Here is a 59,506-nt window from a genome sequence, read left to right as displayed (position 1 = left end):
TTGCAAGAAGGGTCCCCTCAAGCTACACTGGAAGTTTGGGACCTCTACCTCCAAACATGCCCCCCCGGAGCCGCGGAAAAATACGAATGTGCTTTAAATAACTTTATTCAGCTGAATTTTTCCCCGAACTCCGAATCTTGCGCCAAATTCCATGGATCCGAATTGGGGGAGTTCGGACTTCGGCATTTCCCAAATCAAAACGAGCTGAATTTTGCCGAATACGAATTTTACAGAATTTTTTTTTCAACAGCCCTAGATTTAACTCTTCCTCTTTATTTCCCAACAAGCTGTGTAAAAAGTTTTTTAAAAGGATTGGATAATTTGTTTCCTCAGGATCAGGCTCCATTACAACAGTGGAATCTTTCTCAGCTTATCTTGAAGCCTTTTGAGCCCATGGCTTCATGTGACATGTCCTTCCTGGCCTACAAGACTGCGTCCTTGGTAGCCATAACATCGACTAGAAGGGTCAGTGATTTGATCTGACCCTCCCTTCACTAGGTTTTTCCCCAACAGGGTTACCCTGAGACCCAGTTTGTCGTATCTCCCGAAGGTGGTGTCCAAATTCCACCTTTCCCAAAATATCACCTTACCTGTATTTTTTTCCGGAACCTCAATCACTAGCTGACAGACATCTCGATACGCTAGATGTGCTCAGGGCTTTGTTATTTTATTTAGAAAGACGAGACCTTTTAGATGGGATAACAAAATGATGTAACACAGTATGCAAGGTTTTGAGTTGGAGAGCCCAGGCTAGCTTGATTGTGTCCGATCTTAGAAGCTAAGCAGGGTCAGTCCTGGTTAGTATTTGGATGGGAGACCACCAAGTCCAAGGTTGTGATGCAAAAGCAGGCAACGGCAAACCACCTCTGAACATCTCTTGCCTTGAAAACCCAACAAGGACATCGTAAGTCAGCTGTGCATCCTGTTGTCCTTTGTTAGAAGCTTAAGAACCTAAGGTTGCAATCCTGTGCTAGTTTGTTTGGGAGTAATTTCCATTAAAGTCTGTGACATTATCTCCTACTATGTTTTGGATATGAGTATTTTTCTTTATTGAAAAGGTATCTAGTTACACTGAAAGTCAGTATTCCAAGGGGCTGTTTAACATTCTACCTAATAAATGTAGTCTACTATAAATTGTCTCTATGTAAAATTAATTGAAGGAATTTCAGCTCAAGTACTCCACAATTTTTTATGGTTTTACTATCACACTGGATGTTATTGATGTGCAGATTCTTCACTATAGTCTTGAAGGTTAGGCGCTGAAGGTACTGCAAGAAAGTAGAATCCTGACAACATGGCAGATAACGGATTCTCATACTACCTTAAAAAGGGAGAGTATCCAAACACACTACCATTGTATTTACTAGATTTAAATTGAGCTCTAGCCCTTTACCTGCATATGTGCCAAAAGCCTTAACCCTTTCTAGTCCCTGAGGTTTAAAACAACCCAACTTCCACCTTTTCAAGATGTTCTCCCTCTTTGTTTAAGAACATTATTGGGCCTGATCAATGTGTAATTGCTATTGGGAGGGGAAAGGGTAGAACTTTTGTGAGACTGATGGATGTTCTAGGTGCTGAGGATTAGTTAGTTTTACATGGGCTAAAAGCTTGGTTGAAATGTGGAAAAGGAAACAGGAAAGGAGAAATCTGGGAAGCCTGAAGTAGCCAAAAGGATGAGTACGAGTGTGATCTCATGGATCCATTCTATTACTGGCAATACTTACCTTCAGTGCAAGAAGCATTTCCCAGCTAATAGAAAAGCCTCTTGGTGTGAGGGACCTTTCTACCAAAAGCACTGCTGTTAGTGGAACAGATTCAACTCTCCTAAATTTATAATTTGTAATATGTTTAAACAAAGACAAGATACAAAAAAGCTCAAGGATAGTTTATTGAAGTGTGGCATTTTGTTACTTCATTTAGCTGGCTTACCATTTGGGATTTGTTATATGATTGCTTGTTTTAACTGAAGATAAATTTTTACATTAGATACAATCTCTATACCTGTAAATTCTCCATGGTACTTGATATCATAGGTTACGGATTGAAAACATGGGAATTAAAAAATGACTTGCAGTTCAATCCTAAACAGAGCTAGAAGGGTATAACTATGTAGGATAGAACTTTAAATATCTTTGGGCACTTGAGGGAATAGCTGGTAACCCTCATGTAAGGGGGTTCCTCATGTAATGGTAGCAAATCATAAAATATAGCAACAGAAGTCTTTGATGTTGTATTTAGTTAGGGAAAATTGTCAAATAAAATGTGGTACAGTTCAATTCACTCTCTATTTTCCCTCAGCTTTCTACCAAGCTGAAATTTCTCTGACAAATAGCATGAACTAGCATGCTGTGGGGCGTTAAAAGGAATGTAACAACTCAGATTTTTTAAAGTGTCATTGTTCTTACAATTTCCTTCATGAAGATGATAAAGGACATTCCACTCTTTTTTTAAAAAATACAGCAAAATGGAAGATGCTACAAGGAGTTTTAATACCTGTTTTTCCAGAATTTGAGTTATAAGCTGTGAAGATCTGCCGAGCATTTCTCCCATCCCCTACTGAAAAAATCCAGAGCTTGTCAGAGAAATGCTTATCCAGGGGCTCAGAGTGTTACGAACCTGGAAAATGTTTCCAAAGTACATTCCAGGATGAAGCCACTCTTTGGAATCACTGTATCTAACTGCAAGGATACCAGCCCTGTATAGATCACAAAAGCAGCAAAAATGAGCCAGCCCACAAACAATGTGAGACTCATGGGTACATTAAAAAATATGAGAAAATTACCAAAACTTAAAGAATAAGGTTGCCAAAAGGCACAGAATGCTAAGAACAGATTAGTATTAAAGGAATAAATCAGCCTACTTAAATCTTCAACAGTTTAAAGAATCTTGGGATGAAAAGCTATACAAATTGTTGCCCCCTCCTCTGATACCTTGAACAGCCCCTACAGTCACTAAACTTAATAGTACATTGGCTTGCCTCTGTATAGCAGACAATTTTATTTACTTCATTTATACCCTTTTCTCCCCAATGGGAACCCAAAGTGGCTTACATTATTCTCTTCTCCATTTTATCCTTACAACAACCCTGTGAGGTAGGTTGAGCTGAGTGTATGACTGGGCCAAGGTCACCCAGCAAGCTTCCATAGTAATTATTTGAACCTGAGCAAGACCAAGCTACCCACAGACAAGGTATGTCTCAAGGAATGTCAAGTGTTCAGAAATCAAAAGATGACACTCTACATTAATCAAAAGAAAAAAGAAACCCTTAAAAATAGTATGAGGACTAAGTTATACTTCAGAAGAGATGGATGTTTGAGAGCAAATGAATATCAGTTTAAAGAGTAGAAGCAGCAGCCTACTCATGCTCCTGAGGGTAGAAACAAATATGGAAGAGGAAAATTTTTGGAAGGTGGCATTTCCAAATGGCCCCCACCCAGGCAATTCTTCTCAGACCCCCCGTTTACTGATCACTCAGTTCTAACATCCTGAAACGTAGACTCAAAGAGAAAGTGGCTTGGTCAATACCAGACATAATTGCCTTCCTTTATGCATTTGTTTGTATTATTAATCAAGAAGCTCTATAATGTACGAGGGGGTCAATCTTGAATTTGTTTGTTCTCTGCATACAGATGAGATGCACCTGTATCTCTTGCATTGCTCCATCTTTTGGCCTTTGTTAAGTGTATGCAATTTTTTTTTCTTTTATTCTCACATGTGAGAGACCACTCCATGCATCTGATTAAAGTTTAAGTAACAAATGTATTGTGGCATTCTTTTTTAAAAGCAGCTCTGAAAATTTAAGGTGCTACTGTTTTTTCCAGCAATGATCATTCAGTGCTTGAATGTGAGAAATAGTACAAGGCTTTCCCACAAAGAGTACAAGTACAAGGCCCCACAAACCTATCCAGACACCATTCAATTTACACTGCAGTTCAATTTTCAGACTTGGTGGGTGCAGGGCCCTGCATCTGATGCTGTAATGCATCATGAGATGAAATCTGCAGCTATTCTTTTCAGGCTTATATGAGATGAAATCTGCAGCTATTCTTTTCAGGCTTCTGATGTTCTAGTGAGGCAGGACCATAATGCACAAGTACTTTATGCTTTCTACATTTCTGTATAGTATCCCAAGTCAAACTTTTGCATCTTCCTTACTAGGAAGATAAGAAAATAATCCCGGCTTTGCGAAGATGTCCCCCTCACAATGAGGGAAAACATCACAAAGAAAGTGTAGAGAAACAGTCACTTGTGCTTTGTAATCTTCTCATGTTCAAAATCATATGATCACGTTTGTCAGGAAAACACTCCTTTAAACCTTTGAGATAAAAACTCTTGGTATAAGAAAAATGGCACTTTCCCATACCTTTTCTATCCTAGTCACATAAACAGTAGCAGAGTGCAAACTCAAGTTGTGACTGAAGGATTCAAGGCCAAAACACTGTGAAATTCCTTGTTCCTACACAATCTGTAAGTTCAGTATTGCAACCTTCTCAAGCAGTCAGATTTCCTGTTCCCATAAACAATCTGAAGGAATACTTGTTTAAAGTATACACATACTATATAATGGCTTTTTAAAAAGGACATTTTTTATTATTCAGAGTACAAATGTATTTTAATATTTTCAGTGACAATACTCTTTAAATGCTTAAATGAGCACAGGGATCAGGGATGCCACCACATTCAGAATAGGCGGTTCTCAGAAGACACCTATTCAAAAATTGATTTCAGGCATATATGATGTTTAAAACTCAGAACAGCATCAGAGTCAAGTATGCTATCCAGTTCCAGTTTATCATCCCAACTTTGCTTTCTTTGGACTGTATTCATTTCCAGTCTTCACTTCAGCTGGCCTTTTCTTTAATCCTTTCATTTTTCTAGTCTGCAGTTTATCCAGATCTTGTTTCTGCATATGGATCCGTCCATATTTTGTACCGAACGCATCATGGGAGATATTTTTCTTCTTCTTTGGCTAGAGGTATAAAAAAGTAGCATTCATTTTCCTAAGTTGTAGTGGCCAGGAATATTGTAAAAATATTTTCAACATTCTTTGCAGTTTGAATTTTAGATGCAGCTGCTTTTAAACTAGTACTGGAAAACTGCACTGGAGTCCCATCAAGTTCTATTTCAGAATTCCAAAAGCAGTGATCCATTGATAACACAGAAACAGTAAACTTCTCATAACCTCTCTTCACCTCATCACCTCAACAATTAACTTAAGGCAGTAAATAGTAGTGACCGCTTGAGCAGTATACAAAGAATCCTAAACTCATCAATATTGAACAAATTCCAAACATGCCTACTGATAAGTTCCAGTGAGATCATTCTTTATTGCACTCCAAAACAAAATCTTGTTGGCTTCAAGACTGTCATGGCATAAGTTTTGATGAACCGAAGGGGTTGAGACAATAAAAATGGAAAATAAAAATAATGTATTTATTTAGTGTGGACCAATTGATAATTAAAAGCAAAGGGCCTGAAAACAGGCTTAATTAAAATAACTGCAGACTAAAGTCTTGCTGAGATAAAAACTATCATACCAAGTTGATGAAACATGAATTTCATAATAAACCATAAAAGACCAGACACGTTTTGGCCACAGGGCCCTTCAATGGCCACTAATACACAAGCTTAAAACCCACATCCTAATAGTATACATTATAACATATTTTAGGAGGCCTGAGCAGGTGGTTGTACACTTCCTATTGTGTGTGGCTTAATATGCATTTCAAAAAGAAACCATGCATCTTATATTTCAGTATTGACACACAAGTAGCGCAGTGTTTTTGTAAAGTCTGGTACAGATATTACAATTCTGGTAGGACAGGATGTCATAGATTATGGGATTTAAGCTTGTATACAGGTGACCACTGAAGAAGGGCCATGTGGCTGAAATGTGTTTGGTCTTTGTGGTTTATTAGGAAATTCATGCTTCATCAACTTTGTATGATGTAGTTTTTATCTCAGCAAGACTGTGGTCTGCAGTTATTTTAATTAAATCTATTTTCAGGCCCTTTGTTTTTAATTATCAATCGGTGCACACTAAATGAATATACTTTATTTTCCATTTTTGTTGTCTTTTGCTCAACCCGTTAGGCATTTGAGTTGATCTTTGGTTGCATGTTCCCCTTTTCTTTTATAAGTTTTGATGAGCTAGATCCCATCACAGATCCCACTACAAGTTGGTTAGACTTTAATATTCTGCAACACTCTTCGGGATGAATTCTATGAATCCATTCAATTAGTGGCAGAGACTGCAATACAAGGATCTTTGCTCTAGTGGAAAAGGTGCTCCTTGCTCAGAAGAAAGAAAGAAGAAAGGCTCTACTCTAATGAATAAGGCTTGGCTTCCTGTCCTAAAAACCTCCAGACTAACAAAGACTATAGTCAACAATAGCCATGGAGATTAGCTTTGGACTTCACACATTAACAGATCACTTCAGGATACAATGGTTTCATATTAACATACCACACCGTCATTAGCACATTATCGTGATACTTACAGGACAATGATTAGCACATTACTTTTGCAGGACAATGACTCAGCTCAAACCCAACCCCTTTCTGACTATATCTTCCTACACACTTGACACTGAGAGACACTGTCCTTCAGTGTTACTACTCTGAAGATGCCTGCCACAGTTGCTGGCAAAACGTCAGGAAAGAAAATTCCAAGACCACGGTTACACAGCCCGGATAACCTACAAGAACCAAAGGCTCTACTGTTAGTGGATAAATTTCTAGGATCCAACTATTTCTTGATTTGGCTGATATCTTGTCACCTGACATAATATAATAGTAGGAAAAATGGGATACAGCTTATATTAATGGATAATGGGAAGTTCCCTAGTATTGCATAGCAAAATGTGTCAAATATTTCATTATTGCTTATCGGAAGACAAACAACCTACACGCGTTAGTTGAGAAAGTTTCCCACAAGTTCAAAAATTTGCCTACATACCTTGAGAGCTTTAGGCTGCTTTAGAGATAACTTATAAAGGTCATCTGAAGCCAAATGTGTCCTCCTTATCACCAAATCTAGTGACGGTCCCATATCTTCAAGTTCAATCCTTGGTATTTTGCAACCAGACTTCTTCAACAATACTCTTGAACAAAAGGAATACACTGAGGATAGATCAGACTGCAATCTGCTTTCACAAAACTGCAACTTACACTTACTTCCATCAAATTATAGTCACACACATTTCAATGCATCTTTATAATATGTAAACTAACAGAATTGCAGCAATTCATAGTATCTGTTCTAGTTTCATTCCAAAACCATGAACTTAAAAAGGGTTGTTTCCCAACCACCAAAATTACAGATAAAATTTAAAACAAAGGCTTTGATTTTCTGACAGTACAAATAACCTTAACACTGAAGAAACTGATTATGCTGAAAAATATTACAATTTAAATTATAAACTGTAGACACTGCTTTGAAATTTAAAGAAATTATAAACTAGGTATCAGACATGGGCTACTACAAGACCTCACTTTGGTTATGTGCGTAACCGCTTGTGGGTAAAATTATTCTTTAATGCCTGGATCCTGTAACATATACAGATCCAGTCCTACAAAAGCAATTCTAATTTAAACCTTAGTAAGCATAATACATATTACAAGAGCTAGCATTGGTTAGTGGCTAAGAGCGGTGGACTCTAATCTGGAGAACCGAGTTCGATTCCCCACTCCTCCACAGGAAGCCTTCTGGATGACCTTGGGCTAGTCACAGTTCTCTTAGAAGTCTCTCAGCCCACCTGGAGGCAGGCAATGGCAAACCACCTCCGAACCTCTCTTGCCTTGAAAACCCTACAGGGTCACCATAACTCAGCTGGGACTTGACGTCACTTTTCACTACCTAGCATATTATAACTGCACAGCGAGGCTGGAAACAAACATTTCCAAAGGTTGTTCCAAGTAGACAGCAACAGAGACTTACTTATAACTTCTCATAAAGATTTTTTCATCCACAGCTGTGAAGTGAAGAACAGTTTCTAAACCTGCCAGGCGTACACTGGACACAGTAGGGCCTCTGAAGAAATCTAAAAGGGGAAGAAGAGCAAGCACCTTTTTTAGATGACAACTTTGACAAGGCAGCACAGAATTTTTTTAAAAAAATACCGTTCACTTTATCACAAGATAAATGCATTATAAAAAGCTGTTGGATATACAGGGAAGTAGAGAATGCCTCCTTAAAAAGGCAGCAGACCAGAGTGAGCTGAGATACAGTATTAGTGTCACTGGTTAAAGGGAGAAGGTTATTACAAAAGAACTCTTACTGGGCAACAGGCACAAACAGGATACAAATGGCTCATGTGGAGCAGGAAGTAAGGAAATCAAACCTTGCTGGTGGCCAGAAACCGCTGGCTGCAAAACCCACTCAAAATGTGTGCAGCCTCAGCCAAGGTATATATAGTGAAAAGAAAGTATATAATATGACCACTGAATCACTATTCAGAAGAAGAAGAGTTGGTTTTTATATGCCGACTTTCTCTACCACTTAAAAAAGAATCAAACCGGCTTACAATCACCTTCCCTTCCCCTCCCCACAACATACACCCTGTGAGGTAGGCGGAGCTGAGAGCTCTAAGAGAGCTGTGACTAGCCCAAGATCACCCAGCTGGCAAAATGTAACAGGATTAAAAATTGATATAGGGATACTTTACTCACTACTGTAATTTAAGATTTGAGCTTTGCACGACACACACTTACTGCCAAAGTTAAGTCCAACTCCTGTCTATGAGGAAAGGCTTTTCAGCTTAGGGGAAAAACTACTAAAGCGACATTTACAGAGGATACAAGTATGCATAATATGGAAAAGCAGGAAGAACACTTTCCAAAGGTACTCAATAAAGTTGATAAGAGGAAGATTCAGGGCAAAAAAAAAAATGCTTCTTTCCACTCACTGCTACACAATGTACTGATAGCCAGTAGTCTAGATGGGCTTTAAAGGGCAAATTTTGACTTTATTGCATGATTTTTCGATGGCAACAGGTCATGCACTATAGTAAATGAGCATCAACTGTACTTTTCTGTTCCTGCCTTTGAAATACTGTTTACAACAGTCAGTTTAGAAAAGCAGGATGTCCATTTTGCAGTTAAAATCAAGTTATGGAGAGTGTGTGCTTCTTCAAAGACTACATGCAAAATGTGGAATTAACTTTTGTTTCTTTGCATTCCCAAATTCTAACTGTAAAAAAAATTACAGTCTCACAGAAGGTAGTATAATAACTGGATTTCAGTTACACAGAAAAGTGAAAAAATATCCAGGATTCTCTGGTCTCAATGACCCCAGATATGGTAAATTGGCATTTAAATGCAATAGCTATTTCATGTTGATGCAGCAGTTTAAGATAAGCAATTGCTGAGACAGCAGCTACTATCAACAGATGGTAACCTTTCAGTATTGATTTTTTTTTGTTCTCACTTCCTTGAAGTTCTGAAAAACAAAACATCATTCATGCTGTCAGGAATCTATGTTTCACACTGAGGTCAAAGACTCCAGATACTACCTCTGCATAATCTTATTTCTGTACTATAAACAATTAAATTGGAGTATTTTTCTAACAACTGAAGTCTTGATTCCAGTGCTAGACTAGTAGGCCTTTAATACTGATTTATAGTAACAGAGACTATACTTTGGCACTGAAAACATGCATGACACAATGCCTCTAGCACTACAGAACACCAGCTCAACTCCTGCACCTATTTTCAAGGTATGTCAAAGATAGACTGGCACACTGTAATGAGAACTCTCTCAAGTACAGAGATATCACAATGATGTTTTGCTATGTATATTTGAAGACAATTCTCAAACCGCAGAATGGCCCAATCCATCTGTTTTGGTAGATAGTGAAAAGGCACAAAATAGAGAATAATGCACTGTCCGAAAGCAGACTCTGGAACACAAAGTTTTACTAGAAAGTCCCTACATGGCATACAGAGGTGGATGAAGTTCACAACTGGTTGCACACAGAAGTATATGGTATGGAGGTCAAGGAAGTGCAGCCCCAACACAATTTGCTGCTTACGCAGTGACCCTGAGTAAACAGCTTCTGGGGAAAAACAAGCCCTAATTACGCAAACAAGACTTTAAAGAAGTCTAAATAAGGATAAATATGCAATATTTTAAGTGTGTGACTTGGAACACAATGCTTTATATAGTAGTTAATTCTGACACTTGTGGCATACCAGATCTGTAATACAGCTTGCAGGTCAAACACATCCAAGAATTTGAACTGCTCTGTAGTTGAGAGCATAGGAAGAATGTGGCCTTATAAACCAGGGTGTAAGGCATGTTAATAAAAACAAGGAAAATACTGGACAAAGTACAACATTAACACACCAAATCCACTTCTCTGCTGGCTTCATTTTAAGATTACTGAGTCAACTATATTTTTCTTAGCATCCTTTTCTCAACATTTCAGCCAAAGCAAGTTCCTTCCTATGGGCAGCAACAATTTAGAAGAGAGCCAGAAATATGAACTGCAAAAATACTGTTTATCAATCTAATATGTTTGAACATTCCTTCAGCTGAATTATTGAATTTCTAATTGAAGAAGGCAGAAGAAAATATTTTCCTGACATTTGAGTACCAAATTTTCTTACACTGTGTTGGAGATTTTACATGGTTAGCTTTTGAAGTGTTATGTTCCTATGTTTTAATGAAATCAGATACTTAAAATTGCATTGCTCCATCTCTTTTTTCCCAACAGGATCATTGTTAAAATCCACAGAGAGCACTAGTTGTTGCAAAGTCTTTCTCCTGTGAAATATCACCAGCTCTACCCCCAACATCCCCTTTTATTTTCCCACCACTTCCCACTCTTATACAGCCAGCCATTGGTCAGCTTTAGCAATCCTTACCATGCTTTCTAAAATGTAAAACCTAATCACAAGTAAATGGCATTTTCGGTAGCACCTTTGAGCAAACTAACCACATTTCTCACCTTGCTGAGAACATGCTGTAGTGGTCTGAAGATAGACACTTTAACACCCCAATTCGAACGCATTAAATTAAGGTATCTTAAAACAAATGGGATGTACTTCCACATAAACAGTTATGATCCAAGGAGTGGGGTTCATACACAGAAACAGATTGCCTTATATACAAAAGGTTACTAAAAGGAGAGTGCCCATTCTCTCCACCCCCTATTGCCTGTGGTTTCACAAGTGATAGTTCTGCTTTGAACATCAACAAATGGGTGATCAGCTCTGATCAGTTGCTTTGATCAGGCTGCACTGTTTCTGACCCAAAACAGGAGGGTGAAGTTGTCAAAGATGGAAAAACCAGCTGATCACCTTTGTGGTGGAAGTACTCTGCAAACACAGCAGTAGAAATTTGACTGCCTCTTCATCTAGGTTCTCCCCACAACCCATAAGGCTCAAGTGACACTGTTCTAGGATGTACCCAGCCATTTATTTACTAGAAGTTCAATCTCTTAATATTCAAATGGGAATTAAGAAAATATGTCTGAATGACTGAAATAGTGCCAAGATGCACTCAGAGCAAGAGAAAAATACGATCAAAAAAAAAAAAAAAGTGGCAATGCTAGCATATGATAAAGAGGGAAATTGATAACCTTTTTTAAAATTTCATATGCTGTGCAGCTAGCTATAAGTTTTCTGACCACATGTCTATAAGATGCATTCAGGCATTAACATAGAGCAATTTAAAGGGGCCCAATCCAACTTTGCTGTACTAACACAACACATGAGCTCATTTCCCCAGACTTGTGCTCACTCACTTTAGTCACCTGGTTCCCTCAAACTTCACATTCTGTTTTTAGCTCACAAGTCAACAGAAACCTGGTTGTTTACCAAGAACATGAATGTCGTTAACCAAGCTCTGGTAATAGAGTCCATCTGACACTTGGTACTCCTTATTTGCTGAAGCAGAATTTATGAAGGCACTGACTCTTTTTATGCTTCCTAGTGCCAAAACAGAGACAAACCCAATAGAAAATATTTTTCACCATTAAAGTTTCATGGTACATCAAACTAAAAAATGTCCAGTGAATCTGACAGTACTGGTACATCCTTAATTCATAATTACCTCCTAAACTGCATATGTTGCCAATTGTTTTGGCTTCACATTTTGCTTAATGCAATAAAATATCAAAACATCTGCTGTGTACTTAGCATACATTCAGTGACCTTATTGGGTTGCACATTTGGTTAGAACTCACTTGACAAAATCAGCCTTCTACATGATGCCCACAGAACAGTCATCAACAATTCCTAACAGGCAGTAAAATTGCAATACAGATTATTAGAATGGGTCTCACACTCATTTCTATAGAGCATCACTGGCTCTCTTGACCAAAATGAATGGCAATGCCCAGGCACTTCATGCACAATTCTACAAGTATCAGAATTATTTCCCCAGAGATACCCAAATACCAAAAAAAAGGAGGGAAAGGGGGAGAAATGTTTTCCTTAAATGCCCTATTTCTTAAAGGCCCTATAGGTTAACCCAATTAACCTATTGAATATAGTAATTAGTTTACAATAGCAACTCTGTGTCTGATGCTGATTAGCCAGCAGTCAATACTGAACTGATTTACCAGAAGAGAAGTTACATTTCCCCAACAGTATCATATGATAAGATCAATTAACAATGACTAGCTGCCATCTGAATCTCCCCCCAGAACTGCTTTCTTCCACTCTTATCTGGTTGCATCTGAGGCAGAGGCAAGATAATTAGGGCCCCCTCCACAAGCTGGGCCAGGACTACCTGTCATTTGGCTCACCTTTTGCAATTCCGCCATATATCTGCATCCTGGCAATTAATTCTCCTGATATCACTAGCCAAGGAATCAAGGAGAGAGGAATAAATCCCCTACATAATTGCCCGGACTTCCAATAATCTGCCCAATCCTCAAACTGGCATAAGCATCAAACCACACTGAGAAAGCAATTCCTTGAAAGGAAGATGAAGTTATTGAGCAGTGGTTGTCAAACAACCTGAGGACCCTCATTGTGATGAAGACATTTTTATTGACAACCCCAAGCCCTGCCATGCTCCCTTGTTGGCACATCCCACACACTAGACAGCCCTTTTCCAAGTGTGCATGTGGCAAGCCAGGTGATCATCTGGGGATGCAGTAGAGGTCATGAACTGATGCCTGGCCGCAGCAGTTAGTTGGCTAAAAGTGGACAAATTGAAACTAAACCCTAAAAAGACACAAGTAATGCTGGTTGGGAACGAGGAGGTCTTGAAAGATAATGTTTTTCCCACTTTTGATGGAGTTCAACTGATCCTTGCTGACTCAGTTAAAAGCCTAGGGGTCATACTGGATCCACCTTTATTACTGGAGAAGTTAAGGCAGCTGCAAAAAAGGGCTTTCTACCAACTCAGCCTAGCCTGTAAGATAGTTCCTTACCTTGATACGGCTGACCTGGTCACCTGGATCTACACCACAGAAATACTGAGACTGGACTACTGTAACGCACTGTATGTTGTTCTCCCCTCAAAATCAACTCAAACGCCAACTGGTCCAGAATGCTATGGCTTGGCTCTTAATGGGAGCTAGACAGAATATGTATATTATTCCCATTCTGCAGACAGTCCATTGGCTGCCCCACTATTACCAGGCTCATTTTAAGGTATTGGCTATCACATATAAAGCCCTTCATGGCCTTGGCCTCTCTTATTCACGGGACCATCTCTCTCTCTATGTTCCACCACCACAGTTTCGCTCAAGTCAGCAGGGGCTTTGGTAGGAGCCAACCTGCAAATGGTCAAAATCAACAACTGCCCGTACACGTGCTTCTCCACTGTAGCTCCCGCCTTGTGGAATGGCCTGCCCAAGGAGGTCAGGAAGGCTCCCACTCTCTTGGCTTTCCACAAAGTATGCAAAGCTGAACTATTCAAGAGGGCTTTTCTGCACAAGTGATAGGGTTGCATAGTACAAAATGGTTTTACAAACTTGCTTTGATAAATGATTAGGAACTGAGCTGCTGTGCATAGTTTATATACTGCAGTGCATAGCTTATTGAAAGTAGGATCCTATTATGTAATTTCTGTACTGCTTAATGTGTCATGTGAATACTTATGCTATGCTTCTGTTCTTTCTGGTAGTTCCAGACTTCTAAAATCCTAATGTGTTGGTTATTGAATACCCCATTTTGTTGATTGTACTGACTCACTATGTGTAATCTGCCTTGAGTCCCTGTAAAAAAGGCAGAATATAAATAATATCAATAAAATAAACAAGCCGCCTATGTGCCATTAAGGCTTTAATCTTCAAAACAATACACTATGGCCCTTATCAGCTACACTTTACAAGCAAGTTAAAGAAAAAGCTTTTTATTTCTTCTACATGGCCTAAACAGTCAGGGGGCGGAGGATTCTTTGAGATCACAATTCAAAAGCTCCTGACCAAAGTTCTAATCAATAGCACCCCTTGATTGGAAGGGGCTTAGAAGATGATGATTCAATACAACAAAATTGGTAATTTAATGCAGGATATCACAGTTCTTGCCATGAGCATTACTACAAAACCACAAACCTACAATGGTCTTTTAACATTTCAGAGCTAACTAACATGTTAGCACAAAGGAAAGTTTTGTCTTTTCCAGGTGGTCTTTAAAACAAGTTGATGTTTTAACAGAACGATACCTTTTAGAAGTGCCTTAGAATAAAAACATTTTAAAAATTCCATCTGGCTGCTTGTAGATGATTTAGTGTTATTTCCAGTGTGAATTTTCAGAATTTTTACCATATTTTGCTGCACTCTGCTTATTTGCTGCTTTCTGTATAATTTATATAAAATATAATTATAAATAAAATTATAAATAAAATATGGTTTCACTTTAGTGTTGGTTTTTATTTGGGACATATACTATATGGTTACATTTTTACTGGAAGCTGTCCTGGGTACTCTTTGGAGTAGAAGGGTGGGATAAAAATTATCCAGATAAATAAATGCCAACAGAAAGATGAACACCACAAATGTAGCTATACAAAAATGCTTACCGATTAGAAGACTTCGTAATCTTCGATGGTCTTCACTTAAATCAAATGCCTCACCCGCAAATATCAACATAGGCTTTGTTCCTTCAGAACACTTGCTGTTCTATTATAAACACATTGAAAAAAGATTTAAAAGAAAAAGGGTAGGTGGGAGGGAAATGCAACAGGTCAGATCCTGCCATGCAAAATTGGAACAGGAATTTTATTTAACAGCATTCCATTTGCACAAGAGATACTGTAAGATCAAGTGCTAATTTTTCATTCCTCATCAGTGTTGCTATGTACAAAAGAAGAAGAGTTGGTTTTTATATGCCGACTTTCTCTACCACTTAAGGGAGACTCAAACCGGCTTACAATTACCTTCCCTTCCACAACAGACACCCTGTGAGGTAGGTGGGGTTGAGAGAGCTCTAACAGAGCTGTAACTTGCCCAAGGTCACCCAGCTGGCTTCATGTGTAGGAGTGGGGAAACAAATCCAGTACAAAAATCAAGACTGATGTTTGTTTGTTTTGCACACCAGTAGTTATAACTACAACTGGGAAAATTCAGATTTGAGTATATTGGACCTAAAAATTTTGGAGAGTCCTGAATATTCCTGAATTCCCATACTGGTATGGTTTTTTTCCCCGGGAATCCAAAACCAAAACTGACTCATTAGAGCCTATGGGGAATCTTTCTAGGGCTCTGGGGAGGGGGCTGTTTTTTAAGTTAGATGCACCAAATTTGCAGTGTAGTACCTGGTGACTCTTATAGAAGAACCCCCAAATTTGGTAAATATTGGATCAGGGGGTTCAATTTTATGGGTCTTCCATTGTTTCCAATGAAGGAAAAATAGGGGCCCATAAAATTGGACCCACTGAACCAATCTTGACCAAACTTGTGGGTTCTTCTACAGAGAGTCACCAGATACTATGCAGAAAATTTGGTACCTCTACCCTACAGCGCCCCTCCCCCCAAGAGCCCTGGAAAGATCCCCCATAGTCTATTATGGAGGAGAAAGGGTGTTTTAACTTTAAAGACCTGTGGAGTTCAGCGTGAATGTGCCAAAGTGCTTTTTTTCTTTTTAAAGGTGTTTCTTCCCTCTCTACTGCTGTAGCCAGTGATCCCAGAAAAATGCTAACTGTTTCAGTTTTTTCGGAATCAGGATTACTGGCTAAAATTTAAAAAGCTTTTTTTTTACCGGCTACCTCTCCCCCCACCCACACACCTGAAAAATACTGGTAAGGTCTTTCTCAACTTTTTTCAGTTTGTCTTTACCGAATGAACACTCCTAGTCATTAACAGTCTGGCGGTGCAGTATAATTTGCTCAAAGGAGGTCATTGTTAAGGGAGAAGGTTGCTTACATGTACCTTGCACAGTACTTGCCCAAACAGTAATGCAAGACAGGATACAATCAATATGACTTAGCTCACGGGCTCCTTGCAATGATTTGCTTGGATTTCCACTCACAGCAGAGCTCCTGAACGTGGAAATGTTCTGGGATTGAACCTGGCATCCTGACAAAACAGAAGCCACTGAGGCAAGGGGCAAAGGGACATTCTGAAGGGACCATGAGCAGCACCGGCAGCAGGAGCTTGAGGCACACCTGGACAGAAGCCAGAGGGCCTGCATTCTTGCCTATCCTGTTGGATGATCTCTGGCTCAGTGGGCAAGGAAAAAACCACACCAGGAAACCAAAGGCTGGGGGCTTCATAGACAGCCACAGATGACAATTTAAAAAACCCAATCCAATTGTTGGGAAAAATGGCTCATGGCAGAATACAGACAATATACAATAATACAACAATTAAAACAGATATACAAGGAATGTCTAGCCCTTTGGTCGGAATTAGCATCTGCTGTGACGAAGTTGCCAATATCTGGAGAAAGCCTGTCCAGTTCAGTTTTACGGGCTATTTGCTCAGCTGCAGTCGCTTAACTTACACAGCTAATGGACTGGTAACTAATTCACAAGACTGCAAACTCCCATTAGCTGGGCTGCTGCTGACTATTTAGCATGGTCATGGGTGGCGTTTTCACCCAAACGAGACGTGCACGCTTACTTGTCTAGTACCCTGAGCTCCTCACCCCCTGCTAAAACCTTATTATGGCTGTACATTCAAGGGTGAATCAAAAGTGGGAGGGAGCCCCAAAAGAGAACCATTAAGTGAAACAAGGAGTTCACACTTCTTTCCACTTACATGCCAACCAAAGTAAACAACGGCGAATTGGTTCTCTCCAGTAGCTCAAATGATACATGGAAGAGAATTACTAATGAATGACCGAAGGCAGCAGCAAGCAGCTAAAAATAATATCAAACTCATTGACATACTAGACAGCTAATTATGCCAATCAGAAGTCTGATGATCGCAGGCAGAACTAAAGCTATAGCTCTCAACCATATTTGATCCTGCAGCAAGTTCTATACCTGGCCAGCAGCATTTTAATACCCTGGTTCTGCTATGTCCCATCTAATGGTCTCCTCAAGCTTAAAAAAACCCACACCAGATTCCAATGAAATATGGAAGAGTAAACATGGGAAAGAGCTCTACTTAATCACACAAACCTTTCTGATTGCTTTGCTGATCAGGGACAAGTTGAATTCAACCAATGTACTTGGTTTATGCAACACTCTATTGTTGAAAAGGTGTTGGTTATTGCTGTTTTCTGCCTGTATTTTTTTTCTTTTGAAGAGGCACATTATAACTTTTACCAAAGCAACTAATGTATGTACATTTTTGGGAGGAGTGAAATGCAGCTTCTTGCTGCCAAAGTTTCCTTTTCCTGGTTATCTGTTCAGAAGTGTGGATGATGAGCAACTATAAAGCCTGTCTGACACATTCCTATTCCACTGGAACTGGCGTGTCTGCCATACTGCTACACACTGCACAAGGGGCTTGTCTAATTGAATGCTCCTCCATAAAGAAAATCCCTTCATTTAGAGAACCAGGCACTAAGGAAAAGAGCTCTAGCATGGTCTACTTCCCAATTGGTTGCAGGAATTGTGTTTTCACGGAAAATCTTTATATCATGACAGCCTCTACCTGCATTTGAAGTCATGTAACCCAGACCATTTCAGTAAGAGGTAGGCCTTAGCCATAAGCGTGGTTCAAAAGGCAAGTTAAGCTTTGCTGAAATGTTCTCACCAATCTTAACTCTGACTTCTAAAATTTTCTTACTTTCAAATGGAAAAATACAAAATATGATCAGAGTTACAGATCAATTTGTGTCTTGAATCTGATCCCACAGCTCTGGATATGACCTCTATCATTCCCAATAAGAGTAAATCAGGACTGTTTTTTTTAAATTCTGAAAAACAAATATTTTGATCAGTGACCTATTCCTATACTATGTAAAGAGCAGAGCATACAGCACGTACAGTAGGCAAATTTACAGTTCTCTCCAATGCCCAATGACAATTTTGGTGGCACCACCCTTACCCTCTCATATCAGCAAATGAACACCTAATAATTAACTAATAGTTGTCACTGACTAGCTGATGCTATTCAAAAGTAGCTTACCTTGATGTCTCTAAGACGTACAAACTTCTCAATGCCCAACTCAACCATATCCAGGACATGATAATCATACATACGACCTATCAAAATGAAATATTGTCCTTGGTAAAGGTGTTCAGCACATATTTTCATTTTGGAGAGTGATGCATAACAGAATTGCAATGAATGTGCACATACCTTGTGGCACATACCACCATTTGCATGGATCAAGGCAATGCCAGCCCACAGTTAACTCTTTTCAGCTGACTAGCATTCTCTTTTATTGTAGCAGATGAGCCATACATTTGAAGGAGAAAGGCAGGGTAATATTTTAAATAAATAAGGAGGGAATTTCAGCTTTACAGAAATTTGAGTGCCAGTGTTGCTATAGAGTTCAACTTGCATTACCACTGTGCCTCCCACCTTACTGTGTAACCTTAGTCAAATCTCGAGTTCAGCCTCAAGCTTCCCAGAATGTTGCTGCAATGGTAAACATGTATAAAAGCAATTTACACATGAGGAGTGATAAGAAAAAAACGTAACAGGAAAGTACAACTCCTCTCATCACAAGCAAAACCTGTCAATAAAAAGTGACTAAGGGCTATGCTCACACATTCAGGGAATGGGAACAAGGGGAGAGTTGTAAAATGCTATCTAAAACCTTATAGTTGGTTTCCTGATCCCTTCAAATGTATTGCCAATTCTTTCTCCCAAGTTTTGTTCATCAGGAGAAAAACAAACATGCTGAAATTCTCAGGATTCCACATGGCTACAAGCAACCTGTTTCTCCGGTTTTTGATACATCATCATCTCATTCCAACCCCTAAAATAAATAAATAAACATATTACCTATTGTCAGATTATTGGGCCTCTTCTTGTTATGTGATCCAAACAGGAACAAAGAACAGTCAGACTTCTTGGAAAAAAATTCCTATTAAGAAGAGACACTGTTTAGAAGCATGTTGAACAATATAATAGGTACCTTTTAGTACTGAACGTAGGATGTGAGGGCAATCTGGCTGCGACATCTGTCACCCCATTGATCGCCAGGGTTGATTCAGCTGATCTGGCTGGCTAGACGGGTGTCCCCTACCTCCCTCACCGCTCCATGTGCGTCCCTCTCGAAGCTGTGCACTCGGTGGACCATCCCAGATAGACGAAATGTACCATTCTTCGGTCAAGTACTGAACGTACTTCTACTTAGCAGCTTTAACCTTTGTTAACAGAGAAAACTACACTACCCATTTATTCCCTGATGAAAGTTAATTGACCCTGTTAGGAAATTAAGACCTTGTTTTATTTATGAATGTGTGGCAGGCATGGATCACAATCTAAAGAACCAGCCAATCATCTGTGCATATCCACTAGGACTCTGGACTAGAGTTTCTTGAATCCAGGAGGATTTCGAAACCAGTTTGTGATACAGCATGGAAAGGGTATACATGGGAGAAAAAGTCAGGTCGAGGTCAGCTAACTTCGCCAGTAACTACAGTTCAGCAAACTCAAGGGGGGGGGGGGGAGAACCCTACACAAAAAGATCACTAATAGTTATTTGTCACAGGTCAAGTGCTTACCCATATAGACATTCTATGCATTCCTGTCATGTTTCGATGGACTTGCTGTACGTTGGCCCATTCACAAGTACCTTTAACACACCAGCGATGTTCTTGTCAGAACAACCAATCGCTGGCATGCTAATCCACATGGTAAACACATTTAAATTTGACAGAGTATACATGGAATGGTTGTGTCGTGTTTGATTCTGTCTTAAGTCGAAAACCTCATTGCTGTGTTTTTAAATAAAGACTTATTTCTATGTGTATATTATTTCTAAAACTGATCAGACAATTAAAATCGATTAGAAGGGTAAAAACACAGACCTACCCCAAAGAACTACAAAAACATGGGCCAGGATCCAGAGAGGCACACATGCAAAGCATTTCTTTACACCAGAAGCACTTCCCACAGAGTGCTGCTCAGGAGAGCATCTGGGGAAGAATACGACTGCAAGATGAAGCTTAAAAGCCCCACAGAAGTATCACAGCCCAAGAAAGATAAGTCCTTTTAAAACTGTGTAAAGCCCATACCGTCTGTATGCTTCACAGCAAGAAAGAATGCATTTAGACCCCCTCTCCAGTTTCTTCATGTAGAATCAAATACAAGCACCAACTCCAACTATCAGAGTGACATAAGAGTATGGGATCGCCTGTACTTTTTAAATGGAGTATATCTGCCTGATCAGTTAAATAGAAAAAAAGGTTCAGACAATTTCAACACATTTTATTATGTTTGGCAGGGTATAGGGTGGGGCTGACTTTTATTACCAGCTTGAGCTATGGATGGGGCCAGCTGTAAATCAAGGTGCAGGAGTTATACATTGCCCGTTTAGAAGCCATAACTCCTGTGGGGTCCATATGCAGTTTTTTATCGATGCGATTCCATGGAAACACTTTCTTATTTAGCATCCTCCAGACAACATATTTAATTTGTCTACGAACTTGGAGTACACTCTCTGTCTATCATACACATATGCATACCTGCCATAGCACCACAAAGTCCAGAACTATTTTATTGTGTGTAAAGTGCCGTCAAGTCGCAGCCAACTTATGGCGACCCCTTTTGAGGTTTTCATGGCAAGAGACTAACAGAGGTGATTTGCCAGTGCCTTCCTCTGCACAGCAACCCTGATATTCCTTGGTGGTCTCCCATCCAAATACTAACCAGGGCTGACCCCGCTTAGCTTCTGAGATCTGACAAGATCAGGCTATTATTACAAGGAAATTAATCTAGAGGATTGTCTCCTCTACAACAGCTCCACCTAGAGGTAAAGAAGAACAGTGCAGTGGATTCACTCTAGAAGAAAGAAAACATATTTGCCAAAGGAACTGCTTGTCTAAACCGTTCTTATTTTAACAGAATCCAATATTCATCTACTAGTACACTTAATTCCATATGTTATGGAATACTTTTCCTTTGAATCTTATTTTGTTGGTTTACTTTCATGCAAACAAGATCACTCTCTTGCTCTAAAGTAGACAAGTGTCTTTCATACTCACCAATGACGTTTGATCTTCAAAGGGTCTTGTAATGTTTTTTCTGAAGAAGAAACAGCTTAATTGTCATCTCTGATTTCTAGCACAACATGAGTGCAAACTTTACTTTGTAATTTTAGCTATGCTGTACTTAAAAGTTCTACTTTACCCATCAACATAAGAACTGCAATGCTATGACAGGCCAACAGTTAGTCTAGTCAACAAATACAGTCTCCAACAGTGACTAAGTACATGCTCCTGGGAAGGCCCTCAGCAGGGTAAAATGGATGCCTCCATCTCCTATTGTAAGCCCCCAATACACACGGGGGGGGGGGGGTCATTTCTATCATGGTCCCCAAGGTATTCTCTATAAATATATCTAATCTATTTGGCCATTAACCACAGCAAACATCAAATAATTTTATAAGTTACTTACAAGTTATTTATCAATTATTACTTTCTTACCAAAGATTGAATGGGATAGGTAAATCATGCACTGTATCTAAAACTACATATATTTGAGGGTGTAAACATTTTCCTTAACCTCAGTTATGATAGCCACTTTTTATTTTTAAAGGATAACTGGAAAATTAAGCACTTCTGCAGGCCATCCCAAGCAGGCCTACTCAGAAGTAAGCCTCATTTTAGTCAATGAGGCTTACTCTAAGGAAAGCGTTTTTAGAACTGCAGTCTCTGTCACAAAGGACTGCCCACACTCATCTGAACGTACCCAACCCTGCGGTCATCTTCCGAGGTCCAGCTTCAGGTGCCTCTGCTTTCATTGTGAACTTTTAAATGAATTTTGTAAGCAATCCTGAACTTGCTTTAAATAAATAAATGGAGAGATTTAGCAGAACTAGTGACTAAGTCCTGATAAGTGATCATGTTTCTTTTCTCTTAAAAGCCACCTTCGATCCGAACAGATAATCAGAGATGCCTACCTTCTTCTGTTCTAAATAACATTTAATGTCTTGTTTGACAGCCTCAGTGATCTAACAGTTGTACTGAAGAGACTCCCAAATAAGCCAAATGCATTTGATTGAGGAAAACACCACTTACTTTTTATAAAGAACACCAAATGGCTTTTTCAGAGCATACTACAAAAAAAGAAAAAAAGGAGACTTCTTCAGATAATTCCTGGACAGAGGTACACCTCAAAGTTTTATGGGTTCAGTACACAAGTAATGTTATTAGAGACTCTTTTACTACCATTTTATTCTAATATTACAGTGTAACTGTTTGTACTTTAATACTGATTAACTCAAAAGAAAATTATACCATCCTTTACTGCTACATAGATAACGGAAGGAGAGTGATTACCTGGGCCCTATAAAAATATCTTACCCAAAGTTAAGCAGGTCACAAGTAAGGAGGAGCCCCTTCTAAGAAGAGGCTCCTAATCAGTTCATACTCCAATATTTAAAGGTTTTAAAAACCATCTTCCAACAACACTTAGCTGTCCCACTTGATAATGAGGGTGGGATAGAAATGCAATACATAAATAAATAAGGGTGCATTCATGGCTAATTCAACAGAGATGCACTTACCTGTTATGCTGTTTATTGAGTGTCTTCTGAGCAGGCAATCATAGGACTGCGCAGGCCGGTCACGGAGGAAGATTCACAAGCTTCTAGAAGCTTCAGAGTGCTTGGAGCACAGCCCCTCCAGTCTGGAGCCGAGTGCAGGCTGGTTTCCCTCCCAAACAGTCACATGATGGAGGCAGAGGGAGCATTCCTCCCTCAGTTCTCCCTTCACCACCATGGAGGAAGGCACCAGGTTAGATATCATAACGACTGCAACACCACTCTCCCCACAGCTGCATCACATCTCAAATCCACATCAACAGAGTAGTGGTGGAGAAACATGGACAGAGTGGACCAGGTCACAGCCTTACAAATGGCATGCAGATCCACCCTGCCGAGAGAAGCAGCAGACAAGGCCTGGGCCTTTAGGGACAAAGGACACTGTACCTCTGCTGAGGCATAAGCTAAACGGACAGCTGAAACCACCCACCAGGAAATGGATTGAGCCGAAGCCGCTTTGCCCTTACAGGGCCCTTTAAAACAAAATAATAAATTGGGGTCGTTGCAAAAATGACTTTGTACGTGTGAGAGTTCCCAACCGACCTGTGCAAACTCCATAAAATCACTTGCTCAGACGTTGATGCAGAAACAAGGAGTTTATTGAAGGCTTCAGACAGTATAGGTCAAACACGAGTAAAAGTTGCAAGTGAGCAAGACTCCAAAGCTACAGAATTATATCCCCTACAGGGTACCAAAGTTCACACCTATGTTATGGGAAGCTACAAGATTGATGTCTGTATTGTACCCATCTATCGACCCCAGAGGGCTTGTTAGGGCTATCTGGTCTCCAAGGCCGAATCTGGCATGAGGGAGTGAATCAAAGCACAGCAGGGGAGGCATCTGTTCGAGGGGAGGCATTCCAGCCAGGGCCTGACAGATACGGCGCCTGAACCCAGGAAATGCCAAACGGTGTGAACTGCTTTTACGAGTTCAGAGGGTGGGGGGAATCTGGGACCAGCAGACAGAGACATGCAGACCCTCACAGTACGGTCTAAATAAAATAAAAGTGCCCTACGAACATCTAGTGTACGCAGTGCTTAGACTGTAATGACCAATGACTTCACATTTTGTTTATTTTTCCAAATCCTATCTAGGATTGGATCAGTTTCCTCACTAAAGAGTAGTTTTCCTTCAAATTGATGGTCCTCAATTCTGGCTTTTGTATCAGCTGGTAGAGTTGGCGCCTGAGGACCACTGCTGAAGACATGGATCAGCATGCACTATCAGCTGTGTGATGAGAGGCATCTAGTTGTTGTCACCCAAGGCAAGAGCCTTCAGCAAAGAGTCCCTTTGCCACCATTTTCTTATCCTGTGGCAAAATTTCTAAGTATTGGGATACACAGTCCCAAAGAAACATTTGGTACCAGCCCATTATGGCCATAAAATGGCATACACATAGTGCCAAGGCACTGGAATAGTAAATTTTTCTCCCTAAAATATCCAATTTTCTCCCCTCCTTATCAACTGGGGAGGAGCGGGTGCCTCCTTTGAAGGAAGAGGGGAGGGCAGCTGTTACAACAGAGTTAGGTACAGGGTGTTGGAACAGAAATTCAGAACCTTCAGGTATAATTTTGAACAAAGATTCAACTAGCTTAGTGGATGCCCACATGGTAGCTGGGTGGGACCACACAACCGTAGCCATATCAACCACTGTATAAAGGGTAAGGCAACGGGTCCAGTGTCCGAACTGTAAAGGACTCCTAACATTGGATCTGATGCCCTAGCCAGGCTGGGAGTATGGTATGTCCAAAGCCTTTGCCATCCGCATCAACTGATCTGAGTAGAGCTTTAAGTCAATGGGTGGCAACATCGCCATTGAATCTTCTACGGTGTCATCTGGTGATGGCATCGAGGATTCCTCTGTCTCCTTGGAGTTCATGTCCTCGGGATGCTGAGACATAGAATGGGCTGGAGACATAGAATGGGCTTACCCCATAATAAGAAAATATTTTTTTGAAGGATTGTTATATGTAAATGTGTACATTAAGCTTTCACTAATAATGTAATTTCATAACAAATGCATTTTTTAATGTGTCCTTAGAGGCTACATGCCCCGTGAAAAAATATGATTTATGGACATTAAGTATAACTGAAGAATTTATGGATATTAAGTACAACTGAAGAAGCCAATCAGGCGAAACGACCACTTATCTAGAAGTGTCGTCTTTTGATTTATTATTGGAGCCTTCCTTGCATTCTCCCCGGAGAGACGGTCGGTCTGAAGCACGGCCATCGTGGGAAAGTTGGGTTTCATAGGAGTTTTTCTTCATGGAAGTCGGGTTTGACTCTTTTTGGTTTATGAACTTTACATTGGATTCTCCTATGAACTGGGAATGAACTTGAATTCCTTTTGAAATATTGCTTTGGTGTATTTGGTTTGATGTTTACTATTTTTTTGGTTATTATATGAACATGAACAAATGTTTTTGTACCATACATTTTTCTAGTTGTATTTATTGTGATTGAGCCACGTGCTGTTGTTCTTATCTACTCAGTTCTTGTCAGTATAGGTCTTGTGTTTTTTCTAGAGACAATAGGAAACAGGCAATGGCACTTCCCAATAAGGAGGAGGTGGCAGGCAAGTAAACAGATAATAAGGCCAGGGTGCCTGGAACATGGGACCTAGAGTGGCTGTAGTGTATGCAGAGCATTTGTCAACCTCCTTCTGTTTATTGGGTTTCAACAGAGGATGCCGAGGTACTTCAATTACTTCAGGTTCAGAAGAGGAAGACCGATCAGCTTGGAAAGGCAATGGTGTTTTGGACAGAAATAAGAGCTCCGGTGCTGCTCAGTGCCGATCGAATTCTCTTGGCGCCAAGGTCAACTGCTTTCTTGGGGATATGGACCGACAGCATCGAGCTAGACCTGGACTTCTCCCTTGACTCCAAACCAGAGAATGTCTTGGCGGTGATGGAGATTCTCAGCGCCAAGAAGAAGTAGATGCCTTTGGGGAACCTTTGTCCAACGGAAATCCCGGTTGGTGTCGAGGCCCTTCAGCAGGAGAACGACTGCGGCCAACTGTTTACCCCGGGAAGAGAAAGACCTTTTATCAGACTTAGAAGACTGATCTTTTGGGATTTTCTTGACTTTTTATCACCCTTCTCTGAGGTGGATTTTTCAGGCAAAAGCGGTGGAACCAATAATGACACCGTGGGAGTGGAAGAAACAGAAGGGGTAACTGGCTGAGACTTCGAGGCTTTTGGTTGGTCCACAGCCATGAGGGATTTCTCCGTGAGGGATTTCTTGAGGCGAGAGGCCTTGACTTGCTGAGCCTTCAGAGTGAGGTTTCGACAGGAGGGACATGTCTCAATGATGTGGGACTCTCCCAAACAGTAGAGACAGTTGTCGTGATCGTCGTTGGTAGCCATCTTCGTGCCACATTTTCCACATTTCTTGAATAAAGCCATCATAGAGGAATAAGCTCCCCTACAACAGCTGAACAGCTCTGAGGTAAATTCTTCAGCGCTCACAGAAACACATCGTCCCTCCACAATGGTGAAGAGAGAACTGAGGGAGGAGCACTCCGCCTGCCTCCGTCATGTGACCATTTGGGTGGGAAACCAGCCCATGCTTGGTTCTGGATGGAGGGGAGGGTGAGTGCTCCAAGCACTCGGAAGTTTCTAGAAGCTTGTGAATCTTCCTCCTTGGCTGGCCTGCACAGTCCCATGAGGGACTGCACTCAAGACATAATAAAAAGTCTTTAAAAACAGTGATTACAAGTTTGACATGCATATGAATATCTGTTTGCCCTCAACCAAAACACCCCATCCTTGAATTATATCTTCACTTCTGTGAAGATGGCTTCAGGTGGGTAGCTGTGTTGGTCTGCAGTAGAAGAACAAGATTTTAATCTAGTAGCATCTTAAAGACCAACAAGATTTCAGGGTATAAGCTTTTCGCATTATACCCTGGAAATCTTGTTGGTCTTTAAGGTGCCACTAGACAAGTTTTGCTCTTTTGTGAAGTTAGACATTCTTGCCATTCTCAAACACTTCTTGCGCTTCAGCTCCACCTCATATTATTTCTTGATATGAACTGGACTGTTTCGGTCTACAAAAGATCATGTTATTGTGTTACTCCTTTGGTTCTTAGCCCTCTCCAAAGCTATTCTGTTCTGGGTCCCTAGACTCCCTATTTGGCATGTTTAGCTGAGAGGCTGGGCCAGCTGTTTCTGCCCTAGGGAAATATCCTTCGTGATCTTTTGGGTCAATACCAGCAATTATTCCCCTCTACCCCTAGCCATATCTGTGACAACAGACTTTCACTAATGAACTATGAAGCACAGCACCTGTACCTGTATATACCAAAAGAAGATGGGCATAAGCACAGCAAGAGAATCAAAATCACAGTTTCACCTCTACCATGGAGATCCCCCCTCAGGTATTCCTGGTACTGAAGTCACTACTTGCTTATGCATATTAGCTGAGATCTTATAGTTTTCCAATGTGCAGGACTGCTGTTGTCCCTTGCTGCCCTGCTGAAAATTTGCTAGGGTAAAAAATAATAGTAGGCTAATAACAGGCTATCTAAGAAAATGTTGGTGTGCCAGAAAACAAAGGGTAGGAAGGAAAAGAGATGGGGGTTGTTCTGGCTACCAAGGTGGCTTCACCTGAGGGGAATGGCAACAGATCCAGTTCTTCAGACAGGAAGCAGATACACACTTGCAGCTGGCAATCTCCCCACCTGCCTCAGTTTGAGCACACGTGCCATGGGTAATCTACCCCTCCCCTCCTCTGTACTCCTGGGTAGCCCTACCGTTCAGAGGTAAGAACCATCTCTGGGCAAGTCAGAAGTATCCAGAGATTTCCCTAACAAGGCAGATAGAGGTTAAATAAAATCCTAGGTGATGTTGCTTTGGCACACCTGAATACAGTCATTTAGAAATAACCTCTCATCTAAAACTTCTACTATGTATTCTGCATTTGGTCTTACATTCAACAATGTAGCAAAATTAATGGGACTGTTGTAGCTTTACATTTTGTATCGCATCCTATAGAATGCAACTACTTGAAAGAACAAGGAAGTTCCCCTACAAATGAAGTAGAGTGAGGCACAGAACACATTAATTACCAGTCACTGCAGCATAAGGATGGGGGGGGGGCATTGCTTAGAGGTCTTCACCCAGGACATACTGATTATTCCTCATATTGTTTTCCAAGTATCATTCCTATGTAACTCAGTAACTTGAGTACCACACATAGTTTCAAACATACTTACAATGTCCTTGAGTGCCTCAGTGACTGTTAAACTTGTATTTCCACCTTTTATGAACATAGCATTCTTCGTATTCTCCGTGAGCTTTGGTGCTCTATTCTCAAGAAACCTTTTTGCCCTCTTTGTTTTAGGCTTCCTACCATAATGTAAAAAAAAAAAGTTAATTCCACAAAATATTTGGGACTCATAACATATTATGTTCTTCATAAGCTAAATTTAATATGCAGTTATTTAATATTCTGAAACTAAAATGTTACACTTCAGAATTTAACTACTTTAAAGAGCAATATAATACCCAATTTTAAAAAATCAGCCTGTATGAGTTACTAACTCATTATTAGTAGGACATATTATTTATATAGTCCACATTTCTCCTTGAAAGCACAGAGTGAGTCAATACAATCAACAAGATAGGACATTCAGTAAACAATGAGGTATGATTTGGGTTGTAAAACCAACCAGATGTCTAAAAAACCAAACTGAAGCAAAGCATGCGTCAACATAACACATCAAACAATGCAAAATTACATAGCAGGATCCAACATATAGCAATCATATAGACCACAATCCCTAATAATTTATCCAAGTAACTTTGTGAAGCATTTTGTACAGTGCCTGCGTAAGAAAAGCCCTCTTGAATAATTCAGTTTTGCATAGTTTGCAGAAAGCCAGGTGAGTGGGAGCCTTCCTGATCTCCTCAGGCAGGCCATTCCACAAAACGGGGGCCACAACAGAGAAGGCATGTATACAGGCAGCTACTGGTTTTCCCATTCACATCTGTAGAAGCCCCTGCTCATGGATATCCAAGTCCAAGGCCATGAAGGGTTTAGTATGTGATAGCCAATACTTTATATTGAGCCTCGTAACTGATGGGCAGTCATGTCCAATCAATATTTCTATCCATAACTGCAAAGGAGACCCAGAGTGACAGCATTCTAGCCACACATTCAGTCTGATCCTAAGCATGTTTACTCAGACGTTCTATTGAGGACTTCACATGTATTTTGGAATTAATTTCATAACTACTTGTAAATATATTGATCTGTATGTAAATACTACTGAAATCACTAGATCTTATTACTATGCAAACTTGGTTAAAATTAGGGAGGTGAAAACTTTATCAATAGTTTACTGATAAAAAGAAAACCACATGAAAACACAAAAAACTATATTCTTAATTAAGAGCCTCAACATTTAGGTACACCTTGTAACTTCACTCTAGAAAAGCTGCATTACTATCACTTCCCCATCCCAGAGCCTGCATATCTGTGCTGAGAAAAGAGACAAAATCGTTGAGACATCTTTGACTGATCTATTGTTACATTAACTCTTGCAGTTTATATACATTAACTCATCTCTGAGATGCCACCGAACTTTATGCCTTTTTGCTACTAACAACAATGCTATGGCACCTTAAATGGTTACTGGTTTAACAGAAAGTTACATACAATACCTCACTCTGGGCTCCTGATAGCTAAAAGTCCTGGCATAACAAACTTGTTATTCTAAAGTAGACTATCATTTGGAACGTGGAGTATCCATTAGCAATGTCGGTGTGATATTGATATGACATTTGAAATCAATCAATTTGAGCCTTTAAAATCAATCACTATAACTTGTATTTGTTGAAGCATTAAGCTTTAAAATTGAACAATAAAGCATATTTTTTTAAATTGAGCATTACATTTTCATTACAGAACATACTTTCCCCTCTCCCTGAGGAACAAAGTGGGGAAAGTCAAATAAATCAGAAAGAAAAAAACAGAGCTGAAAAGGGTCACTCAACAATCTAAAAAGTTGCCAACAGCGTACCAAACATAATTTTCCAACGATAACATTTATGAACATCCACCTACGCTAAAATACCGGCACACAGGATCCAGTGATAGGGTGTTAATGTGAGGGAGACTGATTCCTACTAGAACCAGCCCTCGACCCCAGCTCTTCCATCCTCTACAGCCTCACCCCCATATCATGTCATCCAACATACACGTATATTAGCATTAAACACACTGAATTTTCTGGTTCACCCCGGCTCTTCCATCCTCTACTGCCTCACCCCCATATCATGTCATCCAACATATACGTATATTAGCATTAAACACACTGAATTTTCTGGTTCACCCTGGCTCTTCCATCCTCTACTGCCTCACCCCCATATCATGTCATCCAACATACACGTATATTAGCATTAAACACACTGAATTTTCTGGTTCACCCCGGCTCTTCCATCCTCTACTGCCTCACCCCCATATCATGTCATCCAACATACACGTATATTAGCATTAAACACACTCTGAATTTTCTGGTTCAGGCTAATCAGGGCGGAAGACTTCTCATTAATAACTCTAAAAGAAATGAGAACATTGACAACGTTGGAAACACAATGGAATAATTCACAGTGGGTCGCCGGGTTAGTCTGTCTGCAGTAGTAGAAAAGGGCCAGAGTCCAGGAGCACCTGAAAGACTAACAAGGATATTTTCTGGCAGGGGATGAGCTTTCGTGTGGCTCACGAAAGCTCATACCCTGCCAGAAAATATTTTTGTTAGTCTGCTTTATTCCATTGTAGAAAAGGGCAAGAGTCCAGGAGCACCTTAAAGACTAACAAAAATATTTTCTGGTGGGGCATGAGCTTTCGTGAGCCGCAGCTATTTTTGTTAGTCTTTAAGGTGCTCCTGGACTCTTGCCCTTTTCTACAACGGAATAAAGCCGAGTGCGCGCCCGGCGCCCCCCTAGCCGCCAGCACATACTTTCGAGGGCCAGCCTGGAAGAGAGACAAAACCGCCCATTTCTGACCTGCGGGGAGACCCACAAATCTTTCCACGCGACCCGACCAAGAGCCGCCCAAAGCGGCGCCCCGGTACTCACACCACCCGGTCCAGCGGATCCATCTTGGCGGAATCGCCTCCTGCGCCCACGTGCGCCGAAAGGACGCGCGCCCCGGAAGGAGAATCAGTGGGCCGACCTTCGTGACGTCACGTCCGCCGCCGCTCGGCGGTGCGGCGAAGCGCTCTTAATAAGAGTTGGTGAACGCGGCAGGCGTCGACAGACACGACAAGCATTTCCCTCAGCAATCAATGCAAAATATACACACACACACACACATATATATATATATATACACATATATACATATATATACATATACATACACATATATACACATATACACACACACCAAGGTTGCCAGAATCTGGGCGGCGGCTCCGTCCCGCATATGGAGTCCGTCCAATGGAAACCGGAAGTGTAGGTTGGTTGGGCCGCTTTTATCCCGTCCGTGATCAAAGGGGTTGTTTTGTGCCATAGAGGCTGCAGACGGGCACAGACCTTGAACTTCCGGCAAGCGATTGAAGCCGTGATGGACGCAGAGGCGCCGTTGTAGGGGGAGCGCAGCCAAATAGCACGGAGAAAAGCCCGGTTTTATCTCATAAGAGGGCAGCAGGAAAAGAGGGAGACCCAACCAGAGATGGGCTGACTCAGTAAAGGGAGCCACAGCCCTCAATTTGCAAGATCTGAGCAAGGCTGTCAAAGATAGGACATTTTGGAGGACTTTCATTCATAGGGTCGCCATGAGTCAGAAGTGACTTGACAGCACTTAACGCACACACACACATACATCATAAGAGCTACATGACAGGCCTGTCCCTATTGATTCTTTTGGGGTTGACGTACCCTACCGTGCCATGCAATGCGGTTTCATGGCCACCAGGGGGAAGAGAGGAGCTTGTGCGTCCAGGTTGAAAGCGTCTGGGGAGTATCCAAGGTAATGTGCTATTCATTGTCCTGTAAGTATCAAGCTAATGTGCTAATGAGGGTGTGGTATGTTAATATGGAACCATTGTATCCTGAAGTGACCTGTTAATGTGTGAAATCCAAAGCTATTGTTACTTTTTGCAGGACAATGATTCAGCTCAAACCCAACCCCTTTCTGACTATATATTACTCTTCCTACACACTTGACACGGAGAGACACTGTCCTTCAGTGTGACTCCTCTGAAGATGCCTGCCACAGCCGCCGGCGAAACGTCAGGAAAGAAAATACCAAGACCACGGTTACACAGCCCGGATAACCTACAAGAATCAATGAACTCTGACCGTGAAAGCCTTCGACAATACGTCTGGGGAGTCTTTAAGAAAGAGCGCAGGAAGGTTGGGTGCAATTAAGAGGGGAGGGGAAGAAAGCATTGTCGTTTGACTCTATGACTTTAGGACAGTGGTTCCCAACCTTTTCAAGTTTGAGAACCCCTTCTTAACCTTTTGCAGACCCCCATACGATAGTAACTGCCCTGTTAGAATCTGCTGGTGGAGAAAATACATAATGAGAAAAAGATCAAAACGACTCTGCTTTGTGCACGTATGGTTTCATGGACCCCTTGTGATAATTCTGCACACGCACACCCCAGCGGTCCCCAGATCCCAGGTTGGGAACCACTGCTTTAGGACAACCAAAAGTGTTTTCCTTTTTGAACGTTTACGGAAATTCTGCCATCTCCTTTGCAGCGAGGTTCGAGCCCACTGGCGCCTTAGAGATCAAGACGATTTCCTGGGCATGAGCTTTCCCGAATCAAAGCTCCCTTCTTCGTCTCGTGCTTGGACTCTTTGGGCTATGATCATCGAGGCTTTATATCCCGAAAATCTTGATCTCTAAGGTGCTCCTAGACTCGAATCTCGCTGTTCTACTACAGACCAACACCGCTACCCTAAAAGAAGCTTCATTGTAGTTTGCATGATCTAGAAGACTCAATTACGCTAAGCAGCCTTTTTGCACGTCTATATCTGGACCCTGCACTACCTAGCCTGTGTCAAGGAGCTTTCGCCTCCTGATCATATTGCAGAACAAAACAAAACGAAAACAGCTTAGTCCAGATGTTCACTGCAGTGAGGTTAATTCCTTACCCGATGAATTTAGAGCTTCCCAAGAAAGAGGCTTGGCATTCAGCTTTGCCAAAACAAAGGAATTTTAGTAGCTGCTCAATAGGGACTTGATCCTTGAGACTTTGAAAGCAAGCGACCAAATGAATACACAAAAGAACTTACATATTTAGTAGGGTCATCATGTTCCTTGTAAAAATGCATACAGAAAGCCAGGCACATACAATAAAGTGTTCTTAGTTGCCCCATAGTTATAGGGCTCTCGTTCAATATTCACCATACCTTTTTAGAAACCATATTGACCCTTCTATTTATGCTAGGGGTTTTTTTTAGGGGGGGGCGTTGAGAGTCTGGGATTTAAATAGACCCTTGCCAGGATGTGTCAGTCTGTTTTTAATTACAATTTTGCCTATTGTGAGCAGTCGTGGAAGAATCCTGAGAAAAGAAGCTAAGGCAGGGATCCGATTTTTTAAGGCTATAGTTTCAAAGTACTTATAGTGCAAATTGGGCAAAGCAATCCTATACATATTTACTCAGAAGTATTGTTAGTATGCTCAGAGGAGCTTTATGTTTTGTAAGTAGAAGAAGGGGGGATGCACCTAAATTGTTTGACCAAATTTAAATATATTTGAGGACAGAGAATAAAGCAAGTACACTAACCAAGCACAATTAGATTAAGATTTAAATTTTGTTTCAGTATCAATTCTTCACTTTAGTGTTGTTATGTGTTTTAATGAATGATTTCATTATTTTAATGTTATTTCTAATTGTTCTAATGTTTCATGTGCATTGCCTTGGGGATGCTGATTGGGCGAAAAGGCAGCATTAAAATGTTTTAAATAAATAAACATTATATTTTACAGCGTGTATGAAAAATGCCTAAAGAAACTGAAGTTCAAACTTGTGTGTGTATACTCAGAAGTAAGCCCTGTTAAATTCAGTGGTACTTAGTTACAGGTAAGTCACACACTGATACATACTTATCTAGGAATAAGCATCCAAAACACACTCATCTAGGAGCAAATGTCCGTGAACTTAGCACAACCTGCTTATAAGTAATTATTTAGGAACAAGCTATTAATCTCCAAGTGGATGCAATCCTTTTTGATGCTTCAGTTCTCTATCCTTGATATATTTTGTCTCCTTCAAAAAGCACACTATGCACTAAAACTAACTAAGCACACAGATACAGCCTGGGAACAGGAGCTTGGGTGGTTTGTCATTATGCCCAAGGACTGGTCTTTACCATCAAACACATACAGGTTCTTCGCCTTTCAAAAGAATATTAGGGTGGGTGCATATTTGGAGCAGAGAGAGGTTTCCAGATTAATTCACCCTTCAAAGAAGTCTGGATTTGACCTGGGTTAGGGGGAAGATCAAACCCTGCAACTATATTACCTTTAAGTATAGTTTGGCTGAAATGAATCTAGATCCTTTGAGGTTTTCTGCACAATACTTGTATGCTTTCTTGCTAATCAGTGTTGATATCTGTTACTCAAACCTCCAAAAAAACATAAAGGAAAACTTTGCAAAATATTACACTAACAGTTACAGACGTTATCACAGGGTATCACTACTTAATGGTGTACTTCCACAGAATCATAATGTTTTAACATATTGAATGAATGCCTAGTCCAACCCAGGAAATATTTCCACTGGACTACGTGTGCAAAAGTCATTGCAAGCCCATAAACCTTCTGAGATCCCTGGATTATAGTTAATATATTTAGGTCTAGAATTTCAGTGTGGCAGAATGTGCAGGTTTTTAAAACTCTGTTTCATTAGAAATAAATAATACCAAATGTTACTGGGGTAATTCTAAAAGTTCTTTTAAAGGTAAAAAAAAAAAAAGGTAAAAAAAACAAGCACCGGGTCATTACCAACCTATGGGATGAATAGGGTTGCCAACCTCCAGGTAGTGAGCAAAACAAAAACAAAGGCACCTCCATGCCTATACCAAATAGGTTTGGAAATTAGCACGGGAAAGTGGTACACAAATGCACATAAACAGGTTGCAAAAAACACGTCTATAATGAGTAATGAAGATGGAAAGAACAAAACAAGTGTACAACATGAAAGCTTAGCAACTAAGTGGTTGGTTATATACAAATGTACAAGTAATCATGAAACAGTCTATTGGTGTGTATCTGGAGGCAAAAAGTCCTCTTCTGAGTTTCAAAATTAATCAGTTCAGCAGGATATCCAATAGTAGGTATAAATCCAAAAGTTAGGGGACGGCCGTTTCACATTCGTTTCTTCAGCCCCACATTGCATCATTCATTTTGTAGTAAGTCAGTTACATATACAAGTCCATTTCAATTCAACATTCTGCAGCAGCACTGTCAACAGGTTCCCAATGGGATACTAGGTAGTAGCTGGAGATCTCCTGCTATTACAACTGATCGCCAGCTGATAAAGATCAGTTTACGTGATCGTCTTGTCCATTCAGACTTAAGCAAACCTACACAACATTCTTCTGCAGTCGGCCATTTTAAATGTGGCCCGTGTTCTGTTTGCCCCTTAAGCTTGCCCGTAAAGGAATTCAACTCGATTACATCGAACTTCAGGTTTAAATTGCAACATTTCTCTAATTGTTCCACGAGTCGCGTTGTTTACGCGATCACGTGCAAATGCTCAAAACTTTACATAGGCAGTACAATTCGCCAAATAAGACTCCGCATAGACGAACACAGGTCCAGGATACGTGCGGGCAATTTAGACGCTCCCCTCACTAGCCATTTCTTAGAACAGAAACATTCTGAGAATGACCTAAGATTTTTTGTGTTATGGAAATATAAAGACCATCCCCATGATACCTATGACATGCAGAAAATTCTCCTTCAACACGAAATGAAGTTTATCTATCTTTTTAATACTATGATCCCAAATGGATTGAATAATGAAATTGATTTGTCCTGTTTTTTATAAGTTCTTTTGCCTGAAATTGACTCTGTCCCCTTTAAGAAATGCGATCAACTAGTCCTCTGCCAGCATGTGACCGACTCCAGGAAGTATATTGGTTTAACGCTGAGATTCCTGACCTTAAGCATTAGCAGCCCACTCTTTTAAGAGCTAAAATAAATAAAATAATATAAAAAACAAAATATAATTTGAAATCTTTGGATTCATCTGAAGAACCTCCTTGTAGGATTATACATCTGTGGGCTTTAACCTCTACTTTGAGGTAAGAAATATGTTACACAGTTACTCACTCAGTAGTCTCCATTTTTGAGAAGATGGTAATGCAACGTAATATGGACCTTGTATAATTAATATTTTCAGGCTGATGAAGCCAAGCGTATGGTGAAAGCGCTACTAATATCCGGGATAGTGTTTCCTCTGTTTCCCTCTACTCGTCTTCAAGCTTTTGGAGCAGCAAGTTTGTTCCTTCAGACGTTGGCTTATTATAGCTATTGACATTGGATCCTTGTTTGAACTTTCTCAGTCTCATTGGAGACAGCCATTGTGCCTTATGTACCATTGCTGCCACATTGTGAACAGCTTCTTCGTGTGTGTATATATTTTGTAATTTCATTGTTTATGTCAGCACCATTGTATGTTGATGTTTGCACTTTTTCACTGAATATATGTTTTTGATACAGCTTGCCTGCCCTGTTTTCTTAGTGCCAACCTCCAGGTAGTAGCTGGAGATCTCCTGTTATTACAACTGATCGCCAGCTGATAAAGATCAGTTCCCCTGGAGAAAATGGCCACTTTGGCCATTGGACTCTATGGCATTGAAGTCCCTCCCCTCTCCAAACCCCGCCCTCCTCAGGCTCCACCCCCAAAATCTCAACTATTTCTCAGCCCGGAGCTGGCAACCCTAGGTGCGAAGTCACATGACAATGTGTTTTATAAATTACATGTCATATTGTTTTCCAGATCATAGCCACTTGTTGACTATATTGTTAGGTTGCAGAACTAACAAGAGACGTTGCAAGAAATTAAGTTGTTGGAAAGATGATATTGTCTATGATAAAGCAAGTATGGTTGTTAGAACCTCACACAAGCCTTAGATTTTCAGGGAGCAGGACTATCCAGCAGTATGCTTTTTATAAACACCCCACACATACACAGGAGCAACCTTGAGGAAGGGTGGGATATGAAAGATGGCGTTCAGCAGCTGAGAAAGTATGAGTGATGTTCCTGCTTTTCCACATTGTCAGTGTTAACTTCAGCAAGGAAATTTGGTGATTGCCTGGCTCCACATGCAGACACAAAGACACACACACGGTGATCAGCACCAGAGTTTATGATGCTATCTTTTCATCAGGTTGCCAACCTCCAGGTAGTAGCTGGAGATCTCCTGCTATTACAACTGATCACCAGCCGATAGAGATCAGTGCCCCTGGAGAAAATGGCCACTTTGGCTATTGGACTCTATGGCATTGAAGCCCCTCCGCTCTCCAAACCCCACCCTCCTCGGGCTCCACCCCAAAAACCTCTTGCTGATGGTGAAGAGGGACCTGGCAACCCTATCTTTTCAGCAGCTGCAGCAGGAGATTCCATCCACCATAGTAGCATCTGGCATACAGCCTTCTGGCTTGAGGAGAGGAGAAGAGGTACAAAACATGGAGAAGAGGTACAAAAAAGTTATTTCCCCTTTATGAATGTTTTTAGCATTTGAATGTGTGTGGCGAAAGATTTCTCCATCTGTATGTTGTAATTGATCTGTCACAATCACCCCAGTACTAGACACATACTCCACAAACTGACACTAAAAGGAACAACAGCCACCTTTCCCCCTTGCAAAATACTTAAATAAATAACATGGTGTTAAAAAAAAAATGCTCATGCCCAAGACAACCATTTGTAAAAGGAGAGGGCTATTCATGGCTACTAGTAAAAATGGATGCTAGTCATGATGCATATCTATTCTCTCCAGATCAGAGGAGTATGCCAATTATATTAGGTGCGGTAGTCATCTTGTTTGTGGGCTTCCTAGAGGCACCTGGTTGGCCACTGTGTGAGCAGACTGCTGGATTTGATGGACCTTGGTCTGATCCAACATGGCCTTTCTGGTGTTCTTAAGGTGGCATACTGTTATGCTGGGATGGAGAGTCCCTTTTTGCTCTAAGCAGAAAGCTAGACCAATGTAGGAGAAGAACATCTACTACTTGCATGGCTTATAAGCTCCTGCATTTCTATGTCTAAAGGTCTGTGCCTGATCACATCAAACACTGACTTTTCTGTAAGGCAATACAGGGAGTCTAAAGAAATTCCGATTGGTCTGATTTTTTTCTCAATATGTCTTATCCACATGGATGATTGAGATTCAGCCTTGAAATGCCACTGAAGCCAAAATTCAGTCATTACCAACCAAACCCTGGTGTCCATAAGTCTTTGATTTGTTTCTAGACACAAGGCTGCGTAAGGTACACATTTTGGTGTTCCAAGAATTTTATGTAAGAATTTAGATTGTATTCTTTCAACGTCCTGATTTAAAGCATGCCATATTGGGATTCCATAGAGAAGTTGAGAATTTAGCTTTGTATTAAAAACCTTAAGAGCTGCTGAAGCATTTTGGTCTGGAGAACACCACATATCTTGATTACCCAAGGACAGAGTGAATACTATTTCCCCCTTGAGTTGGGAGTCTTGGTCAAATAGACAATCAATCACACTATACTTTACTTGTGTAACTGCACCACAACAGCATAGAGCACATATGCTTGCCATGCTAAATGCATTACCCTCTGCCTTGTTACACGGAAGATTCCATAAAAAGCCATTTACGAATAGAGTTTGCCCTTGCGGGAATGGTCAAATAGAATCACTTGCGCGTGTCCTTTTTAATTGCTCTTTTTATGCTTGCAGCCAATCCCAGTTCATTGACCCACTGTTTGTAATAGGGAATGGCTTTCTGACGAAATTAGGACATCCTACCATATGACCACACAAAATCCAAAAATAATTGATTCAGTTGCAAGATTTTTACAGTTAGCAATCAGATATCATGAATGGTATGTAGCATTCCTTAATGGCTGATTCAGGATGGTTTTATCCAATTTTATCTATTTGTACTTGGATCTATCCTAATGTATGTTTTTCTATATGCCAATAAAGGCATGTGTATGTGTGTGATATGGTCAAATCTCACCTTGACTATATCTTACCTCCTCCTCACTAGCCTTCCTCTGTGCACTTTAGCCCCCTCCCCTCTATGTGGTACTCAGCTGTCAGAATCACTCCTCTCTCACTGATGACCATTCAAGCATGATCCAAGATCTGGCACAGACTTTGAGTCCTTATCTTCAAAACCTTTGATGGAATCGCCTTACTCTACCCTTTGTTCCTCCAGCTTCATCACCCTTACCAGGCAATCCTATATACACTTCTAAGACCACTTCTGAAGAGATCCTGCTCCCAGAATCAACTCTACTGCCCTTTCTCCCTTGCTGAACCTCACGTCTGAACTTCTGCATGATGCAATTTCTTTTGCTTTGATATTTTGTAATTCACCTTGAGTCTCAGGCTAGAAATGAAGTAAAATAAAATATTTTATTAAAAATTTCCATTCCACCCTTCCACACAGCTTAGAAAGCTTATAACAGAAGAAATTAGAAGTTTGCACTGCAAGCTTCAGAACAACTGAACAGATTCAGCGGTTAGTAAAGAATGCCTATCTGCAGAAAACCCTTCAACCCAAACCCCTCATAAACAGGACAACCTTGCAGGCTTTCCGAAAATCCAGGTGGGATGGAGTCTTTTGAAGCCCATTCCACAAAACGGTTGGAATGACGGCGAACCTTGTTCACAGGTAACAGCACAATGTGTCACTGGCAGGGAAGAAAGAGTTGTTGGGCCAAATGCTGCAGCTGCCTTCCTCAAAACCCACCTATCACAACCCCTGATCCAATCTTTTGTTAATCTTATCTATTTATGTTATTTATATCATCTGCCTTTCTCACAGGGGCTCAAGGCAGATTACTCATAGTGAGCCAGTACAATCACAAAAAAGGGACAATTTTATACCATTTTGCCAATTACAAGTCCCTCAGGCTGGAAAGCTGTGACTCACTTCACCACCTCCCCCCTCTTATTTTACCCTACAAGGTCCACTGTTGACTTTAAGTATGTGAGACTAAGTGGATTTCTTCTATTAGTGTGTCTTATTTTACAAACACAGGATTCCTTAATCCTATGCCAGACAGCATATCAGCTACAAATCAAGACCCCTTTTTCTCTGGATCCTACCGAGTGCGTAGTAGCTTATATTGGTTGAGGATAACACAGGAGTCACATATAGTTTATTTAGTTTGTAAGCATGGCATGGCCTGTAATGCCCTTCCATTGTAGTCTGATAGCTGACAGTTACCAGAGATTGGGAGGTGTGCTATACTTAATAGTTACAATGTTGGTACGCTTTCAGTGTGTCAGGCTTAAAGACAATAACTAGGCTGCTTTTACAATTCAGTTTTTATTGAGGAACAACATCCAAACCCCGTCTAAAATAATAAACCCAGTCCCTAGTGAACTCCCTGCCTAGTCAGGATACCTCCTATCCCTTGTCCCTCCAAAACCCAGATCCTGTTTGTTGGTTGTTGACAGTTAAACTCGTTATTTTTTTCTCACTTCAATATTCCATTAAGCCTCTCTGGTCTGTGCTGATGGAGGAGAAAAGAGGGTGGTATCTCTTTCTGTCCACCACCCCACTTTTCCCCATGAAGACCAGCACAACCACTAAGCCCCTTTCCTTTACAGAAAGTTTTTTTTTTTAATATATCTTTTATTGCATTGGAGGTCATTTTACATCTCCATACCTTTATAATTACAATTTACACTTTCCTTCTTCCAATACAAATTTCCCCCTTTCCCTTCCCTTTCCCTCCCCCCACGGACCAATCCATAATATCATATTTTCATATTTTCAGCCATGAGCATAGCCTTTTTAGTTTTACTAAAGTCTCTTCGTTGGCTTCTCCTCTTTTCACCCAATTAATGTATGGGTTCCACTTAGTCTTCAATTCCATTTCTTCTGTTTCTCCCATCGTCTGTTGTTTTAAGTATCCCAATACATCTGTTTGCACATATTTGAACACATAATTATTCCATCTGTCCATAGTCCACTTTGTTTTATCTTTCCATCCTAAAGCTATAACTGCGTGAGCTGCTAATATCATCGCTTTAAACATCTCTTGTTCACTCTTTTCTACCTTCTCACACCCCATTATTCCCATAAACATCAGGTCTACAGTTACTTGAAGTCTAATCTTAAACAATTCTCTAATTTTACTAAGTATTTTGTTCCAAAATTCTATTACCCTTGGGCACTCCCACCACAAATGTGAGAACCACCCCTCTTTTGCGTTACAATGCCAAAAATTCGGTCTCATTCCTTTGATCATATGTGCTATTTGGGCCGGTGTTCTGTACCACTTCAGCATTATTTTCTTTCCAACTCTTTATATCTATCCATCTTCAACATTTTAATACCCTTCATCATTTTATTCACCATTTGTGTTGATATTGTAGTTTCTTTTGCCCATTTTGCCTGTATTATTCTAATCATGAATTCTTTATCTCTTATCATCATTCTGTATATTTTCCCTGCTAATCCTTTTCTAATATATGCTTCACTCTTTATTAACTCTTCCAATTCATTGTCCTCTCTTTTCATACATTCTTCCCATCTTCCTTGTTTTACTGCTTCATATAGTCCCCTCAGTCCCAGCCAATGTCTATGGCCCACTTCATCTAATACTCTCTGAAAAGGTTTCAAATTTCCTTGATGATCTAATATGTCCTTCACTCTATAATAACCCTTATTTTTCATTTTTAACCCTAAGTTAGCATCTATGACCCTTTCTTTCACTCAGACTATTGGAGTCCACCTTGATTGTTTGTTCATCCACTTCATTTTCCATTTCTTCCAAACACACAATACTGCCCGTCTCGGGCCCTTGGTTAATTGTAAAGCTTTATTTAAATTTTCTGTAAATATCCCGTATTTCCCCATACCTTGATTTAATTCATTCTCTACTCTTATCCATTTCATATTTTCAGCTCCCTCAATCTCCATCAATGCTTTTAAATGAAATGCTTCATAATACTGTTGTAATTGTGGGAGACCCCATCCCAATTCCTCCTGAGGCGCATAAATAATTTTCTTCATTACTCTTGCCTTCTTTCCTCCATATGTGTGTGTGTAAAGTGCCATTTCCTAATAGCTTCATCCCACGCACCCACTTGCCGTGAATCTAGTTCCACCGGGAGAGTCTGAAACAAGTACATCATTTTTGATATTATAAACGTTTTGGCTGCCCTAATTTTATTTAATATACTCAACCTTTTATTCTTCCATTCCTCCATTTCTTACTCATCTTTTTCCATATCTCCTTAAAATTAATATTTACCATTCTTTCTATATTCTGTATTCCCAAGTATTTAATCTTTTTAATGCCTGTTTTCATTCCTGTATATTTCCTGACTTCCTCTTTTTCCTTTTTTGTTCCATTGAACCACATAATTTCTGATTTTTTAATGTTTACTCCCAGCCCTGAAATATTCTTGAAATCTTGCAAAATAATCATTAGCTCTTTAAGACCTGCCAATGGTTGTTCCATTATCAATAATATATCATCTGCGAACAGATTAATTTTCACCTCTTTTCCTATCTTATATCCCTGTATTCTTACACTGTTACGAATTCTATCAGCCAAAGGTTCCATTGCCAATGCAAACAGCATAAGTGACAATGGACACCCTTGTTTAACCTCTCTTTGTATAGGGATCTCTTCCGAGAGCCCCTCATTTACCCTAATTATTGCTTTCCCTCCTCTATAGATTTATTCTGTTGCTCTCAAAAAAGGACCTCTGAATCCCATCTTTCCCATTACTGGGAATTACTGGGAATATACTTGCACTAAATAAGTAAAACTAAATATCTGAGAACAGCAAAAAAAGTATTTCATAAACAAGTGCATAATCTTTTCCAAATTTATTTGTGTACATAGAATAATCAAGAATGGATTAACATCAATTCTTTGTCAATCTCCGTTCCTTGCAATTCTGAGGAAGTGAGATGTCATAAGAAAACAAAGCTGCACTCCAGAAAGTCCTAGTTGGCCTGCCCAGGGGGCTGCAAATGACCAACTATATTTTTTCCTTTGAATGGCAGCTTCTGGCTGTGCAAAATGCTTATAAAACTCTCTTGAATTTAAAAAATGGCTGGTGTTGCAATATGGTCAGGCAGTGGTGGGCTGCTTGTAGAAAGAAAAGTCAAAAGCTTCATGGGGCATACACTAGGTGCACAGTTTTCAGAACTACGATCCTAAACTGCCATGCAAGGATTCAATTTTCCAGTTAACTACATACACAAGCCAAAAGTCAGAGAGATGCCTCTCAAACTCACATTCTATGAATTATCTCTATTAGTGATCATCTCTAAATTACAGACTTCACATCAACATGGAGAATCATCTAAGGTAATATCCTGAGTATTCAATGAAGGAGAGTCCACTGCTTCAGAGCTAGTGTTGTCCAAGACCTGGGCAGAGTCATCCATTTCAATGCTAGGCTGCATCTCAGGCTCCAAGTTCTCGTCAAAGTTTCCTTTGTCACTGGCTTCTCCCTCAGATTCTTCTGCCAGCTTGTCTTGAGGCTCAGTCATCTCTTCTTTTTCGTATAAGAAATTGCAGATCATGTTAGGTCTGCTATATGAGAAATCTTTTTCCTTAAGCTCTAGCCATTCCACTCCACCACCTGTCATAGAATGAAAACGGTGAGTGGAAAGATTCTGTTATAAAACAAAGAGACACTAGTTTGTATTAAATCCATCCTACACTCACATTCATCACTTAGATCCTTGCGCCTTCCATCCCTTCCCCAATATCAACACTGAGACTGCAAACTCCTTGAGGAACTGAGTGGCCTTTGTTTTGCTTATGTTACTCTGTAAAGCATCACATACTATAATAGTGCTATACCTATAGTAATCAACAAACTGTGGAGGTTGACTACATAGCAGGTGATTATCGTACACACACAAAATTATGACCAAAATGAAGAGAAACTCATCATTCACATTTGGGAACCAACACAGCCAGAGAGCTAACCATATGAATTCACTCAAAACATTTACAGAAGTGTCCATATGATCTTCCGTCACAAATACATCAAGCAGTGGTTGTGTATCAGACAACCCAAGAACAAGTTGGTTCCAAGTCTAGATGGCGTAATTATCAAAATGCAAGTGTGATCATGACGATTACACTTGCAACTATTCCCTGAATCAGACTGGCATCTCTAGCAACAGGCATCTTTCCTCCTGCTCTCTGCATGAAGTATATAACTGACTTAATTAGCCTGTGACCTTCATACAGTTTAACATATGGAGGGCCTTGTCTTGGAAACAGGTGACTTGACAAGGTAATCCTCATTTCCTTTTCAGTCTTATTGTTCCATTATTCCATCTGTAAGGAGGACAGTGTACTTCAACCCCAGACTTTCTGAATGAGGTGTGTCTGTATGGGAAAACCCAAATATTCTTGCATATTTTATTGGTGATAGGCAGGGCCACTGGTGGGGGGGACACCAGGGAGACAAAATTTAGGGGGCTCAAGTCAGCTGGAAGGCCCCTGAAGCCAACGTCATGCTGCAGTCACTGAATGCATTTACTTAAAAAAAAACCTCTTAATACATTTCTGCACTGCATTCACTAGGAGCACAGGGAAGGCAGAGCACAGTAAGTAGCAGCCACTCTGCTTTCTATTTAGGGTGCCTTTCTGCAAAGATTACAACGAGGAGACAAGCACTTCCACATCCTGCTAAACTCATCAACCAAGCCAGCACTGGAGCAAAGCAAGACTAACCAGTACAGTTAATGGCTGCTACAATCATTGTCAGGCTGCAGTCACCTATCAAGGTTGTTTCCAGCAGTCTATTTCCCTCTTCCTTTTTTTCTACCCAGCTCCATATTTTTGTCTGCTCAGCAAAATCTTCCCTGTTAGTGTGTGGTAGAAAATAAAACAACGGTTCCTCTTAATTTATCTTCCTCTTTTCCACACTTTTCTCTTTTTTCCTCTCTTTGTTTCATGATATGCCTTCATTTCTCTCTCCCCCTTTCTAATTCCCCCCATTTCTCAGTCTTACAGTACAATCCTAAGGAGAATTACTCCAGTCTAAGCCCATTCATTTCAATTCATTCATTCCATCCAGCACCACTGCATAATCAGTTTGCCTTTTGTGCTAGCGAAAAGTACAAGGCTATACTTAAACAGATTTCTTACTGATTCACTTACTAAAGATTTGTTGTGATATGAAGTTTTTATGAACTATATCCCATTTCATCAGATGTAAGAAGTGTGTCCTATATTGGTATGCATATGAATGTATGTACAAATATGAAATTATAATCTTAGACACATAGTTGGGATCAGGGTCATATGGGGTCACATGGTGGCTCTTGGCAGTGCTGGTGATAGGCCTATAAGCAATCAAGATACAAAATATTATAAGATGTAGAAATAAATCCCATTAGGACCACTGAAAGAATTAGGATCACTGCAAGTCCCTGTGTGTGTGTGTGGGGGGGGGAGGGAATGAAAGAGTTCTGACAGAATAGGTTGGAGGTGAAGTAGTTAGAGGGTTCTATACTGAGGATGATTTCACAATGTTTGAAAATCACCTGTGTTTTCTTCTCCTTCCTTTTTCTCACTCAGGAGTGTTCGAGTCATATTCAGCTTCTTCATTGTGTGGTACTTGTATTTTAGCTCTAATTTTTGGTTTCCTTCTGCATCTGCTTTAAAGAAAATTACAACAGAATGGTTTTAAGTGGTAAGCTTACTCTTTTAAACTTTAACACATTGGCAACCATCCCTGCGCCTCTGAAAAATTTAGATACAAACAGTGCATTACCTACCACAATCTTTGTTTTCTTCAAACACCACACAGGTACCAAGGGTATCTGGAGACAACAATGAACAGTTTGGAAAAGTACAAACTTTTTTCTACATGGTCTAACAGTCAAAAAACCCATATTTTCTAAATCAAATGAAAATTTAGGAGATCAGCCTCTATAAAGTTAGGAAGCCAAGGAATAGTGGCCAGGATCCAAACAATTGTTTTGGATTATGCAAGGGGCTCGTGCTACCAGAGGAATTTAATTTTTCCCCCTTTGATTAGCTGGCCCAGTAGGTAAAGGTCCCCTGCGCAAGCACCGGGTCATTCCTGACCCATGGGGTGACGTCACATCCCGACGTTTACTAGGCAGACTTAGTTTACGGGGTGGTTTGCAAATGCCTTCCCCAGTCATCTTCCCTTTACCCCCAGCAAGCTGGGTACTCATTTTACCGACCTCGGAAGGATGGAAGGCTGAGTCAACCTTGAGCCAGCTACCTGAAACCGACTTCCATTGGGATCGAACTCAGGTAGTGAGCAGAGCTTGGACTGCAGTACTGCAGCTTACCACTCTGCGCCACGGGGGTCCTGACTGGCCCAGTAAATAGTGCAAAATGCTTTTGAAACTCTTCAGCTTCAGAATCAATTTGTACCGGAATAAAAACTTAGAACTGAAAGTTGTAGCTGTCTGCTTTTAGTTATTTAGTTATTTTAGCTTTTATATTTTGATGTATTGATTTAGTTTTAAGCTTGGGAAGATTTTTCATAGAAAAAAAGTTAAGAGATTACTGGTAACAACAAAAATGGCTTCATTGAACTACTTACAGTTCTTTGAATACAATGAAAATCAGAACTGTACCCAACTCATAACATTTCTCTTACCTTCATACTCCCCAGCAAAGACATATCTGTCTACTTGTAAAATGGGCCTCTCTGTATCTATTCCCTGCAAAGGAGAAACCAAGAAAAAAACAATATTATCTTGAAGTCAGATGGTCTGCAATTCAAAACAGACCTATTTACTACAAACCAGCTCAATGTTAATTATTTTCAAGAAACTTTTGTATTTAAAGACTAGCCTAAGCCTACTGAAAGCTCTAAAACTCACTAAGGGACATTTTGTATGAGAAATTTCCTGCATGAGTACACACATATAATGTACTGTGCAAAGAACATACATGCCTATTTTGCCATGTATATCTACAGTGGAAAGCTATAATTGGCCACAGCTTCCCAACAGTTATTTACATAGCTAAATAGAAATGTATGCTCTTCAAGCCCAGGACAGGCATGTTCTCCTACAACCAGGACCAAAGCTCTTCATCAGCAGAACCATGTCCACTGACTGTAAAGTAAAAAAAGGTAAAGGTCCCCTGTGCAAGCACTGGGTCATTCCTGACCCATGGGGTGACATCACATGCTGACGTTTACTAGGCAGACTTTTTGTACGGGGTGGTTTGCCAGTGCCTTCCCCAGTTATCTTCCCTTTACCCCAAGCAAGCTGGGTACTCATTTGACTGACCTCGGAAGGATGGAAGGCTGAGTCAACCTTGAGCTGGCTACCTGAAACCAACTTCCGTTGGGATCGAATTCAGGTCATGAGCAGAGCTTGGACTACAGTACTGCAGTTTACCACTCTGTGCCATGGGGCCACTGACTGTAGCAGGCTTTAAATTATACAGTTTGCCATAGTTCTCAAGAACAGAAAAGTTCGGAGTTGTATTCTTCACACTCACCAAAATCTTGCACCTGTTCTCACATTTCTCGAGAAAATCTGAATCAATTATTCCCGACAGTTCCACCATGACTAGTTGTTCCTGAAAAGAAAGTTTATGATTGTCATTATAAATAAGGCATTTACAGGCTTCTTTTCAGCCCAGCAGACGGGCAAATATATTCTTCTTATACAACTATACTATTAAATACACACACACACGAACATACCAGGCTCCCATCTCTACGTTGCAGCTGGTTGACACTCATACTTGCAGCCATGTTTCTGATGCTATGGAAGACCAAAACATCCACCACCACCTCTAGCTTGTCCAAGGAGACTGGATGTTCCACTTTAGGAAACTTTGCTTTAATGTAATACCGGTAGATTCTTGTATTTCTCTACCACTGGCTTGTAGCTCCTAACACGTTTTTCAGACATCACATGTATTTGATTTTTTAAAAAAAGCTCTGTTCCCTGTCCTTAAAAATTAAACAGGAGGCCAGTGGTACACTAACAAAATTCATTCCAGAATATGTGTTCATGAGTCAGAGCTCACTTCATGAGATGCTTGAAGTGTCCACCTATTAAACATAGAAATGTATCGGTTCTTGCAGGTTATCCAGACTGTGTGACCGTGGTCTTGGTATTTTCTTTCCTGACGTTTCGCCAGCAGCTGTGGCAGGCATCTTCAGAGGAGTAACAATGAAGGACACCTTCAGTGTTACTCCTCTGAAGATGCCTGCCACTGCTGCTGGCGAAACGTTAGGAAAGAAAATACCAAGACCACGGTCACACAGCCCGGATAACCTACAAGAACCGGTGAACTCTGACCGTGAAAGCCTTCGGCAATATATAGAAATTTATGTTTATAGCAACAACCAACAGAGAAATGGCAGGAGGAAGATATTCTGATAAATTTCAGGTTAGGAAGCTCCTCTCGGAGGAAAATCCCCACCAAATTAGTGAGGTCGCCAAATTCTGTGCAGCAATCTATAAACTTTGTCAAAGTCTTTTATGATAAAATCCAAAGAAATTACGGAAAACAAAGAAGAGAAAGGAAAAGAAAAATTTCTTTTTTTTAATATGTGTCAAAATGTTTATTTTTTACCTAACTGTAAATTATTTTAATTATATATACTCTGGTTCTTGTATTTTATCTGGGCAGTGTGACCGTGGTCTTGGTATTTTCTTTCCTGACGTTTCACCAGCAGCTGTGGCCGGCATCTTCAGAGGAGTAACACTGAAGGACAGTGTCTCTGTGTCAAGTGTGTAGGAAGAGTAATATATAGTCAGAAAGGGGTTGGGTTTGAGCTGAATCATTGTCCTGCAAAAAGTATTAAAGGTAATGTGCTAATCATTGTCCTGTAAGTACCAAGATAATGTGCTAATGTGCTGCTGGCGAAACGTCAGGAAAGAAAATACCAAGACCACGGTCACACAGCCCGGATAACCTACAAGAACCAATGAACTCTGACCGTGAAAGCCTTCGACAATATATATACTCTTTCAATTTAATATGACATAACTTTTAAATAATATCAATGTACCCGCGGTAACATTGCTGTTATGTTCTTAATCTTTATTGGCACAATGCCGCAATAAATGTACTACTATTACTATTGGCAGGAAGAAGATGTTACAAAAAAGGCCAGTTTGAAATAAGAGCCAATCAAGAGTAATCAAACTACTAATAGTGGGTGAAGACCATTCTCAGTTGTAGATTAGTTACGCAAAATAGGATTAATGTAAAATTAGATCTAATCAAGGAAAGCATACAGTGAAACATGATAAGTAGATCCAATTAGAGTACTGCACAGATCTGAGACTGGCTTTGGCCAGGAAGAGCGGGTCAACAAATGGAATAAATAAATAAAGGTTTAGTTGAAGTAATTAATCTCTGCAAATGTTATCTTTAGGAATAGAACCTAAACCGACTGAGAAAGCCCAAATCCTTATTCATGGAGGATAGGTATTAGTTGCTACTAGCCATGGCGACTAAAGAAAACGTCCACGTTCAGAGGTAGTAAATCTCTGATTACCAGCGGCAGGAGGCAACATCAGTGGAAGGCCTCTTGCCTCCAAGTCTTGTTGTTGGCCCCTGTGTGAAACAGGATGCTGAACTAGATGGACCACTAGTCTAATCCAGCAGGGCTCTTCTCATGTTCATACATTCTTGTTCAAAGATGGGGGAGATGATATTGAGCTTCTTGATAGAGTCTAATTTAGCACTTTCACCTTGGATTCCCCCTTTAAAGTCTTTTTGTAGGAGAACAGGAATATTTCGATCAGTGACAGAATGCCCTGGAAGACTAAAATATTCCCCTACTAGCCTTTAACTATTGTTATTTTAAAAGTCAGATTTGTGTTTATTTATTATTTTGAATAGGGACTGACCTGTTCGTCCAATATAGACACATGATGGCATATATTAGAAGATGAGACGGAAGGATATATAATTGGAGGATGAGCCCAAGATAGTATCTGATTAGGTCCTGCAATAGTATTTTTAAGGGCATATTGGGACACAGGGGATAATGACTGTGCAGATCCATGAGACAATGAGGCATCCTAAGTTGCCAGCCTTATGTCCTTTAGGTAGGATAGGGTCCCAATAAATCACTGTTTTAAAAAAGTACCACCCTCTGATTCTATAATATTTATTGATATCACAACAAAGAAAAATACATTAACAGATGCAAGAAGAAGGCCAAAGCAATTCCACACTTTTGACCACCAGAAGTAATTTACTGTCACATTAGTTCCAGCAAAAAAAATACTTTACTTTTGTGCTGCCACTTTAGTGATGACTTAGTTAATGTGATTCCCCTCTGCTTGCTCCTAGGCCAAGGAAAATTAGGCTTTTCTTCAATATCTCTTACACTGAGTAAGGAAGCATGGATGAAGCTACCATTTAAAAAAGATACTCTGTCCACTAGGCTGAAGTAGGTATGCTGTTATTCCTAAACTGTCTACAGTGCTTCAAACATCCTGAAGAATACTGCAATAAAACTACTGCAACATCTTTCAGCAGCAACACAACACTATGCCAGTTCTGTGTGGTTTAATGCAAATCCTGTACCATAGAGATATACTGCAGCGCAAATGGTGCAGCATTAAAAAAATGATTTCCCCCCCCACTCCCTCAATAGGAAGGAATCATAGCTCAATGTGTTAGAATGGTTTGTGCTTTGCAGGCAGAAAAAAGTCAGGTTCAGTTCTTGCCATTTACAGTTAAAAGCCCTCTGGTAGCAGAGCAGGAAAGATTTCTGCTCAAACCTTGGAAACTGTTGCTACATGTCACCATAGAGGCAGACTGACCAACAGTCTGATAGCAGAAAGCAACTTAGTGCATTTAGCTCATGCTTATCAAAGATTTCAATCTATTTTAGTGAACGTGGATCAGTGGGCTTTGGTAAGTCTGTTTAAGAAATACAAAGACAGTGGATGCACTGAGAACTGGTTGAGGTTACTCTGGGCAGGACTGGGGGGGTTGGTTCATTCTACACATGCACAAGGACACACTTACTCCAATATTAAATCCAAACCCATTGACACCATAAAGACTAAAAACATTTATTCCAGTTCACTAAGGTCTGACTCCCAAAAGCTTATGCTGGAATAAGCATTGTTAATTTATCTCCACTGGATTTTATAAACCTACATTTAATTTTGCTTCAAAAGTCTTAGTGAGCAATCCTAGGCAGGTCTACTTATTCATTGAACGGTGTTTTTAGGACTACACTGTGTAACAGGATTACTCCTCCTACTCTACAGAGTCTACAGCTGAGCAAAAGTGCTACAAATTACTGAAGACCACAATCCCATGCACCTATGTGTGTGTGTAAAGTGCCATCGATCTATGGTGACCCCTTTTTGGGGTTTTCATGGCAAGAGACTATCAGAGGTGGTTTGCCAGTGCCTTCCTCTGCACAGCAACCCTGGTATTCCTGGTCTTGCTCTTCTGACTGTATTGACTCATTAGCCCATGCCCTTTTGGAATTGGTTCTTGTAGGTTATCCGGGCTGTGTGACAGTGGTCTTGGTATTTTCCTTCCTGACGTTTCGCCAGCAGCTGTGGCAGGCATCTTCAGAGGAGTTACACTGAAGGACAGTGTCCCTTTGGGAATGCCGCTTTTACGAGGAACTTCGATTGCACTATATTTTCCCCCTTTTAATATACAAATCCAATGCCTCTGTGATCGACATAATGCCTTTTTTACTAAGCGATAGGGACCCCAAGGCTACATTGTCAGTGGCAAGATTTGTTTCAATCCTTATATCCCTCCAACACTAGATATATGCTACTCAAGAGCAATTGATCAAGGAGCTTCTAAGGGATAAAAGGAAGGTATTCCCTGGTGGCCTCCCATCCAAATACTAACCAGGGCTGACCCTGCTATAGCTTCTGAGACCTGACGCGCTCAGACTAGCCTGGGCCATCCGGGTCAGGGCACCTATATATAGGACTAAAACAGTTCTATGGTACTCAGTGAGATTTACTTTCCACCCAACACACGCAGCGTCAGGCCACACCTAGCGCGGCCAACCTCCGCATAGGGGCTGGAGATCCCCCCCCCCTGATCTCCACGCTGCAGAGACCAGTTCCATGTCTGAAAACGGCATCTTCGCAGGGCGGCCTCTACGGCATTATTACACCCAACTGGAGAGTGTTGGAGGAGAGGGTTACGGATTCCGTGGACTGCTGGAAAAAAAAAACAAATCAGTGGGTTCTAGATCAAATCAAGCCTGAACTGACCCTAGAAGCTCAAATGACTCAACGGAGGCTGTCGTATTTTGGTCACGCCATGAGACGACAAGAGTCACTGGACAAGACCGTCATGCTAGGAAAAGTGGAGGGCAGCAGGGAAAGAGGGAGACCCAACAAGAGATGGGCTGACTCAATCAAGGAAGCCACAGCCTTCAATTTGCAGGATCTGAGCAAGGCTGTCAAAGACAGGTCATTTGGGAGGACTTTCATTCATAGGGTCGCCACGAGTCGGAAGCGACTTGACAGCACTTAACGCACACACACACCCCCAGCTGAGGCCCCGCCCCTCCCCAACCCCGCCCCTCCCCAAGAGGATTTCGCAACCCACAGGCGGCCCACCCACCTCCACGTGTACCGTCCCCTCTTCGGGAAGAGTCTCCGCCGTCTCCATGTCAGCAGCGACTCCGCTACCATCACGTGATCACCCCTCCGCCGTTTTAAGCTGCGCGTATTTCAGCGAGATTTCACAGGCCCCGCCCCTTGCGGCGAGTGAACTGCCGGGCCGGCAGTTCACTCGCCGCAAGGGGTGGGGCCTGTGAAATCTCGCTAAAACACGCGAGAACGCTGAACGGGGACGAAGGGAGGAGGCTCCCTTTGAAGGGCGAGCGGCGGCGGTTGCGCTGCTCGCGCCCACGGACGCGTCGCCGCAAGGGGCGGGGGCTGTGAAATCTCGCTGAAACGCGCGAGAACGCTGAACGGACGAAGGAAGGAGGCTCCCTTTGAAGGGCGAGCGGCGGCGGTTGCGCTGCTCGCGCCCACGGACGCGTCGCCGCAAGGGGCGGGGCCTGTGAAATCTCGCTGAAACGCGCGAGAACGCTGAACGGGGACGAGGCTCCCTGTGAAGGGCGAGCGGCGGCGTGCCAACGGACGCGGCGCTTCCTCGTGCCGTGGGTCGAACGCCCGCTTTCTTCGTTTCGGGGGGGGGGGAGGAGCGGGTAAATTCAAATAAACGGTCCGCTCGTCCGCGCGACGGCAGCCGGACCTCCGCCTTCTGGGGTTAGGAAGCCGGGGGGTCTCGGCTGGCCTTTTAGGACTGCGCCGCTGAGAGAGGAAAGGAACTCGGAGGCAGTTTTAGGAATGGGGGTAAACCGATCATCTGGCCCGGTAAGGGGGCGAGCTGCACTTGGAATCTTGTTCACGGTGGGTCGCCGTGTTAGTCTGTCTGCAGTAGTAGAAAAGGGCAAGAGTCCAGGAGCACCTGAAAGACTCACAAAATTTCTGGCAGGGGATGAGCTGTCTTGAGCCACAGCTCACTTCTTCAGATGCAGCTAGAATGGGAATCCATCTGTCTTTAAGTAGAGGAGAGTGAATTCAGACAAGCATTAGTATGTAAATGTGAATAGCAGGCGTGATGGGATTAGGTGTGGTATGCAGAAGAGTCTGTGATGTCCAGGGGAGAGATGGGGGTGGAGAAATCAGCATTGGTAATGAGCCATGAATGCACCTAATCCCATCACTCTGCTATTCACTTTTACATACTGTTAATATTTACATACCAATGCTTGTCTGAATTCACTCTCCTCTACTTAAAGACAGATGGATTCCCATTCTAGCTGTATCTGAAGAAGTGAGCTGTGGCTCACAAAAGTTCATATCCTGCCAGAAAATATTTTTGTTAGTCTTTAAGGTGCTACTGGACTCTTGCTCTTTTCTACTATTTGGAATATTGTGTGTGTATGTGAGAAGTGCCATCAGTCACTTCTGCATTACGGCGACCCTATAAAGACTGCCTTGCTGTGTCCACCGACAAAGGGAACGGAGCGTGACAGGGCAGGCGTAACCTTTTGCATTGTGGGAGGGGCTGAAAACCCACAGTTGCATTTAAATTCGCAACCTTGCAACGGGGACTATGGCTGTGGTTTAGGTGATAAAACGAGTAGTCTCTGAATGGAGATGGCTGGAACCTATGATGCTGGAATCAAAGGATCCAAAGCTGAGTTACCAGGATTCTTTCTAGAGGCGGGAAAGCTCTTGCTAAGGAGAAGTTCGAATCAGCGCCCATGAAGATCGGCTTCTGTATGGGCTCTAGATTGGATTTGTTAACATTTAAATGCAGAGCTTTCGGGATTAAGATTAAATGAATGTCTCACAATAGTTTTCCCTTTGGGTTGGCTACCACTAGCCAGTCATCAAGATATGGCTAGACCTCACATACTTGTCTGCATAGATAGACTGCAACGACAGCCGCCCCCTTGGTGAAACACCCGCCCCCACCCCCCCAAGCTGTTGCTACTCTGAAAGGGAAGACTGTGTATTGAATGTGTAGTGTGCCACCTTGAAAGCAGAGGTACCTTTGGGAGCATGCTCTGATCTTGATGTGAAATAGGCATCAAGCAGGTGTAGAGGTACAAACTAGATATCTGGGTGCAGTAAAAGGAGAACACTGGAAATTGACACCATTCTGAATTCCTTTATTAACAGGAACAAATTTCAGAGGGTAGTCCTTTTTTTGTCCGCAGTAGAAGAGCTAGATGCGAGTCCAGTAGCACCTTAAAGACCTATACGTTTTTTGGGGTATAAGGTTTTGAGAGTCAAAGCTTCCTTTATCAGATCATGTTTCTCAGATCATGATCTCCCCCCCCCCCATTTCTTGTCCACTCGGAAATACCTTGAGCAGAACCTTCATTATAGCCTTTTTCTGCAGGATACCAGCCTCTGCCAGTAGCTGGGAGCAAGAGGTGGAGTTGCCAAATGGGGTTGGTTGCCTGGATTTATTTGGAATTATAAGATATACCTTTCTGAAACTAGACAGGAGGACCGAATGGTCCTAAGAAATAGTCTTCCAAGTGAGAGGGGAATTGAATGGCATTTCTCAATTTGGGAACTGTGGGCATGTGACTGGGACCTCAGTCTCTCCCTTTGGGCTGAGGTGGTTGACCATAAGTAGGAGACCTTATCCTGGGTTGATGCAGTTGTCTATATAAGTAGGGAAAGGCCCATAATACAAAGGAGGGTGCCCCCCCCCATAAACCCCTGCCCCTATAAGTAGTAAGGTAAGGTCTATAATAAGGAGGACATGGGCTAGGTGGAACAACTCCCAAGGTCTCAGCTGTGAATTTATTCTTTTTCATATGCTATAGGGCATAGGAGGGAAGGCAGCATGGTACAGCCCAATTTGGTCAGATATTGGAAGCTAAGCAGGGTCAGTCCTGTTAGTATTTGGATGGGAGACCACCAAGGAATACCAGGGTTGCTATACAGAGGAAGGCACTGGCAAACCACCTCTGTTAGTCCCTTGCCATGAAAACCCCATAAGGGGTCGCCATAAGTCGACTGCGACTTGACGACGGCACTTTACACACACACATAGGGCATCACCTCTTTTAGTGCTAAAGAGGTGTTCCATCAAAGGGAAGATTGTCAATTCTAGAGAGGTTTTCATGGGGGAAGGCCATGTACCATTACCAAGAATGATATCTACAAGGAGACTGCTCCGCTCACAATCTTGCCAAAGCTATCAGCCATGTATTTTGCAGGAGAAATCTGCTGTTTTGAAAGTTTTGAGCCCTTTCATTGCAGGAATTTTGCCAAGTTATCCTTGGGAAGGAATTCTAAACAGGTAGCAGCGCCTTCCCAAAGAAACAGTAGATTGCAGGCTATATTGCCTGGTAGTTGGCCATTTTAAATCCCAAGGCTTAAGAGGCATACATTTTGTGACTCAGCCCATCTACTTTTCATTCTTCCCTATCATTGGGGCTGAGTGCTGAGACCACTTATTTCTGCCCTGGATGGAATCCGCCACCAGAGAATTAGCAGTGGGATGGGGAAAAAGAAAAGGACATCATTCCTGCTTGGTTCTATATATTCTATTTTCCTGACAGGAGGAGGGACAAAGGCAGGTCTAAGCCAAAGCCCAGTTGTCACCTCTAGGACATCCATTATGGGAAAAGCAATGGGCCCCATGCCACCAGCCTCAGCCTTGTCTGTCACCCAGAGCAAAACAAGCCAAAATCTTCTGCCCTAGTAGTTTTGCTTTATTATTACAATAATAATGGTACGGACTGGGGAGTTTCTACATGATATCCTTGATAAATCCAAGATGAAACACTGCTAATTTAAATTAATTTCAAACAGTTAATGGACTGCAATAACATTTAACCTCTCACTCTACACAAATACTCCTTTAAGGGGAATCCTGTTGCCTAATTTCTTCCCCTTAGCTTACCCAACCAGAGAAAGAGGGAAATGAATTGGGTCATACTGCAGTAACATCTACTTTGAGGTTAGCAGATAAATAGCTAGAAAACAGCTAGAAAAATATAGACCCTACGACTAGTAAATTCTTCCACATAACTTATGGTGGATCAGAGAGATATGTGATTTTTCTGTGCCTTCTAAATAACCCTCAATCTTCTGCTACTGTCTATGGGAAAAATTGTTTGCTTGGCATGAGCTGATCACATGATCGATAAGGTTGCCAGCAGCCTGGAGAAAAAAAGTCCTGTCTTTTTAACAGAGACTTAATCAGATGTTATTTACAAGGTAATGTTATTTTGCCCGTGCCATTTCCACACATTAAGCCTCTGTTGAAGGGGCAAGATATTTTTCTCCAGGTTGGTTGTACCCTTAATGACTGATGCATCACCTTGTCATCTGATTTTTGTCGTTTAGTGAGGTTGAGTAATTGTTACTATGTTGACTGTTTGGATTTTATGTAACAAATGTTACCCTAGGAACCTAAATATTCATACTGGGCTTTAAGCAAAAATCAGCATATGCTTGCCTGTCTGGCTTTGCCAGGCGTTTTCCAACTAACTGATGTGCTCCTACCCAGTGAGAATATAAACCACAGGGTTCAAGAATAGTGATTCTCACCACAGACTGAAATGCTCAGCTGGGAGAGATCATTATAAGTAGAATTGTAGAGTTGGAAGGGGCCATACAGGCCATCTAGTCCAACCCCCTGGTTAATGCTGGATCAGCCTAGATTAGAACATCCCTGACAAGTGTTTGTCCAGCCTCTACTTAAAGACTGCCAGTAAGGGGGAGCTTACCTCCTCCCTAGGTAGCTAATTCCACTGTAGAACAACCCTTACTGCAAAAAAATTTTTTCCTAATGTCCAGCTGGTACCTTTCTGCCCACAATTTAAACTCATTATTGCAAGTCCTATCTTCTGCTGCCAACAGGAACAGCTCCCTGCCCTCCTCTAAGTAATAGTCCTTCAAATACTTAAAGAGAGCAATCATGTTCTCCCTCAACCTCCTCTTCTCCAGACTAAACATTCCCAACTCCCTCAGCCTTTCCTTATAGGGCTTGGTCTCCAGGCCCCTGATCATTCTCATCGCTCTCCTCTGCACTTGCTCTATTCTGTCCACATCCTTTTTGAAGTGAGGCCTCCAGAACTGCACACAATATTCCAGATGCGGCCTGACCAATGCAGTGTACAGCAGAACTATGACATCTTGCGATTTGGATGTTATGCCTGTGTTGATACACCCCAAGATTGCATTAGCTTTTTAATTGAAAATTTATACATTACATAAAATCAAATTACTACAAACTGTCTCATACACACAGCATTTTCAGACTTCCAAGTGCATCGATGTATATATTGCCTTCTAATACAATCTCTTTGTGTTTTATAAGAGATTTATTTAATATTCTATTTTAGATCCAATTCTAATATTTCCACTGTAGTCTGACAAAAACAGTTATATTTAATCATTTGAAAGATAATCACTATCATTTATTATCCATCCTCTTTCAGATTATCTATTCTTTATACTATATCTCCATTTACAATTCCAGACTAGTTTGTTTATTATAATCTTAATCTATAGCTTATGTACATCTAATCTAAGAAATATTCTTCTTTTAGTAGATTACAGTTTTTATTTTAGCATAATCATAGTAGGGTCTCCATTTCTTCTGAAATGCATCCATCGATTTTCTTTTCAACTAGTTTGATAATTTTGCCATCACTGCGTATTCAACCATTTTTTCTTGCCATTTTTCCAAGTCTGGGCTATCATCTGGTTTCCACATGGAAGCCAAGGCCACTCATGCTGCTGAAGTCATATAGCTAAACAGGTTTCTAATTTTTATCTAACTTTCCAGGTACCATTCCCAATAACATACTTTCTGGTTCTAGTAGAAAGTTAATTTTTAGTATCTTCTACATTTCTTGATAAATTTGTATCCAAAATTTCTTTACTTTTTTGCATGTCCACCACATATGAAAATAAGTCCCATTTATTTCTCTACATTTCCATTGGCCATCAAATGCTTTAGTCATCTTTTTAATGTCCATTGGAGTTATATACCATTTAAAAATTGTTTATATCAGTTTTCCCTCAGGTTATTACTAGCGGTGAATTTTAATGACATACTCCAAAGCTTTTCCCATTGTGATATAGTAATTTCTTTCCAAAAATTCTGCATCCACTTGACCATACAGACTTTGACTTGCTCAGTCTCATATTTAAGCAAAAGCCTATACATTTTGCCCAAAACGTGATCCAATTCTTTATTGACCAATGTCTCAAATTCTGTATTTTCTTTAAGTTTACCTTGTTGAAAACAATCTTGCTTTAATCTCACAACTATTTGATTATAAATTAACTATCCAATCTTTCTTAATTTCTTCCCACGATTTTATTTTTTCTTGTTTAGTTATCATGTCCTGATATCTTATAAAGTCTGTTACCTTCTTTTCACCCATGCTCAGATACGCATTGGTTGGTGACATCATTAAACCAGACTTTGGATTTAGTCTATCTTTAGTTTTCATCCAGGTCTTCATCAGCCCATCTGTGATCACATGCCGATGGTCAAATATCTCTTGCTTTTTACCTTTCCATAGATAATAATAGAAAAGAGCAAGAGTCCAGTAGCACCTTAAAGACTAACAAAAATATTTTCTGGCAGGGTATGAGCTTTCGTGAGCCACAGCTCACAAAAGCTCATACCCTGCCAGAAAATATTTTTGTTAGTCTTTAAGGTGCTACTGGACTCTTGCTCTTTTCTACTACTACAGACAGACTAACACAGCTACCCACTGTTAATCTCCAGGATAGTAATGTAA

General features: G+C 40.9%; 2 protein-coding genes across 2 annotated transcripts; both read right to left on the bottom strand.

Annotated features, from left to right (window-relative positions):
* Positions 1-4,721: 4,721 nt before the first annotated feature.
* RPF2 (ribosome production factor 2 homolog) lies at positions 4,722-31,176 on the bottom strand. Its single transcript, XM_056856210.1, has 10 exons — positions 31,154-31,176; positions 28,288-28,420; positions 22,547-22,584; positions 21,512-21,551; positions 19,305-19,386; positions 18,480-18,556; positions 14,981-15,080; positions 7,940-8,042; positions 6,959-7,103; positions 4,722-4,969 (listed from the first exon to the last, which is right to left on the bottom strand). Exons 1-10 carry the CDS (start codon positions 31,174-31,176, stop codon positions 4,793-4,795), a joined length of 918 nt encoding a protein of 305 aa, XP_056712188.1. The 3' UTR covers positions 4,722-4,792.
* Positions 31,177-43,543: 12,367 nt separating this feature from the next.
* GTF3C6 (general transcription factor IIIC subunit 6) lies at positions 43,544-47,815 on the bottom strand. The gene is made up of 5 exons (XM_056856934.1): positions 47,734-47,815; positions 46,880-46,943; positions 46,020-46,064; positions 45,786-45,896; positions 43,544-43,861 (listed from the first exon to the last, which is right to left on the bottom strand). The coding sequence occupies exons 1-5, from the start codon at positions 47,800-47,802 to the stop codon at positions 43,563-43,565; spliced, it is 588 nt and encodes a 195-aa protein (XP_056712912.1). The 5' UTR covers positions 47,803-47,815; the 3' UTR covers positions 43,544-43,562.
* Between the last annotated feature and the right edge of the window lie 11,691 nt (positions 47,816-59,506).

The sequence above is a fragment of the Euleptes europaea genome, chromosome 10, assembly GCF_029931775.1.
Source record: "Euleptes europaea isolate rEulEur1 chromosome 10, rEulEur1.hap1, whole genome shotgun sequence".
NCBI classification, from domain to species: domain Eukaryota; kingdom Metazoa; phylum Chordata; class Lepidosauria; order Squamata; family Sphaerodactylidae; genus Euleptes; species Euleptes europaea.
This window is presented reverse-complemented; position numbering and strand designations above follow the sequence as displayed.

Excerpts from the sequence above, each read along its gene's own strand:
- RPF2 (XM_056856210.1), bottom strand. The coding sequence starts at position 31,176 with ATGGATCCGCTGGACCGGGTGGT. Across the intron at positions 22,585-28,287 it reads CTGAGGCACTCAAGGACATT|TATGCTCTGAAAAAGCCATT; the intron begins GTAAGTATGTTT and ends CTTTTTTTGTAG. Across the intron at positions 4,970-6,958 it reads AGCAGCCTAAAGCTCTCAAG|CCAAAGAAGAAGAAAAATAT; the intron begins GTATGTAGGCAA and ends TTATACCTCTAG.
- GTF3C6 (XM_056856934.1), bottom strand. The coding sequence starts at position 47,802 with ATGGTGGAACTGTCGGGAATAATTGATTCAGATTTTCTCGAGAAATGT. Across the intron at positions 46,065-46,879 it reads CTTTGCTGGGGAGTATGAAG|ATACCCTTGGTACCTGTGTG; the intron begins GTAAGAGAAATG and ends TGTTGTCTCCAG. Across the intron at positions 45,897-46,019 it reads TGAAGAAAACAAAGATTGTG|ATGCAGAAGGAAACCAAAAA; the intron begins GTAGGTAATGCA and ends TCTTTAAAGCAG.